The sequence below is a fragment of the Larus michahellis genome, chromosome 2 (genome assembly GCF_964199755.1).
Source record: "Larus michahellis chromosome 2, bLarMic1.1, whole genome shotgun sequence".
Taxonomy (NCBI): domain Eukaryota; kingdom Metazoa; phylum Chordata; class Aves; order Charadriiformes; family Laridae; genus Larus; species Larus michahellis.
Genome location: NC_133897.1, coordinates 6,916,303 through 6,968,506, shown reverse-complemented (window position 1 = coordinate 6,968,506; position 52,204 = coordinate 6,916,303). Strand labels below are relative to the sequence as shown.

General features: G+C 40.2%; 1 protein-coding gene across 1 annotated transcript; it reads right to left on the bottom strand.

Annotated features, from left to right (window-relative positions):
• Nucleotides 1–11,483: 11,483 nt before the first annotated feature.
• LOC141738205 (sodium channel protein type 5 subunit alpha-like) lies at nt 11,484–51,849 on the bottom strand. Its single transcript, XM_074573396.1, has 29 exons — nt 51,797–51,849; nt 51,254–51,466; nt 47,253–47,536; nt 46,150–46,268; nt 44,444–44,551; nt 42,205–42,333; nt 41,349–41,440; nt 40,267–40,488; nt 37,819–37,876; nt 37,024–37,165; nt 35,844–36,041; nt 34,705–34,887; nt 33,751–34,156; nt 32,894–33,016; nt 30,473–30,711; nt 29,924–30,124; nt 28,767–29,120; nt 26,645–27,082; nt 25,584–25,730; nt 24,390–24,510; nt 21,161–21,315; nt 20,331–20,504; nt 19,982–20,089; nt 18,005–18,283; nt 17,342–17,395; nt 15,509–15,650; nt 14,780–14,880; nt 14,083–14,353; nt 11,484–12,682 (listed from the first exon to the last, which is right to left on the bottom strand). The coding sequence occupies exons 3-29, from the start codon at nt 47,505–47,507 to the stop codon at nt 11,484–11,486; spliced, it is 6,018 nt and encodes a 2,005-aa protein (XP_074429497.1). The 5' UTR covers nt 47,508–47,536; nt 51,254–51,466; nt 51,797–51,849.
• Between the last annotated feature and the right edge of the window lie 355 nt (nt 51,850–52,204).

The following is a 52,204-nucleotide window of genomic DNA, read 5'->3' as shown; positions in this document are numbered from 1 at the left end:
AAACCCCTCAAAGATTGGTGTTTTACAACTATGAGGTTTGCGTGTTTTTTTTTCCAATTATCTGGAGTTATAATGGGATTCATGTGCTCCCATTAAGGTGTCTAAAAGTTAGACGAGTCCAAATTTAGCCCTGCCGAGTTTAGACTCCCTACCGGGGAGCCTGCCAACAATGTGCGCTCGCAGCCCAGAAAGCCAACCACGTCCTGGGCTGCATCAGAAGCAATGCGGCCAGCAGGGTGAGGGAGGGGAAATGGGAATTCTCCCCCTCTACTCCGCTCTCATGAGACCCCACCTGCAGTGCTGCATCCAGGTCTGGAGCCCCCAAGCCATGAAGGACATGGACTTGTTGGGGCAAGTCCAGAATAGGCCACAAAGATGATCAGAGGGTTGGAGAACCTCTCCTGTGAGGACAGGCTGAGAGAGTTGGGGTTGTTCAGCCTGGAGAAGAGAAGGCTCTAGAGAGACCTTATAGCACCTTCCAGTACCTAAAGGGGGCCTACAGGAAGGACAAGGACAAACTTTTTAGCAGGCCTGTTGCGATAGAACAAGACATAATGGCTTCAAACTAGAAAAGGGTAGATTTAGACTAAGTAAAAGGAAAAACTTTTTTACAATGAGGGTGCTGAAACACCAGCCCAGGTTGCCCAGAGAGGTGGTAGATGCCCCATCCCTGGAAACGTTCAAGGTCAGGCTGGACATGGCTTTGAGCAACCTGATCTAGTTGATGAAGATGTCCCAGCTCATTGGGAAGGGGTTAGAATTAGATGATCTTTAAAGGTCCCTTCCCAACCCAAAGTATTCTATAAGTCTGTTCTAAATCTGAATGTCACATAATGTCCCCCTCCAAAGTGTCATTGGAGAGATATGTGTGATTACTCATGCCTAGTTGGATGAGATCAATCAGCCTCTGGAGATGCCTTTCCCCCCCTGCATTGGCTGTGTCACGATCCCGGAGCCGAGGTTGTGCTGGATTATTGATAAATTGTGTTATGTTTCCCTTGCCACATGAACCCAATACATAAATACACAGCTTTTCTAGGGGGTTCTTCCTTCCTAAACTGACTTGTAAGCAGTAAGATGTAAAGGCACCCCTTCCCAGTCCTCCCACTTACTTTCTTCAAGGCGAAGAAAGTAAGTCAACCAGAAATCTCAGCATAATTTTTATTGCATTGGGATTTAGTTCAGGTAAGAGTGTGTGTGTGTATGTATATAGGGCATTTTGTTGGGGTTTTGTTTTTAGTTTTTTCTTCACTTTAACAAACCCTCACACCAACAGTTTCTTCCGTAGAGGTGCTAAGGAGTCCAGATCTCCTGGAACCCGTAAGTTCTTGTCATAAGGAAGACGACCCCACTTATACATAGCCACTGCCTGAACAGCACCTACCTCCTAAAGATTTTTCTATCATTTTGCTGTCTGTAAGAACCACCATACTTCAGATTTTTCCTCAGCTTGAGAGAAAGGTGTAGGCAGTGTCGTCCTGAACAAAGAGCAGTGCCTGAAGGTGCACTCTAGATAGAGAGCACAGGAACAGGTCCGGTGCCTAATAAACCGCACTGTAATCAGTTTATTTGTACTAAAAGGTGTTGTTTGGAAACATCGGGACTGATGTCAGCTGCTAAGGCTTGTGTAAAAAAAAAGAAAAAAAATAGAAAAAAGGATTTTGAAGGAAGTTTGCAGAATTTAAGTAATAGAGGATTCAATAGTAATGGGAAAAAGAAATTCTGTGTTGTTTCTAACATATACATTTGATATTAGCTTGTCTCATGACCAACCCCCCAAAAAAACCCTCAAAACAACCAAAACCAAGAACCCAACTCAAAAACACCAAATCCCCATAGCTTCAGTTAAGCTCCTGATGATTTTAGCACACAAGGTCCCCAGCTGGTATAAATGGGCTCAACACCATCAATCAAATACACCAGCTGAGGGCCTGACCCAGGAATTGCTTGAAGAAATGAAGAGTGGATAGAAGTTTCCCAGACAAATTAAAAATGAATTAACAGCCGAAATTAACTTACTTCAGGGTGATGATGGGCATCACTACCATTTTTCTTGCTACTGTGCTGCAGCCTCAATGGAAGAGGGAACTAATTGCCATATGAACCTGAACACCCACCAGCTGCCTTTTCCCTGAAAAAAAAAAAAACTCAAAAAAATCAATCTCAAAAAACTTCAGGGAAGAACAGGTGGAAAAGAAAGTGTTCAAATTGAGCAAGATCTTTGTCCTTAGATAAATGAGGTATGGTAAATTAAAGCTGTATTTTGCACCTGTTACACGTAATGCAGATGGGGATGGGTGCTAAGCACCCAGGAGGGGCTATTTGCAGTGTCTCTCCCATCCCACCAGCATCCATGGAGCAGCATACAGGTTTAGGTTTGCATCAAGTGTCCTGCTCCCTGCCTAGAGAATCTGACAAATGCACTTGCAGAACCGAGTGTGTTATAGTACAGTCAAAGATGGTGTGAGGAAAAGGGGTATCCTCAGCCTCCACCAGCCACCCTGGCTGCTCACCATTGGTGGTGGCAGCAGTGCTTGGTGATACATTTTACAGCAGGTCCCAGAATACCTCTTTTTGGTGGTCATCGTCATTTCAGTCCATCCTCCAATTTAATTAAACATTTTTATCCCGCAATCAATCCAAACACAGCATGCAATATGATACCTGATCCAGTGAAACATTAAAAGCATCAATGGCTTATAACACATATAGGGGGTTGCAGACACACCACCCCCCATCACTGTGCTGTGCTTTGTTAATACCACATCAGGAGCACCACTGGGGTTGAGTAAGCACACACTGATGAGGTTGCCCTACAGCTGGGTATCAGTGGAAATGCTGTCATTGCATTATCTCTTAGTTGGATTCAGGAAATGGTGCTATCTGACAAGGTCACTTCTCTCCTCTGCCATTCCTGAGATATCAGTGGCAGAAGATTGCTCCCATGTTGAGCCCTGTGGTATAATGTCACATCAGACTCACAGTTCTCATTTCAGAATAAAGTCACAATTCACACAGCAAGGAGAAACTTGAAAACACAACTTGAACCACGTTGAGGTAAAAGACCTGCCAAAAAAACACCAGCCCAAGGTGAGAACTGCATCATGCATAATACCGAGAGAGGAACTCCGGACCTGGCTGCTCCAGGGACTTCCACAGCCAGCAGTGGGCTTAGCCATTGAGAAATGCCAAACCAGAACAAGGGAACAGATCTACTTGAGACCTTCCCCATTTTTGTGGGGTTGAGGAGTGTAGAAGTTGGGTGAGAATATATTTGAAGATCACCAAGCAGAATGATTTAAAAACTTAACTAAGCAAGCACTCCCTACATCAGGGAAGACTTTTTTCTTCCAAAATTCTATGTTGATTTCAGGGGAGAAAGTATGAAGTAAGCCAAACATTTCTAGGTTATTAATCTTATGCTGATTGAATCTAATCCTGGTTGAATTCTCTAAGATGTATGCAGAAATATACATCATTTTGATTCTCCCCTTTAGGTTAAATTAACATAGACTAAAGCCACCACCAGAACAGCAAGCAAGCCCAACTGCCTCTCCTCAGCACGCTGGTAGTAAACATCTGTTTTCCAGGCTGGCTCAGACTCAGCCTGGTCCCTCTCATAGCACAGGATCATCTTCCCCCACCAGGGAGTTTGACACCAGAATAAAGCATCAGGCTACTCCATGGTTTATCACGGGTAGATGGGTCACCTCCTTGAGATTCTCCCACCCACAGAAGCTCACACCTTATCCAAAAACATCCAGTCTCATTAAACCCACCCAAATCTTCCTCCAGCTGCTAGTCCTCGCACCACTCCTTTGCCCCCCTCGCACAGCACCCAACTCTCCCACATCTTACCTTGATGAAGCTAAAACACCCTTCTCCCAAACATCAACCCCTATCCTAAGCACTCATCTCCTCCCTTTTATACTTCTTTTTTTTTTCCTGATCTTTTATACCTTGCAGCTGGCTCCTGATGGCTGAATGGGTTAACCCTTTCCTTGCCACATCCAATAAAGCTCTCGACAGTTGGGTCCCACTCTTCAGCTCCCAGGAGAGGGAAAATTGGCTGCATACTATCAGGGCTATAACGATCATGACAGGCAGCGGGTACGGCATCGGTGAGTCAGATGTAGGAAGACGCTGAAAAGAGCCAAAAGTTTATTTGATTGATGAGAAAAATGCCTGTGTGAGATGCTGTAAGAGGTCATTCCACTCACATTAAAATAATAAATAGAGAGGTGATAGTGAATAAGTGCCTTCATTGAATAAAAATAGCAGGTACTAAAGAACTTTTTAATGTAGCATTAAAAGTATATCAAGAACCAGTGGTTTGGAGCTGAAGTCAAGCTAATTTAAATGAAAATGTAGGCTCATGATTTTAAGTGTAAGGCTAATTAACTGTGAAACAAATTACCAGGGGGCAGACGTTCTCCTTGATGTTTTCAGGTCAAGAGCTGTAACCCCAGCTGGACAACTTATTTTAGTCAAATGCAGTCCAACACACACCTGCAAGATATTTGACAGCCTTTAAACCCGTGTTTCCAGTTCTTTTCAGTGGAGACATGACATAGTTAGAACACAGTGACCTGCACTAGGGTTACTCAGTTGGTTTGTGCTCATACTATCCACAAGCAGATCCTCTGGATCTTTCATATCAGCTTTCACAAACCTTAGTTCAGTACTTCTCTAACAAGCTTCTGCATTGAGGATGCCACGAGGATGATCAGAGGGCTGGAGCACCTCTGCTATGAGGACAGGCTGAGAGAGTTGGGGTTGTTCAGCCTGGAGAAGAGAAGGCTCTGGGGAAACCTTATAGTGGCCTTCCAGTACCTAAAGGGGGCCTATAGGAGAGATGGGGAGGGGCTGTTTGCAAGGGCACATAGCAATAGGAGGAGGGACGATGGTTTTAAACTAGAGCAGGGTAGGTTTAGATCAGACATCAGGAAGAAGTTCTTTACACTGAGGGTGGTGAGACACTGGAACAAGTTGCCCAGAGAGGTGGTGGAGGCCCCATCTCTGGAGACATTCAAGGCCAGGCTTGATGAGGCTCTGAGCAACCTGATCTAGTTAAAGACGTCCCTGCTTACTGCAGGGGGATTGGACTAGATGACCTTTAAAGGCTCCTTCCAACCCAACACGTTCTATCATTCTGTAACCTATTTGCCTGCAATTACATTAATTGGATATGACTTGTTTTGCACATGACTTGTGAGCACGCCAGCCTGCTCTGCTACACCCTATACCCTCCTGCAAAAGTTACTTTGCACTTGTTGCAGGAAATTCTCTTTCCACTTTCTGGTGTTGCTGTTCCGACACATCAGAAGTCTCAGTTAGGGACCATCTCAATCAATTGGATGGGATAAGTAAAAACATTTTGGATGACCAGATCTTGCTGTACCAGAGAAACTTGTGCTCTGAGACTAATAAGGTATAGATAACAAATTTTCTAGGTGCGTTTTACAGCTTTCCTCTGTGCCAGAGGCCTGGTGCATAGCCAAAGGATCATGGAAAGCTTCCACAGGGAAAACTCACCACAGGGAAACTGCACCCCTCCTATACACTTGGCAGGAAGGGTGGTTGATGCAGGCTGTATTCAAAATAAGCATTGCTCAGTGCTCTGGTTTAACCCTCGCTGACATCTATTCCCCTCTCAGGAACAGTCACGTCTCTCCTCTCGACTTTCATTTTGTGGGATTAAACAGGCTAGGCTTCCAGGCTTGTTTCTAAAGCCTTTCTAATCCCCTGTCTGTGCTAGAAACCCTTTAATTCTTGTTTGGTTTGTACGAATCTTTCTTGAGCATCATTTACCAATGCATGCACGGGTGCCGACGCGACCTCCCCCGTGCCTTCCCATCGCATTAGCACACCCTGCGCTCCACGGACTGTGCCTCAGCTGACAGATCTTCACTCGCATTTCTCCGTTTCACGATTGCAGCACATTACTCATCACAACCATTCTGTTTCAGTAATTTATCCATTCTGTTTCAGTTGATTTATCCAGGTCTTTGCAGTGCTCTGCTGTTTCCGTCACCTGGTAGCAAATGTCCCCATTTGGCCCCCGGTAGATGACTTCATGCCCTGCACTATTGCGTTTTGTTCTTACTTCAATGTCCCAGGTCATTCAGCAGGATTTCCTGCTCTTCCCGCATGCTCCTGACTCCTCCTGACTCTGACTTACTGAATTACTGCAGGTGCTGCCATTTTTGTGCTCAGGTTATGGATAAAATCTTGCTAAATCCAACTGATCGGTGTGAGAGCTCTCTTGCCAGCAGGTCTCTCATGACACAAACAGAAGCGGTTTCCCCTCTACAAATAGCACAGCCCTTGTGTAAGTGCCAGTTGCCTCCAATTCGACTCTAACTCCCCATCTGACAGGGCTTTCTCGGAACACCGCTGCATAAGATCCACCACATTCTTCTTTCTTAGTAAATGGATTTCAAACCTATTTTATTCAATTTTCTACTTCCCTTCAAGTCTTTCATTATTGCTTATTCAAAACGTGTTCCGCAGCCCTGCAACTCACTCCGTTCAGATTAGCAAGTGTCTGATTGCTTGAATTGCTTGTTACCTCCTTTTCAAACACAAGTATTACATTTGGTTTGAGTTTCGTGGATTGTGTTTTCTCCCTCCTGCTACCTTTCCTGATTTGACAGATTCTCACAAAATCCCTCCTGACGGATCTGCAGTTTCATGTGCCAGTTCTCAGCAGTATGTTTGAATAGGTGTCACTCCGGCCCCCGACTCCATTGCTTTAATTCCCTTCCGTGTTCATCCGTGGATGTACTCACATTTCCGTTCAAATATTTATTGTTAGCCAAAGAAAATCCCATATTGAGTATCATCTTCAATATCATCTTCAATTTGCCTGATCTTTATCATGTATAGAGATTATCTTTAACCCTAAAACTGTCCAAAACCTCACCCTTGCCCCATTTTAAGCCAATCAATCACACATCTTTTTTTTTTACTTCTTCTTTCTTATATAGTCAATGAGTTATAAATTACTGTTTCAGTTTCCTCTTCATGGTCTAACTCTCTTTTACACTGTAAATTCTCACTCACTTTGCTTTCTGACCTTTGAACTGTAGTTTTCTTTTAGCGCAACCCTTTCTCCCACTCCCTCTAAGCTCTCTGCTTGCTGCTAATGCTCTTTTTTGAGACAGTTAATTGTCTGTTTAGGTTTCAATCTCTGCATTTGAGATAGAGGCCCCAACTTTTTTCAGCATGTTGAATATGTCATTTTGATGTAAAACCACTAGGAGGAAGCATTCAACAAGTTTCACTGTCCTATTGCAGATTCAAGCCTTAATTTTATGACATTCAGAGAGTTTCAAGCAGGAACCAAGGGGTCTGCTGGGTCACACATCCCCTTGAAAGTGCCGCGGTACCTAATCCCTTGAGGAAATTTAGGACTATTCACCTTTTGGTCAGACAGCTCCTCTGCTCTTCCTGCAAAGCACTTTCACGACTCCAACCCCTGAAGGACAGAAGCCGCTTCTAATTTCCGGGGTAAGTTTTTTCCTAACCATTCTATTTGTCTTTCGAACGTTTTTCTCCCTCACTCACCTTTTCCCACCTGCTTTATTTACTGGGAGTTATGATACATCCTCTCAGCTGTTATTTCCAGGCTGAAAAAACTAAACTTGAATCTCTTTTCATAATATTTTTTTTTTTTACTTCATTCTAGTATTGCTTCTCTGCACTTGATCCAGTTTTAATTCACAGCTGCTGAATTGCAAATGTATCCGGCAAACGGGAGGAAAAAAACTTTTCTTTAAAGTGCAGTAGGAGTTTTGTGCCATGCAGCTCCATCGATTTGCCCAAGAGCTGAGAAACACTGAACTAAATTATCCTGTTAATAAATACCGTCTCAATGGTAAAGTCAGTCTAGCTTATGCTACAGGTCCTGATTTTTGCTGAAGAAAATAGCTTTTTATTGGTTAGTTCCACATAGTCCTCTTTTTCCCTTCTTTAAGACTTTTGACTGGGGTGCAAATATTCGAGGTCTTTGCAGTACTTTGATTTCCTGTGAAAAACGTGTGTGAAATCAAGCCCACTACAGAGAGATACAGTTGTTCTGGTATTCTCATGTCCTTCATTGCTGTATTTGTTGCACTGCACCTCTATCAAAGGAATAGACAAAGACGTCATGTTATTGAGCTGGTGTTTCTCACGGGCTGTCAAAGGGAAGAGCTCTCAGCCCTCATGTTTTTGTTGTCTCTATTAATATCCCCTTTAAAAATGCAATAACTGGGGGTAAAATTTGTAAGCGATACATAGATTATGGACACGGTAACTGTTGAAGAGACCAGGCTGCTAATGTAATATTCTCAGAATAGTGGCTAAAAAGGGGAAAGCACATAAGATGTTGTTTAGTATGACCAAAAACGATGGCAATCCATCTGGAAACAAGACTGTATGCCACACAGCCATCACAAGAAACTAGGATTTTAGTACGGGCATCAGTAGGATCTAAAATTAAGAGGGTTCAGAGGAGAACATGGCAAGGACTCAAAATGGTATCACCTTCACTCAGAAGGGTTTCTGCAGAAGATCAAATTCACCCTAGGAGGTACTTGTCATTTCTTGCACGAATAAACGATTCACTTCAGGTGCCAAATGATCTTTTGCATCTGCTCTCCTACGCTGGTGGAGCTCTGACTCAGCTTCAGGTGGCTTTCAAAGACAGACGGACTTCAGTGAGGTTTGTACGTAGCTGACTGTCAATGAACTATTCTTACAGTCCAAAATGCTCCTTCCTGGCACACAAACTGGCAAAGATGAGTTGCTCTGCCTTCGGGTATGGATGTGTTTAAACGCGTAATCTCCCAAGAGGATGCGATGTCAGGACTCAAGTTGCGCCAGGGGAGGTTTAGGTTGGATATTAGGAAAAATTTCTTCACCGAAAGGGTTGTCAATCATTGGAACAGGCTGCCCAGGGAGGTGGTGGAGTCACCGTCCCTGGAGGTATTTAAGCCATGTAGTCGTCATGGTGAGGGACATGGTTTAGCGGTAACTTGGCAGTGTTAGGTTTACAGTTGGACTCGATGATCCTAAAGGTCTTTTCCAACGTAAATGATTCTGTGACTGTTCAGTGCACACACAAATCAATGATAACGGTGCATGTGGCTCGTTACTGTTCGTCAATGGACTCTGCACATCACGGGAACCAGACGTCAAACCAGACACTGGAGCTGGGAAACGCCGACTCACAAGTGAGAGGTAGTCAGCTCCTAAACTGTTGTGGATCACAAACTGGGCAAGTGGTTCAAAAATCATTTTAGTCAACTAAAAATATTTTAATTATATTAATTCTTTTGTAGTTGTCAGCTTTTTTTTTAGTGTGAAGGAACAAAATCCCCTGGGTTCCAGTGGCATAGAGCTGTTGACTTCTCTGGTATAAAGCAGATTCACTGTGTGCCTATCTTAAAATCTGAGGAAGTATCAGTCAAAACTAAATAATGATGCTATGATGGCTAGGAGGAGCTAAGGGAATACCACAGAGGAAATTGAAATTAAAAAGTATTAAAAATATTATTTGCAATCAGTGTTCACACAGTATTCACTGAAAACGGTCTCGTTATTAAGGTGTAATTTACCATTCATAGCGAAGGAGAATTTCTGTCCAAAGAGCTCACAATCTGAAGAGATGAAAAAGAGAAGAAGAGGAAGGTGACACAAGGCAGGACATATAACTGCCACTGTAGAGACAGGATGTTGAAAAGAGTAGGCAACTTGCTGCACGTTGCAAGTGGAGGGTAGAGGAGGTCCCACTCTGTTGCAAAACCCAGTTTCCTTTCTGCCTGAAATCAGGGTGGAGGCAAAAGCTCAGCTGAACCTTGCCAGAACCTGCCAACCCCAACAGTGGCTGCACAGCTACAACCTTGCGACTAAGAAAAATAAAATGCATCTTACACTGACTTGCATGTAATGTGTTTGAAGTTTAAATAAGAAATTAAAACGTCAAGGGTAATTTATGACAATATCTAGTGCATGACAAGGGATAACACAACAGCCAATAGAGAGCAAAGTGCATCAGCTGGAAGTAAATCCAGAGAAAAATTACAAAGGAAAAAAGACCACTGTTTAGGCATGTTTTTTCCTGAGAAGCTCAAGCTATTAGGGACATGAAGAAAGACAAAGGCCTTTATAAGGAAAATGTGGCGAAGATCATGAGAGACCACGTGCACACGTAGTTTCATGAGAAACATAGTTTATGATTACATCCTTAGTCTTAGGTTAACTCCAGACCCAAATGCTTCAACCCAGATTTCCTAATTGTCCACATTACTCATACTTCGGTTTTTCTAATCTTTGCAGGAGAGAGAAAACTGGTCCTCCCATAAAAGAAGCACAGGGAGAAGGGAGAACGGCTCCTACCGCCAATGGGACACATCTACCTTAGGTCAAGACCTCACTCCATGGCCATGGGTGACACTCACCACTACAACCAAGGGCAGCTCAGATGGCGCCCATGTGGCATCCCCCAGCCTGGGTTTCTGATGTCATCTGAAGTGATGCTGCTGATTCTCCCCCAGTTGAAATGCTTTTCTGCGTCTGTCTTCTGTATCCCATTGGCAGGAATGAACCTGAGCATGAAATTTAACCATTCTGTGAAGTTTGAGGAAAGTATGTAATAAACACTATTGTTATGGAGTGACTGATAGACGCACAGCACGTCAGCTTTCACCCCACTGACAGATGAAATTGAGTTAAAAAATAATCCTCACAGACAAAATATAAAGGAAGGTTTTACTCAGGTCAGTACAACTTCTGTAATACTAAGAGCTGTTTTTATTATTTCATTAAGCTGCAGAAACACAACTACAATAGCATACATGCCGTGGTTTATTCTGTAAATCGATCGTATTGGAAGAAGTCCACTACATCATGGCATATCTGTGGATCATGCAGTGTCTATGTTTGTGGTACATTGGTCCCCAAACATTAAAAAAAAAAAAAAAGAAAAAGAAATCAGCAGCCATTTGCTTAACAGGTTTATGAGAGTATCAATTAGGAATGGACTAAAGGCAAAATTCAGCTCCTTTCCCTTTGGCAGTTTATCTTAACATTGATGTTCTTTTTCTGTGCTCCAGTGGATCCATTGCTGCTTGGGCTTTTCTCTGCTTCCAGCACCAGGGGTAACATCAGCAGATGTTGTCTATCGCTGCTGTGAAAACGCCGCAGCGCTCAGGCACCGTGGGACCTGCTTTGCAGTGGGGTGCCCTTGATCAAACGGATCCAAAACCTTTCACAGCTTTTGTCTCTTCATACGTAAATATTGAACAAAGCTGAACATAGCACAGTCAAAGGCTGTGATTTAGCAGCTACCACAGTTAAGTGATCATACCTAACTATGGCTAACTGATCCTGCTCAACAGACTTTGTTTAATAGGGAGGCCGCCTCAGCTGACATGTATTTACAATATCAGCTTCTGTGAACATTTTAAAATATTCTGAAGAACATTGTCACTGATGAACTATTTGATGTCTGGAGATTGTTGATTACCTGTAATTTCTCCATTCTCAACCATGAGATTGCCACTACTGGCTCTCGTGGCACTGTCATATGATGGAGGAAAGGATGCTGAGGACAAAGTTTCAGACTTGTCAGGACTTCTATTATAATTTTCACCCATCATAGATGCAATAAGTCCTTCTTTTTCTGGAGCAGCACCTCTAAGAGTGTCACCGCTGCAAGTTCTGCGATGGTACAGGTAAGAAGCCTGCTTTACGGAGCGCAGGAGCAAATGACTCCTGTAGGCGCGCTGGATGACAGTGGCAGAAGCTTCCTCTTGTCTATGCCTGAGAGTAGTGGAGATTGGCTCGTAGGATTTTTTGGATGGATTGGCAGCCATGAACTTCTCCTCCATTTGTACTTTAAGAGTATCCATCTCCCCAGAATCTCCTAAGACTCGTTTGGTAAAAGCAAACAAGATATCCAAGCAGTGGATCCTATCTCCACTGACCATAGGCAGGTCCATTGCTATGAGTTCAACTTTGTTTGGTTTTGGTACACGTAAAGGTTCAGCCAGACCATCTGCAAAGTCTGGAAGTGCAGAGAAAGTTATAAACTGAGTTGCCTCAGGATCAAACTTCTCCCAAATTTCATAAAAGATGTCAAAGTCATCTTCCCCTAAAGGCTCTGTACTTTCCTCAGTAGCAGCATTGAAGTTCTCCAGAATAACAGCTATATACATGTTTACAACTATGAGAAATGATATAATGATGTAACTTACAAAATAAATAATACCTATGGCAGGTTTACCACATTCGCCTGTAGTACCATTTACATTTGGATCACAGTATGGTGGCCCAGTGTTTAAAATAGGACTGAGGAGACCATCCCAGCCAGCTGACGTAGTGATTTGAAAGAGACAGAGCATGCTGTTAGGAAAGGTTTGGAAGTTGAACATATCGTCGATGCCAGCTTCCATCTTCACATAGGCAAAGTTAGCCATGCCAAAAATAGCATAAATGAACATGACCAGAAAAAGCAAGAGGCCAATGTTAAATAGAGCAGGTAGGGACATCATTAACGCAAAAAGCAGAGTTCGAATTCCTTTGGCAGCCCGGATGAGTCTCAGTATTCGTCCAATCCGAGCCAGGCGAATGACCCTGAAGAGTGTAGGTGGTAAGAAATGTTCAAATGCTTTACCGATGCCAGAAAGCAGTAAGGCTAAAATGGAAAAGGTAACAACTGGTTAGAATATCACATTTCTGCTTAACTAGTAAGTAGAATGAAATGATAGAATCTGTACAGTTGAAAAATATCTGATGTGTGTGTGCTAAGACCCGAAGAGAGCAACCTTTAATAGCAGTTAGAGTTGAAAAAATAGTTGTAGAAATCGGCAATTATAAACTACATTCTTCAGCCACCGGGAGATAGAACCTGTTGCACTAAAGATGGCAAGCACCTTTCTACAGACAACTTCCAATATCCCTATCAGTCGACACTTGTTGACTGATGGTTTTCTTTGACACCGGTTGTATGAATACTTCACCAGGTGTAGGTTACTTATTTACCTTCTAAATGTGACTTCAGACACTGACACTACAAAGCTAAACTAAGAAAGTTATAACAACAATGTCATGGTCGTCATGTAGATAACATAGTCAAGATATGTATAAACAAAGCCAGTGATGAACACAGAAGTTGTGCATGCCACTCTAGAATGGCTTTTAGTCCATTCAGGGACATAGCTACACACGGATGTTATTTTATCTTTAGTTTGCATGAAAAACTGACAGATCTAGTAGCACTAGAAGAGTTTTTTAGGTTTAGACGTTTTGGGTACTTTTTTCTGAATTTCTACTCCAGGAACCCATGTTCTTACTGGAATCTTACTTACCCAAAACATAAGTCATACTAAAGAAACCAAATATTTTCTTCCCCTAAATGCCTTCTGCTCTTTTGGCAGTAGTGTCTCCAGGAATAGTTAAATTTTCAGAAAGCTCAAATTAGCAGAAGAATTCTTTTCCCTGTTCTTCCATTGCAAGCCCTTCAAATAAAATCTAATACATTTGTGTTGTTCTTTTCTATCCTGTGAACCCTTATTTCCAATCAGCTGTACCTGAGTTCTCAGAAACTGAGTTCTATAGTCTATAACCTAATTCCAGTCTTCATATTCTCTATGTATTTTAGTTCTCTGCTACAAAAACAGAAGACAAAACCCAGTAATTTCTATCTGATCAAAGATTTCTTAGTTGGCACTAAAACTGTAACAATGGAAATTAGCACATAACAAGGTAATGGTATGATGGGTTATTCAGTCTGTGTTTCAGACTAGGAAAAAACTATCCAAAGAACCATATGAAAGATTTTATGAAACATATCCACCTTTTCTTTTTTTGTAAATACTTTTGTTAAAAGAAAATAGAAGAAATGTAAAAAAAAAATCTTATTTCATATTATTTTAATATAATCATGGTGGGGTTTTTAGTTCTTTTTTCTCAAGACTGTACAGTATTCTGATTTCCATTTCAACATCCATTTGCAGTTGATAAATCTTCACTGTTTTTTTTCTGAAAAGAATAGTAATTGATATAGTAAGAATTTGCCAAACCAATTTTACTTACCAACAAGTGACATGATCACTACAACTAAATCAAATATGTTCCAGGCATTTGAGAAATAGTACTGCCTCAGAGCCACCAACTTCAGAACACATTCTGCAGTAAAGATGGCAACGAAGAGCGTATTGATTTTGTTAAGGATGTCAGACTTCGTTTCACTTTGGTCATAGGTTTCCACCATCATGGAGATCATGTTAAGGCAGATGAGAATCATGATTACAACATCAAAAGCCTGGCGTGTTACGATGTCAAAAAGGAACCCTTGGTATCTGTTCTAGAGGAAAAAAAATACAGCCGGTATCATTTATGAAAGTAGGGAGGACTCATCTGTACATGTTTCTTTCCAACAGCTCCAATTTTTACGTTGCAAAGTCACTCAATTATGGTAAAGTCAGAGAAACTTGAGAAAGGTAGAATGTAAAAATGACATTAAAAATCCCTTCCAATCCTGAAATTTAATCAGTTCCAAGGTGAATGTAAAACCCAAGAATATTTATGCAGAGAACTTAATAAATATTTAACCTGTAAATTCTTTCAGTGAAACTTTTTGGTATGGAATTGACTTTAGAGCACTTTCTGAGTATCAATGTAAAGATAGTATAAATTATTTATATACAATATGTAAACTTATGCACTTTTCAGTGAATTAAATGCCACTTTTGCAATGCATTTTTGTTTTGAAGAATTCAGATAGTCTTACCAACGGTCTTGGAATGGGTTTTTGAGGTTTCTTCTTTCCTAACTTTTTCATTGCATTGTAATATTTTTTCTGTTCTTCTGTCATAAAGATATCTTCCCCACCTAAGTATATAAAGAAAGGTCACTGTTATTTGGTGAAAAGCAGCACTATTGTAGTTACAAAATCTAAAATGCTGGAAACTAACATTCCTTCCTTTTTCACATCTTGCTTGTACCAGCCCTTTTCATAATGCAGAGCAGTGTCCAAAAAACCAGAGTGGCACAAACCATACATTCACAGAGCAGAAGTCCTGGGGTGAAACCCAGCTGGCTGAGAAAGCGTGAAAACAAAGGACCTACTGAAAACCTGGACAGGAACAAATCTTTCCCTGGCTACCCACATCCTGGTCTTGTTGAATATCCAAAATACTTCTCAGAGCATCTGTACCGGATCACTTTCTAAATAACGAAGCTCCTGTTGTGCTCAGTTCCCACAAAGGAGGAACTTTTTAAGGGACTGCAGAGAGGATGTCATTGCCTTTGAAATGTTGGGAAAGGGCTGGGTGTTCAGGTTATAGGAGAGAAGAAAGGAGGAAAAAACTCATCCTGGGTGTTACTTCTGCTAACTTGATTACTAATGCTCTTGTAAATGCCAATAGAAGTTTAAGATTCTACATATAGCAAGGATCTTGTTCTCAAAAGACAGCATTGCTCGAAATACAGTAGGTGCCTGGGAGCACAACCAATATACTTATCTTTTTCTTTTGTTGGTTGAAGTTGTCAATAATAACACCAACAAAGAGATTCAGGGTAAAGAAAGATCCAAAGATGATGAAGTTCACAAAATAGAGATACATAAATAGACTGTGCTCCATTCGCGGCTGCTCATTTTTCTGCAAGAATGAGAAGCAACGTGAAAAATGACCAATAACAACATGGGCTCAATTCAGAATAGTCGTCATATTGCAGATCCTCTCACAAATTGGTTGCAGGAGGAACTAAGATTTACAGCCCTACTGCTAATTCTGACAAAATTTTAAAACTACCAATAGTGTATAACAGAAAATATTGTATGTATAAGATGCTTTTGGAAGGGGCATGAAATGATGGAAGGAAGTAACATTCATATGGTGACTACTAAGCGCATCAAAATTCTAGGACCTCGTAGGCACATTATTGCTTGGATGATGACTGCTATCGCTTTTGAAATTAAACACGAACCTTAACAAAATGATACACCAAGCACAGCACATGAGAGATAACTAGCCAGAGAATATGGCTCAAAATAACAGTACTACAAAGTGTTTATACTATGACAAGTCATTAACTTGATTTCTTTTACAATGTTTATTTGTGTAGTTTCAGGCCAGATCGTTGCAGAACAGGATAATTTAATTCATACTGATATATTTGCACTGAAAAACTTGTAGAGCAAAACTTAGTCTTTGACAAATGGTGGATGAGGTTTACTTTTATTTAAAATGTCTTTTTTTTTTTCCACAAAAGCTGATTGTTGTAGATTTTTTTTCTTTTCCAACCTGTTTTAAAATCTTACCATTTGCAATTGATTGAGGCTCTGCTAAAGTCAATAGAAATAGTTACTGAATTGGACATTCTGACATGATTTTCATAAGCGTTTCAGAAGCATCAGTTCAGCTTCTTCCAATAACAATAGAAGCTGTAAATTGCTCAGTACTTGAAAAATCAAGCAAACTATTTAGAAGTCTAATTCCAAGCTCTCGATACTAAAAACCTTGGTCTAGATATCTCCTTAGCAAAAAAACACAAAAGAAAAACAGTTTTTAAAACTGAAACACACATTAAAAAAAAGCATTGAAACGTTCCCCCCCTCATTTTCATATATGGTACTCTTAAAATTATTTGATTCCTTTGAAGGCATGATCAAATTAGCATAACCTCTTCATTTCAAATTCTTTGCTTCCAAAGACATACCGCTTTATAAATGGGGCATAAAATGCTACTGGCAATATAAGCAGTAGGCAAAACAGTATTAGTGATGCCCGACAATGTATTTTAAATGATTGTTTATCCACATTAGATCGATTCTTGATGAAGTTTGGGTTTATGTTTCGAAGTGGACTTGAGTTTCATAAAAGAAGATGCGTGAAGGTAGGTGCCTCCATGTGAGTGGGAACACTCAAGTCCCCGGCTAGCTGATGGACATCCCGTTATTAGTAGAGTCAATATAGGATAAAGAAGTGCCGAGCTGAACAATACAGATATCCAGCGTGAGCTGAAATGCTCCTAGATCCCTCTGAACATATTGACTAGATTTCCATTAAGCACAGAGGGCACTTGGAGGCAAACTCACCTGGAGACCTTACACTCTAGGTAACTGCATTTAGGCGGGTAGATCTGGAGTTGAATCCCTTTCCCCACTACAACAGATCAGCTTTAGGATACTATGAGTGATTTGCAGATGAAAGGTTTACATCAGCTGATAAAAAATTTACTGGAAAGATTTAGCACAGACAAACAGCAGATGTAAAAGTGAAAAAATCGTAACATTTTTGCAGAAAGCCATTGCATTAACAAAAAATATAATTTGAATATAGTGACTGACCTCTCGTGAATCTACGGCCGCGTACATGATGTCTGTCCAACCTTTAAATGTTGCCTAGAATGAGAGATTATGGAAAATATGTTGAACTTTCAGGGTAAAAGTCTTCACATAATTGGCAATATCTGAATAACACTAACTAGAGAAAGAGGTTTTGGTGTGGTCACACCACACCAAACTCTGACTTTAAGGAAACTTGGCCCTGCTGTATGTGTGGCATTTTCAGCCTTATCCGGATGAGAAAGTTTGCTAGAGTGGGATAGAACATGTTGTCCTAACATGCCAACCAGGCAAAACTTCACTAGCATGGTCTGCTAAAGGCCTTACAACCCTCACGGATGAACAAATCCGTATTATGGCAGATTAGGTCAGTATTTGCCCCAGAATTCCTTCTGAGATTGACTCCAGCTCTCAGGCTCACAAACCTGCTGGAGGCAGAAACAGCACTTGTGCACCAGATGCTTACTTTATCACCTGGAAAATCAGAGCAGGGTCTAATTTGTTCCCCTTTTTCCATTTGTGTGCACAGATAGCGCTGGCTTTTGAACAGCCAGCGACAAGGGAAGAGCAGGCTGTATGACATCAGACACAGAGATGAGTTAGGAGTTGGCAGGAGGTCAAGCCCATCTGACATGGTACTGGCTAGTGAAGGCAAGCTGCACTTACCACCTGAAGCAGAGCCAGGTAGCCAGAGCCAACATTATCAAAGTTGACTTTAACATTCACCCAGAATATTTTTCCTGTGTTATTATACATTCTACAGTCTGTTATGTTATTGATCGAATCATTTATTTCTGAATCTTCTTCTGTCAGATTCACACATTTCCCAAACTTCCCAGCAAAGAGGTTCACTCCCATGATGCTAAAGATGAGCCAGAAGATGAGGCAGACGAGCAGAACATTCATGATGGAAGGGATGGCTCCCACGAGGGCATTGACCACCACCTCGGATGAAATGGGAGAGGAAAAATACACTTAAGCGAAGACGGGCTCAAGTATTTTCTCAGTGCAATAAGCAGTCACTTAGTCATCTCAGCAAACAGAAACCTAATGTTTTCCATGTAAATACTAGTCACAGCTGGCATGGATATCTTGAACAAAGGTTCAAAGGTCCGTAGTATCTCTTAGTCTTTCAAAGGAATAGTTGATACTTTTTGGGCTGCTGTGGGGCACTACCACGTAAGTATATTACAATGTGAGTCCGTCCTCTTCCAACCCTAACAATTCTATGATGACTTTCCCTTGGTTTTGGAATAGGGGATGTTTTATTTGTTTGTTTGTTTTAAACTTTTATAACATAAAATTTCTGAAGTATTCATCCATAAGCACTAGTGCAGAGGACTGTATTATTAGCACTGTAGAAATTAGCTTTTAAAAGGACCAGCAAGAATTCTCCACTAGTATTTTGCTAAATCTATTACTTTTAGTTGATTATGATTGTGCTTGGTTTGAGCCAGCTACTTTTTCCATGCTAGGTGCTGTATGATCCCACAAAACGTCCATGTAGGTTTGAAGTGCACGCTGTGACATAACAGATTGCTTCATAAAATGGGACAGAGTAAAGAAATGAGGAGAATATCTCTGAGTTTCATAGCGCAGGCAGTGAAATCAGCCATCAGGTAGCAAAGAAGAACTTGATGGACCAGAAGAAAAACGAAAAAGCTTTGATTTTTGAGGCCGTCACACACATTCTGCATAGTAAGACAGAAAGCATGATGGTACCTGTTTCAAAATTAACTCCAGACATGGAAATTTTGATAGATTCTTTTAATTAATTTAATGCAATTTCTCTCTGCCTTCACAGTGACAAGATTGCAGTCGGAGAGCTTTCAGTCTCACTTCCAGAAGATATCCAAAAGCAATCTGTACCTCAGCTGCACTCCCACGTAAAGGTGTGACAGTGATGCCATACGTATTTCTATCATCCCTTCTCACATGCCAGAGTGTATTCCATAGACCAGACTTTTCCTCAAATACCTCTGTGGTCATCACGCTGTTTCCCACTGCAGCGTATGAGTGTGTTTTACATGTGTCTGAGAGAATCTTTATCTGCATTTGCACAATGGCAGATATGTAATTAGAAGTAATTAATGTCCAGCAGCTTCACATTGTTCCAGGTGCTCCTTTGATGGAAAAGGGCAGCAAATACTCCACATACACTCCAGCTTTTTGAAAGAATCTGTCTATTTAGAACAATAATTTGAGCAAAGTACCTCTCAATAGTCTGAAGTTTTTGTAAATCAGTCCAGTAAAAGACTGCAGAATGGAGATGATTCTTTCACTTGAATTACCTTGTCATCAGACTTCAAAAATGAGAATTGTGCTCACAGTTCTTATTCTCTATTTTATTTTTGGCTATCTCAGTAAGACAGGAACACAAGAATGACTGAGCAGCAATGGCACAAAGCCTAGCCTAGTCTAGCTTTAGTTTCAATGGCACTCGGGATCAATCACTCAAGGATAGTCTATAAGGAGCAGCCAGGTACAGAGGAGCGCAGCGAAGCTGCCTTTTAAAAGTTCATTTTATAGGTCCTAGACTGAACTTGAGGTAGATACGTGAACTTCATAAAGTCACGGACGTGAGTTACAAACCTGTTACATGCTTATTAGTAATGAGAGCCTTTGGTTTGTGTTCGGTCTTACCCTCATCCCTTCAAATCGTGACAATGCTCTTAAGGGTCTCAGAGCTCGAAGAGTCCTAAGAGATTTCATGGGGCCAAACGAACCGCCAAACATGATTATTAAAGAGATCTGAATGGGAAGACAAAATAAAGTATTAGCAATGTCCTGGTATCTGTTTCCTTTATTCCTGTTTCTTAAAAAAACCAAAATCTCACAATATTTTCAGTGCCCAGAGTGCAATATCCCAAAGCCATCATTAAAGTAGGTAAGAGTACTGTCTTAGCTTCGCATCCACAAAACAGTGATTCTGCTGTTTTGTGGATGCATCCTGCACCAGGACCCACATAGAAACGCCAAAGGCAGAACTTACGTTTACAATGAGGAAGTCCAGCCAGCACCAGGCATTGGTGAAAAACTTCTTGAAGCCATAAGCCACCCATTTCAGGAGCATCTCCAGAACAAAGATGAAAGTGAACATTTTGTCAAGAAATGCCAACATAGTTTTAATGTGTTCTCTCTCACGTATATGGATGTCTTCAAATGCCTGAAATCGTAATATACATATAAATGGCAAAAGTCAGAGATGAACTTTATAAAACTAAAGTCTAGCATCATTAAGACCTCTTTGTCATCCAGTATGTGTTTTACACAGATCTAAACCCTGTCTTTTGCTCAAATCTATGTCAGCTGATAAACTTTTAGTTCTCCCTGTCCCTTCTCTTTCTTTTTCTCTATGTACTACACCTCCGTGGACACTCATCATGCCCAATGGGATCCTAGGAGAAAAGTATAAACGTATTGAAATGAATTTCCAGAAACATACTCTCAAAAGAACCAATTTTTTTAGTATTGAGTAATTTCTTTTAATGACATAAAAAAGGTAATTTCCCAACGGTGAAACAACTTCCGGAGACACAGGAAAATCCAGTATAGAATCCAGAATAGAATCCAGAATAGAAACAGCTTCTGAGTTATATCTTTTTAGCATTGTTCGCTCTCTCTCATAATTTGTAATAACATGAATAATAAATTTGCAGTAATTGCAATTGTGAATAAGTGTCTGTTAAGTGAAGCCTCTATTTTTTTCTCCTGATGAGTTCAAAGATATTCACTGTGGGTTGTGCTAAAAACAACTTCTCTGGGTGAAAATTAGAGCTGAAAATGCTTCTAAATAAATACATGAAACTTTGCTAAACTAACCAGGGCTCCACTGCTCAGAAGAATCATGAATATGATAAAGGATTCAAACCAGGAGTGTTCAACAATCTGGAAGCAGGTTTTTCTCAGATTCCACCATCTTTCTCCTCCAAACTTTATGGCACTACCCGCATAACAACGAAAGTATCGAACACAACCTGAAAGCAAGAGACAGCAATGAATGCATGGAAGGAAGGGTTGCTCAAGAAACTTCTGATGGCAGGGGAAAGTCCATGGTCACATAAACTCCATCATTGTTAGGGGTTTTTTTTATGTTTTCCCATGAGGAAAAAGAAAAAACAAAACAAAACAAAACAAAGGAAATATCTAATTTTGTTGGCCTTTTAACTCCTATTTATATACACATAATATAGGTGGAGTGCCTTTGGACAATTTTCCATTATTTCAAGATATTTTTGAGATGCTGGCAATGCTTTCAGTGACCTGGTGTTTCAGAGCTATGGAAAGAGTCTTGATGCTACAAAAGCCTTTCTCAGTTTCTACACACTGTAAAGCAGAGCAAGATGGCAAAATGGCTCGGAGACAAAGAAGGTAAACAGTTGTCTTTAATGTTGCAGCACTATACCCTGCCTTGCAAGATTTATTCATTTACTTATTTGGTTCTGACTGCACGGAGTGATTTTATATCACATAACTTGCTAGAATATGTCATACTCTCAGCTCCATAGAAGGAGATATCTCCTTTCAAACTCACCAGATTGCTTCTTATAACAGACAATGACTCAAGGGCCACCTAACATTTCCTCATCACCCCATTACAAAATCCTGGAACTGATTACTTATTAATTTTGCCAAGAATTAACTCACTTAGGTTAACATCTTCCTTGCTCTAGGCTAATTCATGTTTTCAGTAACACGAAAAATGTCAGGCAGAAGGCTTCTGTCATTTCCAAACATGAAAAAAATAATCTGTGTGTCACATATATATGATATCTTATATACGTATTATATAGTACTGTATAACTCATATATATAATAGGATATAATATATGCAAAAATCTTTCTTTCAATAATCCCAGTTTCCCCAGTAATGTGGATCTGGGATTTGAGGTGAGGCAGGGAATGGCACTTGCACAAGACGGGGATTTTTTTTGTTGTTGTTCATAGATCTGCATGAGGCACAGATTTGCTGCACCTTCAGCGGAGCTCTCTAATGGTTTGGCCACAGCAGGCACACTCCAGCCTGGGACTACAGAGCACAGAACAAGATATTTCACATTTCTTTTCTGGAGCAGGGAAAGAACATTCTTCATTTGTTTTGTTCTAATGGCTGTACTGGCAAAAAAAAATGCCATCAATAAAGTAGTTCTGAAAAAAAACTGTACCTCAGAAATCTGACATATACATTATTAATGCAATATCTGTGGTTTGGTTGGGTTTTTTTCCTGGAGAAAACAAACTGTAATGTAGGTACAGAGAATCTCAGGATTTATGACGTAAAACATAATAGTAAATATATATATATATATATATAAAATTGCTACACAGAGAATACTTTGCATTCAGGTACAACACCTCTCTAGCTTCAAATAATTTCTACATGCTTCACTGTTATTGATTCAATCCTAAAACTGTGCATTACAAGTTTCACTGACCCAAAAAGGGCACAGAAAAAAAATCAAACCAAAGACCAGGGCAAAACAGAGCAATGAGGATATGGGAGTAATTAGAGACAGGTTTGATTTATCCGTGTTCTCATCAGATAAAATATCTAGCAGGAAGCAGTACTTGAATGGGAAGGCGGGGAGGAGAGAAAGGCCGTGTCTTTGGGAGCGAAGGAGGAGAGCAAACTCAGAGAGCCGTGGGACCTGCTCCTGGGCTCCACGTACACGAGGCTGGAGAATCATCGAATGTGTTGGGTTGGAAGGGACCTTTAAAGGTCATCTAGTCCAACCCCCCTGCAGTAAGCAGGGACATCTTTAACTAGATCAGGTTGCTCAGAGCCTCATCCAGCCTGGCCTTGAATGTCTCCAGGGATGGGGCCTCCACCACCTCTCTGGGCAACCTGTTCCAGTGTCTCACCACCCTCATTGTAAAGAACTTCTTCCTAATGTCTAATCTAAACCTACCCTGCTCTAGTTTAAACCATCGCCCCTCCTCTTATCGCTACATGCCCTTGCAAACAGCCCCTCCCCAGCTTTCCCGTAGGCCCCCTTCAGGTACTGGAAGGCCACTATAAGGTCTCCCCGGAGCCTTCTCTTCTCCAGGCTGAACAGTCCTTCACAACCATTTTGTGGTACCGGGAGGCTTGAATGGCCAGAAAACAGAATCGAAGAAAACTCGGGTGAATGGGTGAAAAACAGTGGTGGTCAGCCAGGGTGACTGGCTGAGCAAAAAGCAAGTTGGAGCACCGGGAAGCATTTTGCCACAGTTATAATTCATTTATTACAACACACTTGGAAGAAATGAGCCTATAGACTGGCTTGATGTAGCTTATTCTCTCACAACTAATACTGAGACTGCAACGATTATCCCTGTCTGTCAGTAGTGCCAGTTATTTTAGAAAAATCTCAAGAGCTATTTCTTTTCATCTTACGAAAACCACATGTTTTTACACATGTTTGGGTAGGAAGATTTCGTAAAAGGACTCGGCACATCCTGTAACAACTTGTAAAGCCAGAAGTTGCACAAGGATTTGAGAAGGGGTTCCCAGATTATCACCCAGTAGTGATACCCGAGCAGCTTCTCTCTGCTTATTTCACTCCTTTGTTTGTTACAGAAATTGTTCATGAAACGCTATTCAAGGAATAAACATTTATACTGTTGCAAAGTATTAGTAAACCTGATGTGCCAAGTGCCCTGTTCCAGTGGCCGTTGTCAAGTGAGCTCTGACCACTTACACTTCTCTTATGTTAAAGTCCAAAAGTGACTTTATGTTGTGAATATTTTGAGTAAAATTCATCTCACTTCACTATAATAATCTCATTTTTTGGGACTGGGTCTATGCCATTGCCCAGGTCCTAGTTAGAAGCAATTGGCTTTTAAAGGAAGGGGGTTTTATTTTTCAGGTGCCACAATCTCTGTTGACTAGAGAGGGACAATGATTTAGATTATTTATCTGATTACCAGATAACTAAAATTCACTGAAAATAATCTCACTTTATTGGATCAGAATAAAAGAAAAGAAATAAAGGAAAAGAAATTGGCTCAGAGAAACAGGTTGGGTTTTGACTCTTCTCACTTCCCAGTAGTGAAGCCGTGAGAGCCTTACCTTCTGGAAAACATTTTTCTGGAGTCTTGAAGTCTTCAGCAAACTCTGGAATCTTCCTCAAAAGATCTTCAGGATTTGTCAGATCCACCGTGCTGCCTTCAGAAGAGCTGATATTGTCAAACTATGAAGCAAAATAAGATCAGGTATGAATTCTTTCTACATTCGGCTCCAAATGAATAAATTCATCCATGAACATATAACATTCAAAATTAAAACTTGGCTGTGTTCTAATATTTCAAACGGTGTTGGTAATGGAACAAACTTCGTGGTTTTAAAAGTATATGAGCTTAGAAATACCAATAGGTGCATTCAAATAGGGGCCAAAGCTACATCATTACAATATTTATCTACATGAACCAAATGTAACTACCTAATAAGCTGGTAAATTGATGAGCTCCTAACTTGTTTATCAGTAAGTGTAGTCCTCAAAGTGGGATAAACTGCTTGGGTTAAAACCATGAAATCATAGGAAAATAAATATATCTTGTATCAAGAATTGAAACACCCATTACAGTATTGATGAAATAGAAGTTGGAATCATATCATATATTCTCCAGTTATTAAGCTTTTCTCTATCCCATCACACCACATACCATGTATGATGAGTCAGCAGTTTATTACAAATCACTTACTCTGTTTTTGTTCCTTTATGTTTGCATAGTGCTTTGCTAATTTTTTAGTGTATTCTTTATTCAAAATTATTCTAAAAATATTTTTATATACTAACTGCTATCTTCAGTGTCAGAGTGAGAAACTCATTTAAAGTATTACATTTCTTGCAATTGAGATATTTAGGATACAGGCAGACTTGCTGGAATTTCCCACTCTCTTAATACGATAATAAGACAGCATCTCTCTCTCTCAATGCCTTGTTTTTTTCCCCTTCTCTCCTTTTTTTGGACTCAAATATCAATAAATGGAAAATAGCAGAGAGAATTTTACAAATTATCTATTTGAATCAACTTTTTTTTTTATTTTTTCCATTTCTAAACACTCTCTTTCCTATACATATCCTTTTTTTAAAAAAAATCAATACATAGAAACCTAGCACAGCTTCAATTTTATTCACAGAATTCCGTCTCTGTCATTAACCGGACAGACTGGCTACTGCAAGCTCCAGAAAATCCTTGAACAGAAACATACCCAACCTTGACCCATATTGGAAAGTCAATACCATAGAAAAAAAATTATTACCTCCTTTTGTTCTGGTGATGACGGTTCAGCCTTCCTATCCTTTCCTAGGTAAAGTACACTGAATTCTTCAGAGGAAAATCCCGATCCTTTACTCCAGCTTCCCGAATTTTTCCCTCTTTCTCCCCTTTGCCTCAGGTGATTTTCATCCTGAAAATAATCTGTGGGTTAGAGGGGGTTTCTTTTTGCTTTTTGGAGGGTGGACGAGTTGGAAGGGAAAGAAAGAGAAGATATGCATTTCATTTAAAGGCAGGCTCTCCAGACAAAAATCATAAGATTCGATCATTTTGAGTCTCTGATTTTACAAAAGGGAAAAATTTCCCAATGAACGTTCAACAAACTAAGGAACTAGTATCTTAGTGAACTAGTCAAAAGGTAAGTGAGAATTTTTGCGTAGGGATTAAGATGGAAACTGAAGGTGGGAAGCCTTGAGGCTAGAAAGGGAGTCTTCTGTGGTTGAAACAGAACTGAAAAATTCAAAGAAAAGAAAGAAACAGGACAATATATGTTATCACATAAGAAAGGTGACCTTAATAGAGCCACTTCATGCTTAATACTTGTACATTCTAATAATTACAATACACAGCAAGGACAGATGATGAAGAATGGACCAGAGCAATACATTTATGTTATGAGTTCATGATAAACTTCTTTATGCAGAACATACATTTCTGATCTGTCATGTAAGTAACGCAAAATGGCATTGTTTACATAAATTTTTACATAAAAATTCCAGGTTCGCAAAAGACTGCCACAATTATCTATGGGCTATATAATTACCTGTGTGTAACACAACGTGTCAGCCAGGAATTCCTGCAGCAAAGCCAACAATTTATGGTCTTTCTTTTAAGACCACGAAAGACCCTCAACTTTTAAAAGGCTCCAAGTGATAACTTGCACTCACTCTAAACATTCGTACTTTTGGTTCTAGTTCAGAATTTGGTAACTCTCTGGAAATGGATCAACTTATGCCACCCTGTTCTGCTATGGTCTTCTACCATACATGCGTCCATCCATACGTATATGCGCTCTACTGTTCCAACACAAATAAAGAAATTTATTACCTGTTTGCTGCATTCTATGTCTGTAAAAGTACTCAGCTTATCTTCATCTTCAAAACCCTCACTTGTATTCTCTTCCTCAGCAATAGGGACACAAACAAATACATTGGGATTGGTAATAAAATCTTCAAGACCTGAGCATTTGTCCCCATTTTTCTCAGTCCATTCATTACTGTAATTTTCTTTACAACTTTTAATTTCTTCATGTTTGAACCCAAGTGGGTTCTGTGCAGTCAATTTGATTTTCTTCCTGTGTGCTTTCTTTACATGCCTGAGCTTTCCACAGCAGGTATCCCACGTAACACTCTTCACAAAGTGAAATCCCTTGTGAATCCGAGCGAAGGCAATCCGGAGGTTGTTCATCTCTCCATCATCCTCTGCTGTCTGGAGACAGTCGGTACTGAAGGAATTCAGCAGCAGTGCAATGAAAAGGTTGAGAACCTGAAAGTCATTGAAATAATAATAAAATTAATAGTCAGTAAAGTAGCTTTCAGAAATCTAAATTGTAACTTCGATTCTAACACAGTTTAGTGCGTTAGAATCAAAGTTTAGTCTCACTGAGCAAGTCAAAACAAGGTAATAATGAAATGACTATGGCTGATCACATTATATTTGATGGATTAGACTTCTCTCTCAGAAAGTCCAATGTTCCCATGACCCTGTTGCCCGAAAAAAGTTATTTAAAATAGTAGCTAAAAGAGATCTGTGCATGCAAAATGCATTATTTATCTAAAACAACTTTTCAAAGGTTATAGTAGTAACAAATACTATGGTCATGGCGAGTTGGTTTAATAACACCTCTTCCTCCTTCAAATTAGAGTTAAATCAGGCTTCTGTGGAGCTACTTCCAAAATCCTGTGAGAGGTCAGATTCAAACCCAGCAATTCCATCAAAACTGCAAGACGATCACAGAAATTAAAATCAAGAGAAGCTCAAAGTGAGGTTTCCTCCCTGCTTTTGAGTACATTTAAATAGAAGAATTTATAAACTCCAAATTTTTATTTTTAAGGGAATGGGAGAATTTAATTTTTTTCCTAATGTTTCAGTTTGGGATGGGATCTGTGTATCTTAATTTTTACCATGTTAGAACTGGGCAGGTAGCACCCCTGAATCATCCAGGGACCCCAGTCAGTGGAGAACATTAGCCCTCCAGAGACCAATTCATCCCATCTGTCTTAGTTATTGACCTTGGGCTGGAATAAATCCCACTCTCTGATACCTCTCTGTTTCCTTTGATAATAAGAAAGCCTAAACAAGGAGCATAGGCTAAGCACTTAATTGTTTGACAGTTAACATTATGTGATATGAATATCACTCACAACATTGCATCACTGAAATCAATCATTGCGGTGTAGAGCAGGTGGGACCCAGGGATTTGGGATTCAGCCACAGAACAGATATTTCCCATAAATGGCTGCCTAAACTTAATTCTTTTCACAGGTTTCTTAAATTAAGGGAAGTATAGGAGTGATACTGAGAACAACATGAGAAACCAAGCTATTCAAAAGATATTTTTATGATTTGGACGTTAAAAAAGGACAGAACAGGGGCAGCAGGGCAGTCTGCCTCTTTACATCCCAGCACAAGTTTGCGAGGCTGTATAGGGTATGCCATAGCAGGATCTAGCTTTTGTGGGTAAATGTACTTAGAGATGATCAAAGAAAATCCTGATTTCAGTGGTAGGAGTGTAGATTCTGCCATTTGCTGGTAAAGAATTCAATACTTGCACTAGATCTTAAAAAATAATAATAATAATAAATTATTTACTAAGGGACTTAAATACTCAGCTCCATTAATTCAAGCACATAAGCCACAAGCCTTACTGATTATTTACATCCAAATCCCGAGACATGAAGACATTTAGTTGCCTATATTATATTTACTGCAAAGATATTCCTCATCACATTGCCACATGAAAAGGTCAAGTGATGCTGTATACAAAGCACACAAACTGGGAGAATACAGGCAGTGGCTTAAAGGTGAAAGGCAAAAAGAGGCTTTTGCAGATTCTAACACACACAGGTAATTCACCTGTGTTTTGGGAAACTACCTTTTTTGACAAATTGGCAATTAAGTAGATACTACCATTTACAGGATAAAGAGAAGAAAATATTGGAAAACTCACCACTAAATTTCCTATCACAAGGACTAGCAGAAAAACAAGAAGGCACAGTGGTTGTTCAGCGACCACCATGCAGTCCCACATGGTCTCAATCCATTCGCCACACAGAATTCGGAAAATGATGAGGAATGAGTGGAAAAAGTCCATCATGTGCCAGCGTGGCTCGCCACTTTTGTGTATTTTATATCTGTTTTCCCCATAGCTTCTCCCAAAAAGTTGCACCCCTACTATAGCGAAAATGAAAACGATGATTGCCAGGACGAGGGTCAGATTACTCAGTGCTCCCAGGGAGTTACCAATGATTTTAATTAGAGTGTTTAAAGTTGGCCAGGACTTTGCCAGTTTGAAGACCCTCAGCTGTGTAGAAACATAAAACATAGCGTTAGACATCGGTAGAGACAACCCATCTTTGCACCATTCAAAGACCACAAAAACTATTTTACAGATATTGTCAACTATTCCAGCAATGTAGTATTTGTGGTAGTGTGGCAGTAATAGGTTTTTAAAAGTATTATAGTTTGTTTTGGTGTGTTTTGTTTTTTTGTTGTTTTTTTTTTAACTGGCAACACTGCAAACATAAACTAACTGCCCTGTAAAGGACCAAACTAACTTGAGTCCTTGGTAAGGGTTTGGCCCACAATCCATACAATGCACGTGATGTAGATGATGGTGCCCAACTTGCACATAACACAAAGGACCAAAGTTGAGAGACCAGCTGCTGTATTACTATAAAAGGAGTCTATCTTTTCATTGCACAATCAAAATCAGTCGACAGTGTATGATATGAATACCTTAAGATCATTTCACCTCTATTTTTAAGCACTCTTTTTTTCTGTATTTGTAGTCTGACACTTTTTTTTTTTTTTCCTAAGTTTCATGTGCCAGTTTTTTATTTTTGACATCAGTTTTATAACATGTCTACTCTGGAATATTTTTTCCTCTGAATATTTCTTAGTATGTTCAAAAGAAATGTATATGTCATTAAACCCTAACATCACAGGGAGCTTAAGACTGTGTTTCTTGTTCGTAGTGCTGAAAGGAGAAAAAAAAAATTAAAAAAAAATAATAATTTCTTGCATCCTAACTGCAGACAACAGAAGTATCCTCTATTATATTCACAACAAAATGTTTTATACAATTGAGTAAGCGTGAGGCGTTACCAGTCTGAAGGATCGTAAAACTGACAGGGTTCCTCCTTTTCTCCTCTCTTTCTTGCTTTTGTGTTTGGGTAAACTCAGTTCAACTAAACTCAGTGTGACAATTATACTGTCAAAAATATTCCAGTGCTGCTGAAAATAATAATAGGGATCTAGAGCAATGATTTTTAAGATCATTTCTGCAGTGAAGATTCCTGTAAAAACCTGTGACAAAGAAACAGTAACATCAGCCTAAAAGCTGCCATGAATTTATTTTATCTTTAGATCATGTTCTCACAAATACAGTAACATTCACGGACAGGTCAACAAAATCCATTTTTATGAACTTCTAATGCACTTGTTGTTAAAATGGGAGGATTGTTTTCTGCGTTCTCAGGGGTGTGTTAGAAATGCATCAGTAAAATCTGGGAATTGTCTGTATTAGAAAAGTAGAATTTATAAATGCAGAGTTTGCTAAACTTTAATTTTTAAAGTTACTCTGTATGTCTCTAGTGAAAACACCCATCAATCAAACCTTGGTATAAAATATCATGTAGTTGAGAATTTGCTTACCAAGTTGCCTACATTAAGCATCGATTTAAAATTATCTGACATATTATTGTGCTCCAGCGCCATGAACAAAGTGTTCATCACAATGCAAACAGTGATGGTGAGATCAATAAAAGGATCCTTTATGAAAGCAGCCACTTTTTTCTTGATTCTCAGCCAAAGCGGACAACAGTCCCAAATTAGATACTTTAAAGCAAAATCGTTCAGGCACGGCGGGCATCTCCGCTGGGATTCTTCAAGTTCTGAATACAAAAGAAAACCCCACTATAATTAAATAGTTATCACTGAGCAAGACCGTGAAATAATAACTCCAAGTACTCAAAAGACCAGAGAAGAAAAAGGAAACCTCAAGTCACACAGACCCCCAAAGCTTCCCTGCACTTACTACCATTTATATGGTCTCTTACTACCATTTATATGGTCTCTGCATCAGCTAAAATCCATGAAGATAAAATTCAGTAACAATTGGATTCAAAATTCATTCATGTGAACTTACTTCAAAAGCCTTTGGACTGGGTTTTATTTGTCTTAGACTCAGACTTGTACGACGATCATCTGACTAAATGTGGATGTTTACGATGCAGAGGCCAGGCCGGAGCCTCTTGCCTTAGAGGCTCTTTGTAGTCGATACAGAGGCCGAGACACTTTTCATAGAATCATCGAATGTGTTAGGTTGGAAGGGCCTTTAAAGGTCATCTAGTCCAAGCCCCCTGCAGCGAGCAGGGACATCTTTAACTAGATCAGGTTGCTCAGAGCACCATCAAGCCTGGCCTTGAATGTCTCCAGGGATGGGGCCTCCACCACCTCTCTGGGCAACTTGCTCCAGTGTCTCACCACCCTCATTGTAAAGAACTTCTTCCTAATGTCTAACCTAAACCTACCCTGCTCTAGTTTAAAACCATTGCCCCTCGTCCTATCGCTACATGCCCTTGCAAACAGCCCCTCCCCAGCTTTCCTGTAGCCCCCTTCAGGTACTGGAAGGGGCTATAAGGTCTCCCCAGAGCCTTCTCTTCTCCAGGCTGAAAAACCCCAACTCTCTCAGCCTGTCCTCATAGCAGAGGTGCTCCAGCCCTTGGATCACCTTTGTGGCCCTCCTCTGGACCTTCTCCAACAGATCCACATCCTTCTTGTGCTGAGGACTCCAGAGCTGGACACAGTACTCCAGGTGTGGTCTCACCAGAGCAGAGTAGAGGGGGAGAATCACCTCTCTGGATCTGCTGGCCACTGTTCTTTTGATGCAGCCCAGGATGCAATTGGCCTTCTGGGCTGCAAGCGCACACTGTTGGCTCATATCCGGCTTTTCATCCACCAACACCCCCAAGTCCTTTTCCTCAGGGCTGCTCTCTATCACATCTTTTGACCTGATCCTTATGTAGATGTCTAGGACACTGCCTGTGTCACACCCAACATCTTTGTCTCTGTCTCTTGAGGGAGCCAAAGTCAGCCACAGACATTCTGATTGTTGCTGAGGCAAACCCAAATCACAGTGCCTGAAATCTGGCCTTAGGCCACTTCTACTGGAAGGGTCATGGTGACCATTTCCCAGCTGATGCAAGTTGCCACACGTCTCCATTTTCTATAGGTAAACATGGGATAGAAGCTGTTCTGCCTTTGTCACTTACATCCTGTTGGTCAAATATAAATCTCACAGTCTTTCTTTCTTCACCATCAATATTAATGAGTCCTCCAAAATACTTTTGACCCTGCTGAAATCCTATGCAAATCCATTAGCCAACTGGACCTTGCTTAAAGCTAAATAAAAACACAGTAGCAATTATTAGTAATCTGGTTTTCAGAGACTTGAAAGTTTTTCAAGGATCAGATGAGCTGACGAAAAAAGAAAAAAGTCTTTCTCATCCTGGTCTCCTGGTCTAGAAAATGACTAAACAATTTGGGCTGAAATTTTTCAGAAATTTCAAGAAAACTAACAGTCTGCATAATAACAGCCAGTGATAAAACACCCCAAAATTTCCCATGGAAAGGTAAGCTAAAGGAATGAAATAATGAGGTTAAGCATTCCAAATGCAGAAATTGCTACAACTGTTCCTGCTTGCATAATCTTAATGTTGGATCCTGCATGCCTACGTCTCTGCTAGTGACACATCACTGGTCACGAGGTCAGGAGGAGAAAACAACATCCCAGTCCTGCACGTCAAATGCTAGAGAAACTCCTTCTACCCACTCTCATTCCCATCCCCTTCACTGTCTGTCCTACCAAATGAGATCTTACAATAGGCAAACGATGCTTTCCAGTACATAAAGACTGTGTGATAATGCTTTTTTTTTTAAGGGCCAAATTAATGATGAAATTCCTCACTACATACCTACAAATCTCTGTTAACCTTTAAGAAATGTATTGACATTTTGGTCTTCCATGCTAGCATTACCTTATGATTAAAATAAGCATAATGAGGAACCACTTACCCTCCAAGACGCTGGTAATTATGCTGACCGCACTTGCTGCCCTTTGTCTCTGAAATGCCTCGTTAAAGTATTCCACTGACAGATGAGGAGGCAAATGTGTCATGCTGCTCTCATCATTTACAGCTGGCTGCTTAAAAAAGTAAACATGATTAGGGAGATACCAGGGGGATAAAATGATATAGGATGTGATGATGGGTAGCTATGAAAGTTAATAGGAACAATGACACGCAACCAAATAGATGTACCTTTTTACAAGATGTTAATAGATGTTGAGAATGAAGGTCCTACTCTTCAGTAATAATGCTGCAGTAAATGGATCCTGCAAGCACGTAATAGCAACAGGGCAAGTACAAACCTTGGAAATAAATGTATGAGGGCAAACAGGCCTAGGAAATATTCCAGAGACTAATGGAAAAGGAGAGAGATGAGGAATAAATTGGTAGAAAAGCATCTCTACCTGTTTGGGGAACTTTCAGTCAAAACTTCTGCATGATGCTAAAGGTGCTGTGAAGGAGAAAGAAAATACAGGTACTGCTCAAATTGACCTCCCTGGACAGGGCACGGGATAAAAAGACTCTCTGGTGACTTATAATTCCAGCATTAGGAACCTTCAAAAGTATTTTAGTACAAGTTGTGGAAAGCAGAAAAACATGTTGTATAACAGGAATGATGGAGCAATGAACTCTAGTTTTTGGGAATTCATTCGAGTACTAAAACCCACTTTCTACTGACAACTTACTCCCCACATCAGTATGCTTCACATCACTATTTGCCATTTCGCTGAAACTCTTAAGAAAAACCTGTCAGTTATGGAGAAACCATAATATAAAGTATATACTTAGAATAATATCTTTTACTTACTAGATCACCCTTTCCCGGGTCTTCCATCACCGTTGGAAGCATCACTCCTTCTGAAGATGCTGGCTCTAGACTGTGCACCCTGCTGCCTCCTCCTCCCGTCCCCAAAATCACCCCGTTGCAGTTGTCCACATTGGCCCACGTGCTGCTCTGCACACAGTTCGGGGTAGCGGGGTGAGAGCTGGGGCTCATTTGACTTTGCACGCTGGAGCGTCTTCCCATCTGCGTGACCGACAGTGACCGACACAGGATTTCACGTTCCCCAGCACTGCAGGTTTCCCCGTCACCGAAGTCCATTCTGGAATCAACTTCTAAAGCAGGTATTTGGAAGTTGAACACGCTCCCATGGCTGAGTCTGCGTTTCACCTGATTTGCGTTGGGACCATACACCAGGCCAAGGAAAGACTAAAAGCCCAGGAAAAGGAATAAAGAGAGAATGGCACAATATCATAGAGAAAATTTTGGGAAGCAGTTAATGTTTAGATTTTCATAACATTTCCTATCAACCATTGCAAGTCCAAAACTCTTCTTTGATTTAGATTTTTCAGGAAGGATTATGCTTAGATTTTAAAAGGCAGATAATAAAATCCTATCATCTGTAGCAGCTATTTTTTGATAAGCTGTATATTTATATTTTAAGTAAGAAATTTTTAACAGAGAATGATGTCACAAAAGTTAAATTCTGATAGGCATTCACTTTTTTCTATTTCTCTAATGTTATGGAAAATGTATTTTAACTGTTATTATAACTTTCCTTCCATCCTTTGTTTATAACATTTCCTTTTCAAATTAATTTTTACATATAATTCTTCCTTATCCCAAAAGGTTGTTTATTTTAAAGAGTTAAGAGCGATCGGTGTTTGTAATAGGATTTGGTTTGTGCTTTCAAGCAATTTATTTTAGTATTAAAATTGGAAAAGCTGTAAGCATCTCAGATTCAGACAATAGATTACCAACTTTCGTTGACTGTCTGTGGACTGTGACTTGGGAAATTGTTGTTTTTCTTCATTATCTTCTATCCCCAAGGACTTATTTCTCTTTTTCCTATTGCTTCTTTCTTTGATTTCTTTGGTAGACAAAGAAGAGGTTTCAAAGGAGCTATCTGACAGGATATCAATTCCTTTAATGGCCAATGACTGAAATTCAAACAAAAACATGGATGATATTTTTGCTGGGTACTTCAAATACAAGCAGCAAGAAAACACTTTTGTGCTCTATATTATTTCCTCGTAACAATTTCTGTTTCACAAAACTCATTAAAAATCTGTCAATATGTGATATCATTAAAAGAGAGAGGAGAGAATTTCACCAACATATGGAGCACTGAACAATTTGCTATTTGCAGTATGTTACATGATCACATGTATTGGACCTGCCAGGGGCAAAATAATCACATTATAGCTCCTATTCCTCCATATGGCGGATTCGCTTACAATAAAAATACTCAGTTTGAAAATAATGCTGTAGAATATATCCTTTTCCCCAAATAAATTCTCAAACAGTATTAAAATTCTGTCTTTTCATTGGGGATTTTTGGGACTGTATTCATACTGTGGCTGACTTTCCTTCCCATACTGAATTTAGGGCGATATTTTCAAAACACGTGAGTATTTTATTCCATAAGCTTCTAAGCCATTTAAATTGCCAAGAGACTTTTCCTTCAACTGCAGTACATTTTAGCTCAGGTGTTAATGCAGTTGATCCACAGAATTACTGTACATTTCTCTGCTCAGCAGTCCACAATGATAAAATAGAAGAAAAAATTCAAAAAACAACTACATTTGCTTTTGGAAACTGCTAGCTGATGGAATTTTACATTTTCCAGATTTTGAAATACTATTTTTGTTACAGTAACAGGAGCCTTTAATGCTCATTATCCTCAACAAAATTCATTGTTTCACAGGAAAAATTCACAGCTGAACAAGGAACGGCTCCTGTAGCTCTAGGAATCACTTCTTTCAATAAGTTACCATTTGCTCCTGTTCCCATGAGTGACTACTATATACAGCCGTATACAAGGAGTGACGCGTTTTCTTGTGTGATTGACAACAGAGCACTGGGACTAATGCTTGCAAGGAAATAATTTGCATACCTCCTGCTCCTTCTGTAATAATTCCATGGCTTCTCGAAATTTCCTCTCCTTTGCCTCCGTTTCAGCAATGGTGGCCTTGTTCTGGTCTTCATATGCCATTGTTACTACAGCCAGAATCAAGTTGACTAGATAAAATGAGCCCAGAAAGATGACCAGCATGAAGAAGAGCATATACACCTTCCCAGAAGCTCTGAGGGTCTGTAAACAACACAACCCAGAGATAAAAATTACCATATAAAATACCAAATAGGCTTTCAATGTGTCTCTGTAAATCTTTAAAAGCACCCAGCTTCCTAGACACAATGTTTTAGGAGGCTTAAATGGAAATATATACCTTCCTTGGCCCTTATGGAATCACAGAATCATAGAATCGTTTCGGTTGGAAAAGAGCTTGGAGATCATCAAGTCCAACCACTAACCCAACATTGGCAAGTTACCACTAAACCATGTCCCTAAGTGCCACATCTACACGGCTTTTAAATACCTCCAGGGATGGTGACTCAACCACTTCCCTGGGCAGCCTGACAACCCTTTCAGTGAACAAATTTTCCCTAATAGCCAATCTAAACCTCCACTGGTACAACTTGAGGCCATTTCCTCTTGTCCTATCACTTTTTACTTGGGAGGAGAGACCAACCTCTACCTGGCTACTCCCTCCTTTCAGGCAGCGATAAGGTCTCCCCTCAGCCTCCTTTTCTCCAGGCTGAACAACCCCAACTCCCTCAGCCACTCCTCATCAGACTTGTTCTCCAGACCCCTCACCAGCTTCGCTGCCCTTCTCTGGACTTCCTCCAGCACCTCGATGTCTTTTTCATAGTGAGGGGTTCCCCCTCTTTCTCCTTCTTCCTATACCATTGCCTATAAATCGCTGGTCATATACCCCATGAGGACAACCTAAGGAGGCATTGTTATATTTTTTGAAGGACCCTTTTAGTACTTTTTTTTAGAGTCCCTAAACCAGCAGGGTCATAGGAACTGGGAAGGAATAGGGATTGCTGGGAAGCACTTCGGCATCCCTTTTGTAGGAGTCACAGCATGCGGGAAGGGAGAAGGGAGAATATGGGCTTGATGACTTGAGCTATTGCTTTTACTTGAGGTTTCTTGTCCTCTCTACACATTTTTTGCTTTGGCTATTGCTCTCCCTGGAAGAACAGCTCTGGATTATGCACAAAGTTGGTACCTGCTGGTACAAACGCTCCCAGTAGTCCTGGGTCATCAGGCGGAATAGGGAAAGGAAAGCCCAGCCAAACGTGTCAAAACTAGTAAAACCGTAATCAGGATTTGGCCCAGCTCTCAAGCATACATAGTCTGGAGGACAGATCCTAGAAGTAATAATAAGAAGTGGAGCTCTTTTAACCATGCAGGTTTCAAGGAAAACTTCAGTTTATATGAGAGTTATGATTATTGTTCAGCTCTGCATTGTATCAGGTTGCAAATCAATTTTCTACCCCAGGTAGTATTGGCTGGAAAGTGGGATGGAAAAAGTAGCACCCACAACCCAGCAACGAAGGAAGAAGACAGGCTGGAGCAGACCACCAACCCAGGACAACCCCCTCATCACCAATCCTCATCCCCTGCCCCTCACTGCAAAGCAGCTGCATCTCCCTCCTTGCCCAACCCTGTCCTCCAAAACCCATGGGTTTTTTTCCCAGTTTAACACTCATGAGCCTTCGCAGAGAGGAGGGTGTCTGTCCTTTGCTGTATCTGAGATTTTTCATGTTTCCAGTTTTTTCGTACATCCGTGGAGAAGAGAAAGACAGCACTTCTGGAAGGGCTCGAAGAAATTGAGACCTGAATAAGCCAACTGCAGGTTCACGCTCCATTCTCTGGAAGTATTAACTGGCTTTTACTGTATTTTGTTTCTGCATCCAAGGAAAGCCTGTAATTTCTGCTTTCATCTCTTGTGACTGGGCAAATACGGAAGCACCAAGGCAGAGAAAACTTCCAAACAAAAAATATTTGTAAGCGCACTTACCCAGCCCCAGCACCACATAGCAAAACATCTGAGGTGCCCGCTTTCTTAGCAAAGTATGCTATAAAAAAGTGGGGGGAAAAAGAAATTAAAACCAAAGCATTTTCTAGCCTGAATCCTCTATCCTTTAATACAAGCAGTGATGAGTAATCAGTGACCCGTAAATGTATGTGCACACACACACACAAATTGCTGAGTAGCAAATATGAAACGAGCACTAGAGTAAGAGACCGGTCTCCCACGTTCACAGTGACTGCAGCAGATTGCAAGATGCCCTGTCCTCATTTATAAACATGCACATGTGTATGCACAAATTGCAGTCCTTAAACCTGAATTTTTTTTTAAAAACCACCACTTTGGCCACATCTGCATGAAGGAAATCAAGAATCAGAGGGCACAGGCTCAAGCACGGTCCCTGGTTTGGTAATCGTTAGTACAAACTCTAGCACACTTTTGGCCCGTAGCAATTAGCCCTCCCCAGGACAGCGTACAAACATCATTTTGGGGTAGCATGGATGAGTTCTGTTTCCAAAGAGCAATAAAAAGAAAGGCCTGTTTTGAGGAGGAAGAAAGAACACTTGGCCGTGTGGGTATACACCATGCGGTGTCATGGCCCTGCTGAGGCAAACAGCAGGTCCTAACCCCGCTCACTTGAGAAATACACATTTCTCCATTAGGATGCTGGAGCTGTGCCCTTTTTGACCTCTTCCCCTATTTTTCTTAGCGTGAGTTTCTCTGATGCCTGAACTAGCAGCAGTCTGAAAGTAATAGCTTTGGTGCTAATAGCTCATTAGCCCCATTAAGATGTGGGTTTATTAACCCAGATGCAAGGGAGGTCTCATGTCTTCCTGGTGCTTCTCAAACCTCAGCTGTGCTCATCAGGTAAGCCAGCAAGATTCAGAGCCAGCAGGAATCTTTAATATCAGCTGTACCATACCATGTAAATGCACCATAAAGGAGTGAGTCACTCTCTGGGCTACTTTCCACCCAAATTTTATTCAGCTCTGCTCCTGCAAACTGATAAAAAGTCTTTTTAAGAAGATTCAGTGACTGAGCTTCAGAGAATCGTAATAACATCTAGTTCCCCGTGTTGGAGATGGGAACTTCGCACAAATTCAGGACCATAAAAAGTCAACTCATTAAAAAAAAACCAAACCCAAAAAAACCAATTTAATAGAAAACTAGACTTACAGTCCTGTAAGTCATAAATCCTGCAGGAAAGTCATCTAGCTTTCACCCAACCTGTATGGTCCCTCCTGTTCCTACTGTCATCACTGCGAATCACCCTGCGCACACTGTGTATGGCATGGGATGTGAACAAGGCAAAGCTTGTGAAGCAGCACAGATTTTCACATTTTTGAGCCCTACTTTCTCTAGGCCACTGCTTTTATACAGCTGCAATGTTTTGCATTATAAAAAAGCAAACAACAAACAAAAAAAACCCCGCAAGTAAAAAAAAAAAGATGGTTTTGTTTGCTGTTTTTTCAGTATAGAAAATTAGTATTTTTTGTATATGTAAATTTCTTTGTTCTTATGTGTGGTTTCTTGGTAGGTACAAGTATATTGCAAAAAGTTTTTCCTCAAAAATCTTTGTATAAAGGCTTTCTTCCCCTGGACTATGAAGTTTATAAAGAAATCCTGTCTGAACAAGTCTCCCACACAGGGTGCATACAAACAACAATCCTGCGTAAATTTTTTATGTATTTCAACATTTCCCCTGGGAGAATGCTTTTCTCCCTATATAACTGCTGCTGTGTCTGAACTCGCTGGTGGAGATTTTCTGCAGTGATGAAGCTTTCCTCACATTTCTGGCATAGATATTGCTTTCTTTGAGCATATTTTTTTAATGCCTATTGAGGCTTTTCCTTTCGGGTTTGCATCTTAAAGTTGCTGCTCCCCTGAGAATGCTTTGGTGTGCTTTCAGATCTCTGCTCATTCCATCACCAGCCTCAGTCAAGACATATGCATGAAACATGTATCTTATATATATCTTATATAAGGCATAAAATATATATCACCTCTATCAGACAGATATGATGTGAAGAAGAAAGCAACTTTGACGTTTAAACATATTTGTCTGTTTCAAAGTGAAGAGTGCTTCACTGAGCAGCAAAATGAAGATGTACGGACTCTTCAGCATGTAGTAAAAGGTGAACTTTGGGGAATTAGAGCAGAGAATGAGCTAATGCACGTTTCAGTTATTGTCATATCATTCTGGGAAACAGAGTTGGATGTTACTGGAAAATTTGGGAGTGCTTTTTCTTATAATAAAGGGAAGAGGTTCATTCCTGGATGCCTGCAAGCTGCTCTGGCAATCTGAAGGCCATTATCAGGTAGTTACTCATCAAAATATCAATCACCAAAACATCACTATAATTTACAGCAGGGGTTATACATGCACGCATAGGTGTCTATACTATCATCTGAAAAAGAATTAAGGAGAAAAATTACCTGTATCATTAACAAATAATTCATAGGATTCCCATCTTTTGTTGAGGAAATGAAGCATTTCATTGACTTCTGTAGAGTTCCTGACACACTTTTGTCTTAGATTGCCCTTAAAAAGCTGGAGGCCTATGAGGGCAAAAACACTCAGGCAGAAAACGGTCAGGATCATCACATTGGCAAGTTTCTTAACAGACTGGATAAGTGCCCCTACAATGATCTTGAGTCCTAGGAAGACAATATACAAAGGAAAAACAGGATGAAAAACTGAGATTCCTATCTCATACTGGATTAGAGTTAAAACAATGTATAACAACCAAAGTACCAAAATTACTGCTTAATAGGTGGCAAAAGTATTTGCAATGCAAACGTAGTTTGGTTGAGAGAGTAATTAATATGAGAACAATATTTTTTCCTCATTTGATTGACCCAACAATTTCCAGATGTTCCTTTAATCCCTGTAAAATATTTAGGCGAGGATGAGGAACCAGAGACTCTAGTTTTTCTTATCCAGAAAGAATAACCTGCATAATTCAAACAAAATTTCCAACACGAGGAGTCTGTGAAGAGACTGTAAACAGTAATGCCTATCACCAAAAAGACCAGAAAGAGAAGACAGAGGCAATTTACAGGTTCTTAATTTGTATTTCATCATGAGAAAGAATCTACTGGCTTTATAACTAAGGGAAAAGTGAAAAGGAAACTATTTTCCTAGGGCTGATGTAAGATCATTAATAGTAAACTCTGCTCAGTCACCAGAGGTGTTGAACCATAACACATAGACCAGCTAGAAGATCATTCTATAAAACTGACACCGTAAAGTGTTAACAAAATCTTTAAAAGCATAATGAAAATAAATTAAATACAAAATTGTTTCTAACACATGATTTATTCTGGTTGGGCCAAGTGAACCAAGACACTATTTCTGTCCACAAATTCAGCTGAGTCTGCAATCAATGGAAGATACAGAAAAACGGGTGGGAAAAAAAAAAAGAAAAAAAAAAAAGAAAAGGCTAAAGCCCACATTTTGTTTGGAGCAAAGAATCAGTTGTAAGTAGCGAAAATATTCAGCAAATGGAATTTCTCACCTGGGACTACTGAAATGGTTTTCAAAGCTCTCAGAACTCTGAAGGTCCGAAGGACTGAGACGCTCCCCAAGTTACTAAATGCTCCCACGTACCTGTAAACTCAGGATGAGACACGTCAAGTGGTTGAATGGAGTAAACAGGGCAATTATTTTACAGTGGTCATTCTTAACTGTCATTCCTTTGGAGCGTATTTTAAGTATCAATAAACTACCTATCAAGGCTTTGTCTGAAGATTTATAAAATAGAAACCCATTTCTCGATTATTCAAATTTCCTTATGAGGCAGCTCTCGGCTTGCGCACAGCTGCTTTTGTGTCAGCATCTTAAAATATCATGCATTTAAAATACAAACAAAGTTAGCACTCAAAATTAATAACTTCAGGCTGAAACGTTGGCTGAACTGGTTTGATCTCCCTTCTGTAGCTGCACCGAACCAATATAAAAGCTTTCTAATTACTGCAAACTGAAGCTCAAACTATGATTTTTGGAGATAGGATAATTTAATCCACTGTCCTGGTTTCTATACAGGTGTCTATTTTCAAACTTACACTTTCATTCACAGGATCAATATGTCTGTATTTGACAGCCCAGCCATTATTTATCACTGACCGAAATGCCTCCGTTCACCTACACACCACAGAGTGGATCTTGCTCTGCACAGCTCCATTCCCTTCTTGAAAGACTCATACCGGGTTGTTATACAGTGAGCGATAAAACAAGGGGAAGAGTCAATGTCCTAGATAGTTTCAGATGCAGTTAGGACACACAGGGGGGTTTTTTGTACAGCCTTTTGCACCAAGAACTTCAAATACAGAGCGCGAGTGCAGGTCATCCATATTTCACATGTTCCCACTTACGCCATAACAATAACGCTGAAATCCAACCAGTTCCAGGGATCTCGAAGGAAGGTGAATTCGTTTAGACAGAATCCTCTTGCCAATATTTTTATCAATGATTCAAATGTGTAAATGCCAGTGAAAGTATATCTAAGGAAGGGAGAAAAGTGCCAAAGGAAACCAGCAATATTAGCAATTAACAGCAGAGACACAGTTAGACTATGCACCGTCTGGGCCAAAAACCAAGCCAAGGCTGCACAGAAGTAATGGAAAGTCCGCTGGTGACTTCAGTGTATTCTATCAGTATCTGACTCATTCGTAGTTTAAGACAGTAGTTGACCACAATCTGGGCTTGGCTATTAACATGCACGCCTGCCATGCTTTTTTGGCATTCAGCGGTCTTTTTCAAACTCTTCCCTGCGAGTCCCCATAATCTGAGAAACACACTACTCCCAGCTACTTGCTAAAATAAAGATCAAAATGTGTATCTTTCTCTGGTTTCAAGTGGCCAAGTGAACATGGGGCATGCTGCGTATTATTTACTTCGGGCACGCAGCATCCATTTCTGTGCAGAATGTTTAAAACACTTAGAGAAATGCAAGAGTAGAGGGTTTTCAATTTAAGATGGCAATTATTCTTATTAATGGAAAATTAGCAGTAAAAGCTCTTCTGGACTTACTGAGTGCACTTATCATTTCAACAAGCAAGCGACCTCCCTGTGGAATTCAAAGGCCTTCATTTGGTAGTCAGCAAATGCACTAAGAAATTATATGGATGTAGTGCTTCCCTTTTCATTTCGAAAGAAGTATTCTGAAATTATCATTGAAACGCAGCTGAGCAGCAGTTTTGATGCCAGCAGCAGATACAACTCCTATCTAACCTTCAATGCTCTCATAGGTAGAGAAGTATCTCAGCATCTTCTGGAGATACGTATATTAATAGTGGGCAGAATCTTGTTCAGGCTTGCACGAGGATTTGCCATTCCCAGCTGTTTTGGTGTCATGATGTAAGTGTGAAACAATCTTAGAGTTATTTTTAAAACTAAAGTATTTTGGAATCTTTTCCTTTGCGCTAGCTGTTAGAATTATGTCATAAGGTTTTTATGCCAAACTGAAAAAGTGAGAGCGGAAAGATTCTTAAAGGAAATAAAAACATGGGATTATCCAGTTTAGGTGTGACTGCAAATGCATGGATTTATCGTGATCTAATGTTGTAAGTGCTGGTGGTGCTGAAGATAAGAGCTTTGCTTTCTAACAATGTCCTGCAGGCCAGGAGCTTCTGACAGAACCTTTTATTAGAGCAAATACTCAGCATTTCACCACTATTAAAAAGAATTTTAAAAGGCAGCTGCTCTTGATGTGCTTCAGCAGCATTGGCAGCAATGGGAAATGTGTCTCGATAAAGAGAAAATAATTACTGAGTAACTTCAGAAAGTGGGATAACGAAGTGGAGCGGTAGGAAGCTGTGAAGATAGTTCAACGGTGGAACTTTATGCTCCTTCACTCCTGCAACTCCACAATTATTGTAGTTATTGAGTTTTTAAGACAAAAAACACTCCCTCAAAGCAAAAAAAAATGGCAAAGTCCTAACACAAGCAACTTTTCTTCTAAATCTCCTACAAACTACAAGTGGTATCCCTCAGGGGTCCGTACTGGGATGAGTATTGCTTAATATCTTCATCAGTGACATAGACAATGGGATCAGGTGCACCCTCAGCAAGTTTGCAGCCTACAGCAAGCTGAGTGGTGCAGTTGACACGCCTGAGGGATGGGATGCCATCCAGAGGGACCTGGACAGGCTCGAGAAGTGGGTCCTTATGAACCTCATGAAGTTCAACAAGGCCAAGTCCAAGGTCCTGCACCTGGATTGGGGCAAACCCCCAGTATCAACACAGGCTGGGGGATGAAGGGATTGAGAGAAGCCCTGCCGAGAAGGACTTGGGGGTGTTGGTGGATGAAAAGCTGGACAATGAGCACTTGCAGTCCAGAAAACCAACCACATCCTGGGCTACATCGCCAGCAGCGTGGCCAGCAGGTCGAGGGAGGGGATTCTGCCCCTCTGCTCCGCTCTGGTGAGACCCCACCTGGAGTACTGCATCCAGCTCTGGAGTCCTCAGCACAGGAAAGACATGGACCTCTTTAAAGGTCCCTTCCAATCCAAACCGTTCTATGATTCTACCTTGAGTGAAGGCTGCAAGACAAGTATCAATAATTCAATATAACTACAGAATTAAAAAATATACATACCCACAGATACTTACTCAACATACTTGCTCCATGAAGGAGATGGAGAAGTCTTAGAGGACTCAGTCAGAGCCATGAATACACAATTAGTTAAAATAGTGCACATGATAAACAAAGTGAATAATGTAAATCATGGGAGTGAAGGCAAGAATATGACATTGTTTCAGAAATGTAACTAGATATTCTATCAGTCATAGACGTAGTATCTGGGTTTGAGTTCAAAGCACATGTAGGAACAGCATGCACATGTATCTGCTGATTTTGAGTCATACTAGAGGTCAACACTCTACCGTTCTTATTCATGCCATCTGGACTTCTCTATGGGGTAGAGATCTGCTGCTCTAAGCATTGCAAATTCAGTAAAAGGATCCTCAATCACTCAAAGCGTGGGAGGATGGATGATTTTCAGTTTCATTTTACAAGCATAAGTTAAAAACTTGCCCGAGGTCACACAGGTGGAGCCCAAATCGTACTCTAAATTGGCAGACCTGCGCTCTTCCTAAAGGTCAGTATGAAGTCTGCCAGGATACTTGGAAAGGACACTAGATAACCATGTTTAGTCAACTTTTGGGGCTGCCTAGCTGCTCTCTGGGGCCTTCTGGTGACAGGGTGTGAACGGGAGCTTGGGCATCTGGCTTATATGTAGACACCTAAGCTTAAGCACTTGGCTCTGGAGGTGAATCTTATGCCTTGTGTAATACCACACATTTTGGCAATCCAGGAGGTAAATGCACATGGGAAAGACATCCAGCCTTCCCATCACCCATCCTCTCCATCCCCACAAAAAAAAAAAATAATCTCCTGGCCTTAGCTCTAGGCATGGTATTACTGTCACAAACCCAGGAGCCGGACCACTAGAGTTCAAATGTCAGTATCAGCCAACTTTCTGCCCAGGGAAAGCCTCAGATGAGAGGCTTCGCTCCTCCAGGGATGTCTGTACCCTGCTACAACGGCAGCTTCGGACCCATTGCAGCTAACTCAGCACCATGCAGCCAGGAGAGGGCTGGAAACCTAAAATACACACAGGGACACCGCAGACTCTGCGCTGGGCCTGATTCAGCCCCGAGCAACAGCTTTATTCCTCTGGTCTCATTCCCCATTGCCAAACTGGAGCAAAACTTCAGTGACTCCCACCCTCTAAGTTTGATGTATAAGGTGAGATCTAAATTACCCCTATATTCCAAAGGCACTCCCTGCAACTGCATCCCTGAAAATTTTCTCTTTCTTTTACTAAAGGTATATATTTTTAATGGGATTTCCTAATGAAACTAAGTTTGCATAATTTTTCTTTGTATGTAGTTTCATATGTGTGCCTGCCTATCTCGGCCTTTTTTTTCTTAAAATTGGCCAATGGTTGATCAGATTTGGCACATAGGTTGGATTTAATTCCTACAGTTGGGGTAAACAGAAGAGGACAGAGACCTTATTAGACCACAACATCACTGAGAAAGGCTTCAGCATGAAATATTTAAAGCATCAGGTAATTGACACGAGATCATTCTCAAAACACAAATCTGTAGAAGATCAGGCTTCAATACGCCCAGTCCTCTCAAAACTATTTCTAAGTAGCACAAGACAACAATAATTTCTAAGGTAATTCATAAACAGAAGTAAGCTGGAGCAAAGAAAAGGCTAGATTCATTCGATGCTCTAAGATATAAAAGCACAGAATTATGTAGATTTTTATAATGAAAGAGAGCAGATGAAGCCAACAAAAGGATATGAATGTACTAAAATTTTAATTGCTGTTCTTCGGATTGGATGGAAAGGACTGAGGATCCATAAGGCACGTGTAGCAGAAAATCTGAAGATTGTTTTCTTTTTGTTTAGCACTATGAAAATCTTTAAAGAAATAAAGAAACATGAAGTAAAAGTTTCAGGAAAGGGACCAGAGAACATATTTTTGTACTTTAGTCTATTTATATAAATGGGAAGACTCTTTTTAATACTTTACTCTCCTTTTCTCATAAACTGATGAAAGAGTTGATACACAGTGACTATCAAGCTGCAAAAAAAACCCCAAAACCTCAGCATGAACTTTCTTTTTGAACCTTAAGGCTTGCCGAGAGTTTTGCACAGAATTAATCTTGCTTATGACTATTCTCTTAAAATAAATTGGACCTCTCATTGAGTCAAGATACATAGAGGTGGAAGAAAGAATCGCAGCCTTTATCGTTATTTGCTATTGTTGATAGTGATCCCCTAGCTCTAAGACCATAGATATTAGTTCAAAGTATTAACGATTTGTCAAGCAATAAGCTTAATTTCCAATGGATTATTTCCCATTTTTCTGTTTGTTATTGAAAATTGTGTTCTTCGATACTTCATGACTAGTGTATAGAGCTTGAATAAGTAGGTTTTAAGGATTCATCAGCAAATTTTTTAAAATAATTTTTATACTTAAATGATAATTTATTATACATTTAAGTGAAGCATAAGCATTGAGAAAGAGGAACACATTGTTTTAAGACATAAAATTTAAGAAAATTTACAAAATTTCTACAAGATATTTCTTGTAGATCTGACTCAAAATCTCCTATTCCTCTCTTATGCATTTTATTTTTTCTGATTCAAATGTTAATGAAGTTCCTATTATTTAGTTCCTATAATTCAAAATTAAGCTTTTTTAAGAAGATCACACCATGTTATTCAGCTGTGCCAACTGCCTGTATTACTATAACCTAGAAAGGGATGACAGTTTTTCGAAAGGGATGACAGTTTTTCCAAAGGGATGTAAGCAGAACTGCTTGATAGATCATTCACATAAACACTTCTTAGCAACACTATAAAACAAACTAAAATCCAAGCATCTTGGTTGGCTCGAACCTTATGATCTTTATAGTAAGGGTCGAGATCCTCCAGTGGTTCCGCAATGAGCTCTGGAGGTGGATTTCCATAGAGAGCTGGTAACTTCTGGAAAGCTTTTAGGTCAAGTTGAGGACGCGGTTTCTCCTCAGGTTTCTGGTCTACAGTATTTCTTCGAGAATTCCTCTTGGCAGCAATTCTCTTTTCAATAGCAGCCAATGATTCGTAAGTGAACTTGCGGAAGTTGTTGGTACCCGGCAGTAAGAACTCGGCCATTTTTCATTCCGCCTTTCCTGTCACTGATTCTGTCCAAATAAAAGAAACAAGAGGAAAGGAAGACAAGTAACTCCAAAACAGGTAAATTACGAAAATTAAACTACTGGTTGCCCATGCATGGATAATAACATAAACTTTCTGAGCCATTAGCTTCTAAAAAGAAAGAAAAAAACCACATATGATCAATACCTTTTTCAGTGAGATGTCTGTTCATAATTTTTTTAAAATTATGTGTATCTGATAGGATGTGGGCAGGCCTAAATGCCCTTGAGCTGTTATTCAGAAAAATACTAAGGTGCTGGTTTAACCCAGGGTTTGGAAATGGGACAGTAAAACCCATCAAACTGCAACAACATTGAATATGTGGAAGCTGTGTCTGCACTAGAAGGAACAAGTATGAAATTAATTAGTGCAGATGTAAATGCTCGGGTGGATAACCCATCCTGGTGGCATCAGCACAGGAACAAGCAGTGTCCAAGCATTAGCAGATTTAACTCAAGATCTATACAGTCAGTATTGACTGACACGGTGGACAAAAATACTTGATCTGACAAGTATTAAGCACAACATTTATATTTTATAACAGAACAACGACAGTGAGATTATACTAGAAAAATACTTTGCATTATTTAATGGAGAATTTTGGTCAGGTATTGGGTAGGATCCATTCAACTAAATGCCATGCTTTGGCAGTACAGTGAATCCAGCCTTCTACCTTAAGACTGTGAAAAGCTTCAAAGCAAGTCCATGAAGTGCACATACACTGACAGCGAAAAAACTGAAAATGGGACAGGGATCAAAATGATCCAGAACCGCACCCTTGTGCTAAACTCACTCAAAAGCTGTATAAGGAGATTTTTCTAAAATATTTCCTTTGGTTATGACATCTAGGAAGACACTATTGATTCAGTAGAGTCACGGAGCTACTGAGCCAGTGCAGTTCCACCTGCAGACTGTGAAATGATCCCATCCAGTCAAGGACCTTACCCAGGATGGATCACTACTGGGTCTGCATGGAAGAAGAACGCATCAGAGGCTCACAGCCAGCTCTTTCCATCCCAAAGCTGCCAGCACCACTTCAATGTGTCCTTCAAAGATGACTCCATAAGTAGCAGTCAGCGCTTATCTTGGAAAGTTTAAGCTGTCCTTGCTGGACAACTGCCAGACGACCTGCTCTTGCACCTTTCCTTTCCAGGCACTATGTGTGACATCCCAGGAAAACACAAAGTCTGAATCAAGAGGCTTTGTTTTAATGAAAATCAATAATTTTTCCAACTGTGTGCTGACTCCCTGTATCTTCCCCTGCCATGCAATGCCATTTCCTTTCTCCCAAGATACAGCATGATTTCGGTTGTCCTCTCATTGCTGAGCTCTAGGAAACCATTGCTGTGGGAACAACAGCTGGAAACCAGTGATGAACTAACTGCAGTGAAATCTCTTCATTTTTCCAGTCTGGCTGCATCTCCCATTAAATGAGCACACAAAATTACACATATGAAAAGTAACCCTTACTTCCAGCACAAAATAGGAACATTTCTGGAAGAGAAATAGGAAATTCAGGCAAGAATACTCATTATTTTATGCTTTTCAAGATCAAGCGCGCAGTCTGGAAGCTGTGAGTAGTATTATAGCAAAAATGAAAACGGTAACACCCACTCCCAAGTTTTCAAGTCATCAGCTAGCCAAAGTGGTATTTGTTTTGTTGATGCCCAGGGTAATTTAGATGTTGTGGTACCAGTAATGAGAGCTGTGAATGATGCATGAAATGACACAATTTCTGTGCAATGCACGGAGGGAATGCAATAATTACTTCATTCTGGTTTGTGCCAAATCATCCAAACATACCCATCCCTCCACACAGCACTTCCATAAAAGTCTACCCAATCTCAGAAGTTCACCATTAAAATTCTGGGTTTGTTGCAGATTCCTTTGCAGTTCTCTCCCCTCTCCTCCATGAAATCATCTTCCAAATCTCAGAATAGAAACTTTGATCATCGCTTCGTTCTCCCTCAAGACTGTTAGAAGGCAGAGCAAAATCTAGGAAGTCAAGGTGTTGCTGGCTAAAGCTAAGGATGGGGAAACAAGGGGAAGAACGAGGGCAAGTGGAGTCTGCAGGTCCTTGGCCAGAGCTGGAAACCATGCAGGGGAGCCTTGCCTGGTACAAGTGGTTTTATAAATTGCTCCACAGGTGAGCAAACATTAAGGAAAGGAAATAGAGTCTTGCACTTGCTGTCTCACATGTTGGGAGCAAAGTTTCCACTGATGGCAGCTGCCAGCCTTGGAGTAGAAGGCCAAACTACGCTTTTCGTTCATGTGCAATTCTGAGCTACTCAGCCTCGTCCTGAATAAAATCTAATGTTAAGTCAAAATGGACTAATCCATAAAAAATGTTCCCAATTCATTCAAGTGTCTTTAAAAATATCCCCAAAATAATTTCTGTTACTCAGAGTCAGGGAGGATAGCATAGACAGTACAGCTGAGATGTATTTCTTTTTTTTATATGAGCTGGGATAGATTTAGCAGTTCGACCAAAAGAAGTAAAAAGTGTTAATGCAAACTCATTTTTGCCTTTGATGTCACAGAAGCAACAAAGTACCACTTTGGCCTTTTCTCAAGACTTGAAATACCTACAAAATGAAGTGATGTTTAATAACTCTTTAGAACGAAAATTTTTCTTATCCTTTGACTGACTGAAGACCAGAGAATGCTGAATGAAATCAATGTGATTGAAGAAAAAATAATAAGAAAACTCAGAAAAAGCATTTATGGTTTGTTCTTTTAGCTGTCAAACATATTTTCTATGAATTATTTCTCAAATACCAAAATGTGTAGCTAGATAGCTTCCGGAAGTAAGGCTGCTTTCTTCCAAATGCTTTTTCCTCTTTAGGAATATTCACGGTGACAGACTAGGAAACAAGGTTATTGTCAAAGATGTTTTCTCTCTTTTTCTTGCTATTACGATCAGCCCAATTCAATCCTCAGTTAATGAATAGAAGTTGTCCTCAATTATTTGATTTCCTGGCTTCATGATCTATTATGGATAGAGTTGAAAAACATGTTGACGGTTACTATGATCAGCATGACCAAGGTAATTAGGATGATCAGAGCAGCCAGGATTACTTTATTACCTTTTTTTTTTCTCTAGCTTGGATGATTGCAATTCTTGTCTATTAAAACTGTCCCTTTGGTTTAAAAAGGCTTTCATAATATGCACAGAAATTATCTCTTAATTAACTGGAATAGCAGTTTTTTGAAGACTGTATGTGAAAAACCTTGTCCTACTGGAAAAACTGAAATTATATTATTGCCTTCAGAGTAGTTGATTTTTGTGCCCTTTTGCATCTTATTCAGTGATAATATCCAATGCCTGGAGGAGCAAAGGTAGGGATTTTTAGACTGATCCAGCTGTTTGTATCTCCAGCAATTATTTCAGGAGCCAAGAACATCAATATGGACCTTGGAAAGACATGCCAACTGCACCACCTAAAGTTACTGTGGTAGACGGGCTGTGCTGCATCTTTCTACATCTGAATTCCCAGCAGGTAAGACAAGTCTTTCTAGAACTGAATAAGGAAAGATTTAGCCGAGCAGTTCAAAGCTTCTGTAGCGCTGTCCTGTTCTTTCCTCAAAAACTTTTATATGTTTTGAGGCAGGTGAATTAACCAAACCAAACTGACATTGTCTTAATGATCTTTAAAACATGTATGGAAATAACTTTTGCATATTAACACATAATTTTTTTTTACCATAGAATAATTCAGGCTGGAAGGGAACTCAGGAGGTCTCCAGTATAACCTGCTCCTCAAAAGGGGTCAGTCATGAGTTTAGGGCTTTATCCAGGCAAAGCTCCAAGGACAGGGACTGCACAATCTGCTCCAATGCTTGACTGTCTCAGTCCATTTGGACCCCTTGTAGTTTCAATTTAGGCCCGTTGCCTCTTGTCTTCCCACCATGCACCCCTGTAATAACAAAAAAAGAAATAAAATGTTGCATTAATTTGAAAGGTGAAAGGTAAATGGCACCCCCTCCCCCCAAATGCCTCTGTATAAGGAAAACAAATATTACACCTACTTCATCCCATTTCATTTACCTATTTATAGCAGCCTACAAGGAACATCTCAAGGGTCTGAATAACACCACCCAGTGTAGCTCCACTGAGAATGCCAAGGGAGACAACGATCAGCATATTTGCTCATTAGTTTCCCACCTTTAGAATATCACACCTAAGATGAACTGACCTGTGGCACCTCCCTTTGAATATTCCAAGTTCAACCCCAAAATGTTTTTACCTTCCATACACAACCTGGTGGAGGGCTCCAGTCCTCTGGGTCTCCCAGCATGGCATCTGAATGAAGGGAGATGGCAACAGCTGATCCAGCTACCCTTTACCCTCTTTGCAATCAATAAAATTGAGGACAGCTAATGTTAAGTAAACATATAGGTTAAGACACATGAAGAGTGCTGAAAAATGCAACTGGGTTTTTTTATTGCCTATAAAAGAAAACTTAGCATGAATAAATCTCACTCCTTCAGTCTGTGATTTACAGCTCACAGTTTCCAGCACCAGGGAATGAAGGTTGCAAACAGTGTGGAGATGCACAAAACGATTTACAAAGACCTGATAGAGCCTGTTAGCATTCATCCAGAAAGCCCCTTTGGGTGGGATCCATCTCACCTCACTGCAGACACCTCCAAGT

Bases quoted from the DNA above. Each gene is read 5' to 3' on its own strand.
- LOC141738205 (XM_074573396.1), bottom strand. From the start codon at position 47,507: ATGGCCGAGTTCTTACTGCCGGGTACCAACAACTTCCGCAAGTTCACT. The intron at 17,396-18,004 runs GTAAGTGCAGCT...CTCTCATTCTAG, and splicing joins ACCTGGCTCTGCTTCAGGTG to GCAACATTTAAAGGTTGGAC. The intron at 14,354-14,779 runs GTAAGACTATCT...TTTTTCCTCTAG, and splicing joins AACCCATTCCAAGACCGTTG to AACAGATACCAAGGGTTCCT.